We start from the raw sequence: 64,560 nt of genomic DNA, 5'->3' as shown, positions 1-64,560 counted from the left end.
TATATATTGTAAAAATTAAAAAACCGACCGTTAACCACACTGGTCAACCGGTTAACCGACTGGCTTCGGTTCGGTTCTAATTACCGGTTTGCCAAAAACTAATAGTACTGATTCAATTCCAAAAAATGCCCCACGGTTTAGTTTATTTTGTCAACAAATTATCAATAATTTATATTATTAGTAAATTATCAATATGTTATTAATAAATTATCAATTATTTTGTCAATAGATTATCATTAAAAATTGAAAAATCAATTTTAATAAAATATTATCTAGGTTTCATTAAGACAAAATAAATATATTTAATTACACAAAATTAATAAAAATTATATTTATTGTTAATTACTAAGTAATATATAATATATTGTTAATTATTGATTTAATTATATTACTTTCTATTCATTAAAAGTAGTTTCAAGTTAAGTCAATTTAATCCACTTTAAATTTAACAATAAATATAGTTAATGATATTTAACAAGAACATTAGTAATGAATAGAGATTACTAATAAATTAATAGTAAATTCTATAATTAATTTAATACCAATAAATATATAATTTATATAATTTTGGAAATTACTATTAATTACTAATTAATATAGAATTTATTGATAAATTATTATTTATCAACAATTATTTTGGATTGGATCAACTTAGTTACCTTTAAATTTAATGATAAATTTAATTACTGTTATTTAATAAGAACATCAGTAATTAAGATTAATTTTAGTAATTTGTGCATTTATTGTTATTTATGCATTTACTAATAACAATAAGTGTGCTAAATACCAATCCAAAGGTTTAACCATTTTTGCCTCTGGGTCGAGGGCTAATAGTTCGATAGTTTGGGTCAAATGGGTTAAACCATGACACATCAACAATGTGTATAATCAACTGCTCTATCTATTATGAGGTTCATTTTCTTTCATTTCCCTTAACAATGCTTGTGCATTGCACAAGTCCTAATCAATTTTAAGTCTTTAAGACTTTCATCTCTCTTCATTAATTCATCATTAACTCTCTCTCTCTCTCTCTCTCTCTCTCTCGCTCTCTCTTCTCGCTCTCATTAATTCCTTTGATTATCTCTCCTCATTAATCATTCCATTAACTCTCTTTTCCAATAACTCACTCCATTAATTCTTTCTCCTCTCAATTACTCTATTTTTTATTTTTTATTTCTTTATTTCTTTATTTTTTTTATTTTATTCTCTTTCCTCCCCTCGCTAATCTAATAAACAAGAAGCAATTTGCTTAGGGAAGACCATTTCAATTTGATCCATGCTTGGGTCCATATTAAGCCCATAATTTCAAGGTCAATGTAGGCCCAACCCAACCCATAAACAAAAAATAGTTTAAAATTCATTAATAAAAATATCATAGATAGCTAAATCACCTAAAAATAATGAGAGAGAGAGAGAGAGAATTCTAAGACATAAGTCTCACTCCTTCCATCATTAACTTATTTTACCATATTTCTATAGGTCTCTTCTATTATTACCCTATTGTGTTCCAAAGAGAGATTTTTACTCTCATCCAAATTTTGTTTATTTATTTCTTATTTAAGTTCTATTTAATTGGTTAATTGTCAAAAAATTATAATTTGAAACTTAATAATTATATATAATATCTATAATATGTATATATAGTTTTGCTACATAAATAATATTTTTTATTGGACTTGGATTTTAGTTGGATGGGATGGGATTAAATCTACATTGATCCAAATTTTTACTCTCATCCAAATTTTGTTTATTTATTTCTTATTTAAGTTCTATTTAATTGGTTAATTGTCAGAAAATTATAATTTGAAACTTAATAATTATATATAATATCTATAATATGTATACATAGTTTTGCTACATGTATCCATAAATAATATTTTTTATTGGACTTGGATTTTAGTTGGGTTGGATGGGATTAAATCTACATTGATCCTATTATTAAACGAATGAAACTTCTAACATCCAAATCTAGGATAATTAATCAAAGTTGGATTCAAATTGTGTATTGGACTTTCAAAGTCCATTGATAGCCCTAGCGGGTAAGGCCCAAGCTAAGCAACCTCTAAGCTTGACCTGAAAGTTACATACATACATACATACATACATACATACATACATACATACATACATACATACATACATACATACATACATACATACATACATACATATATGAAAGAGGCATATAGAAATTATGTATACATATATATATATATATAATTATATATATAATAAATTAAAATTAAATAACAATCTTTATCAAAATAATAGTTTTATAATTAACACGAGCAAGCCTATCCCAATCCAAAGCCCAGAAAAATATTTTTACGCTTGGGGTTTGGCTCAAGATCTTTTATTATTATTATTATTATTATTATTATTATTATTATTATTATTATTATTATTATTATTATTATTATTATTATTATTATTATTATTATTTGTTCATTAGGCTACACAAATGGGGGTATCCTATCCCCTATAGCTCATTTGGTTTCAATATTAATAATTTTCATCTAAAAATAGTTTAAAATATAAAAATAATGCATGCACTGGTTGTACTCAATTTGGTTTTGTTTAATTGCAAATGTCGCATTATTCTTAGGGTGCAACTTGGGGGTTGGATTGGGTTGAGGATCAACCAAAGCCCAACATGAACCTTCAAGCTCAGGCTTAGATTAATTTAATTATGATTACAACCTACTTTTATTTATTTACTAACATTTAAGTAATATTTACAAAAAAATGGAACATTTAATTATTAGTAACGTAAAATAAATAAAACAAAAGACTAACGAATAATATGGAAAAATAATTATTTTATTAAGTAACTAATATTAAATTATTATTTTTGTTAAAAATTATTAATATAGTTAATCTAAATTACTAAATTATTTTTATAACAAATCACTAAAATAAAATTAATTATTTTAAAAACATTACATTCTTTAGTTATCAACTAGAGAATGACCCACATACTAAGTATGGGGTAAGTAAATGTTGTATAATTTAGTTTGAAGTTTATTTTTTAGTTATTAAAAATTAAATTGAAAAAAAAAACTAATGAGTCTTGCATCTTTGTAATTGACAATCTATTCTGACCTATTTTATTTAAAACCCACTATTAATTTATGTTTTTTAATTTGATTTAAGATATTAAATTAGAGCTTATTTGTAAACAATAACCCACTTTATTAGGGTGGCCACGAGCCGAGCTTGAGCCTAATAGAGCTCGGCTCGTGAGGCTCGCAAGCCGTATATATATATATATATATATATATATATATATATATATATATATATAGAAAATATATAATAAAACTATTATAATTCTTAATTTTTTTAAATATCAAATAAAAATATTTTTATATACAATTTTCTATTTTTATAAAACATTTTTTTCTCAAATCGAGCTCGACCTGAGCTAGAACCAGCTTGAGATTGAGCTCAAGGTTCTAGCTCAAACCGAGTCTAGGCGAGCCGAGCTCAAGCCTCGTACTATTCGGCTCAGCTCGGCTCGAATCCACCCCTATTTACTATTTATCTAATAAATCTATTTTGAGTTATTTATTTTTAAAAGTTAAATTGGGTTGCTTCCTAAAAGTTAAACCAAGTTTGTAATTAATAAAGTATTTTTCTTTTTGAAAAAAAAATTATTTAAAAACAAACGTGGGTTTATGGTAATCTTTTAATGGGTCCCACCCTATTTGTATTTAATAAACTATGGATAAACATGTGTTAAGCTAATAAATAACCGTCGAGAATGTTTAAGAGTGAAACTACCCACTTTTTGAATCCTATTTCTTGAATTAATAGGATGCCTCATGTCTAAATAGTGGTAGTGGGTTGTGGGCTTTAGCAGCAACTTCTCAAAAAATGCCACGAGCTTGGCTTTCTAGAAAAATGAGAAGGCCACATGTCTAAATGGTGGGGAGCTGTGACATGGTAGTGGGTTGTGGGCTTTAGTAGGAATTTCTCAAAAATTGCCACATGTCTAGCTTTCCAAAAAATGAGAAGACCACTTGTTTGAATGGTGGTAGTGGGTTATGGGATTTAACAACTTCTCAAAAAAATGCCACAATCTAGAAAAATGAGAAGGCCATGTGTCTAAAAGGTGGGGGGCTATAGCATTAAGACCATCCTTCTCATAAAGGAAGGTCTATCATTTCATTTTCTCTTAACACATTCTGTGTTGCTGCGAGTAGCAATACACACTTGTTCCTTTTTTTTTTTTTTTGCAAAAAGCCGTTGAATAAAAATCTGTACTATAATATATAGCAAATCAATCCACATGTCACTTCCCTCATCTTCAAAATTTCTCCAAAATCCTCATTCTAATTTTTTGGATTTTTTTTATTTTTTAAACCCATATAATTATGCATGTTTAACCAATCAGGTTTCTCCCTCTCCTTGAACCAAGTCACTAACTCTTTCTCTATCTCCCCATTCCTCTCCTTTTCCATTCAAATTATCTAAAATTACTCCTAATTCTCTCCCACAATTAGCTTAATTATGGGCAATCAAGGCGTCAACTATCTTTCCCCTCTTACCAGTAAAATAGGGCATGCTTGGTTTATCAATAACACTATTTGTTTCTATTTCTTTTAATCTTCATTAATGATGGGCTCAGTTGATCGTGTTACCAAGGGTCGTAATTGTTGCTCCCTATTAGCCATCTACATATCTATTTTTCTGTGATGGCCCTCTTAAAGCAGATTAGGATATGTCCTACCGGGTGTTGTTTGATGGATCAAGGAACTTTGTTAAAGTGAGTGTTTAACCTTCGCCAGTGATGGATGTGGATTTGTTATTTTTAGTTAATATTAGTAATTAATAATATTAGTAATTAATACTTTTCAATAATTACTTTTAGTTATTTTTAGTAAATAATCTATACTACTTATAAAAGAGCAAATGTTTTTTTTCTGGAATTTTTGTTGGACATTTTCTACCTCTTATCTAAGCAGCATACAACGGGCATAAAAAGGATAAAGAGGGCGTATATATCCTTTACTCTCACTCCAAAAATTGTCCACTTATAACTATTCAAAAACTATCCATGAATTATAAATAGTTTTGTCTTGTAGATACTGTCACGTGCAAATGCACGTACATGTTTACTAATAATATTAGTAAGTAAAACCGTTTTAATAACAAACCAGTAGAACTATTAATAACCAGTCCGGTTTGTCTTTTAACTAATAACTATTAATAACTAATTATTACTGTTAATTTCTCAAAATAATTAATAAATAATCATAATTACATTACTTAATAAATAATAATTACTCATTAATTCATAATCTAATAACTAATTATTAATTTTTAATTAATAGCTATAAATAATCAAGTACCACTATTAACTTCTAAAAATAATCATTACATTAGTAATTTTAATATTTTCAGTAATTAATATTTTTTTAGTTATTCCAGTAAATAATTATATTTATAGTTAAAATTTCAATAATTATTATTTTCAGTAATAAAATAATTCTAGTACTATTTATTTATTTTTATATTTTGTATTTATTTGATTTAATGATTTCATTAATCATTTATTTTATTATTTTTGTATTTTAATATTTTTAAGTTTTAGTTACTATTTTTAGTTATTTCAGAAATTAATGTTTTAGTAATTAAAATTTTCAATGGTTATTATTTTCAATAATTTAGTAATTCTAACATTTTTCAGTTATTTGTTTTTAATTTTTTACTTATTTGTTTGAATGCTTCTAGTAATTAGTTATTAATACTATTTTTGTATTTTAATATTTTAAAATACAAATATTGAAACTTTATTAATATTCCAATAAATCAATCATTATTTTTTTATTTTAAATTATAACTTTTAGTATTTTTATTTTTTCAGTAATTAATATTTTCCAATTATTTCATAATAACATTTTTAATATTACTAGAAATATTAACATTTTTTAATTTATTATAAATTAGTTTAATTTCGGAAAATTAATGAATTTTGAAATTGTTTTGTATAATTAATGAATAATTACTGAATTATTGATATTTATGAAAATTACATATTTTTAATAAATAATTTATTGATAGTTTAATAAATTAAACATTATTTTTATATTACTTTTTGTGTTTGAAATTATAATTTCAATAATTTTAATATTTCAGTGTATAATATCTTCAATTATTTTATATTAATATTTTTTATTGTTATTTAAAATATTAAAACAAATTGATTATTGGAATTTGGAAAAATTTTGTTATAATTTAGTGTTATTTTGGAAAATTACTAAATTTTGAAAATTGCTTGCATAATTAATGAATAATTATTGATATACTACTAAATTATTGTATACTTTTCAATATAAATACAATACTGAATTATTGGATTTTCTCGTGCATCACATGGGTCCCTACTAGTACTAGTAAATGGAATTACTAAGGCCTTATTTGGTTTGTAGGAATAGGTGCTTGGGATGGCATTTCCCATTTGAGGGAATGGCCATTCCCTGTGTTGGGTATTGAGGGGAGTCATTAAAATTGGGGTTTGTATGCCTACACGCACGTAGGACTTGCATACAAGAGAGAGACACCACATACAACCCAAAAGTTTAAGGTATTGGGTTATGGGCTACTTCTACATATAAGTCCCTTGCACCTCTTGTTCCTTTCCAATGTAGGATTCTCTTCAACTATTCATACGTGAATCCCAACACCCTGCCCCTCCATTGGGAATGAAATCCCATTATTACTAATTCCAATTCCCACTCACATTCCTATCTAAAACAAACAGACAATGGGAATAAACCAATCTGATTCCCATTCCTATTCTAGCTACGAACCAAACATACCCTAAGTTTATAAGTGACTTAAATTAGCATCTTAGGCAAAATGCAAAAACCTCCACCGAAATTTCTAACAATCATAAAAACCTCCCCTATAGTTTCACTTTAGCAAAAACCTCTCCTCTATTTTTGAAAATATCAACACTGATGGTGCACGATCTGGTTGCTCCTAGTTGGAAGATGACCTGGAAGCTAATTGCGTAGTGAGTTGGTTCGAACTGCAAGAGAACAGATCAGAGAACCCGGGGTGGCTAACCCGATGAGGTTGCTCAGATGCTTAAGTCAGTATCGCGTTGTCTTGGTTGTGAGCTGAAAGCTTAAATGTAGAGAGAACTAGTGAGCAAGTAACCGCACATCCCTCCTTGTGTCATTGGAGTTGGTGCCTTTATATAGGTTTTGTTTGGTGTGGGCTTCATGCACCGTATTCGAGATTTCTGGGAGGTCACATAACCGGTTCGAGATCCCCGAGGTAACCGCCACACACGTTGACCATCTTCCGAAACACTCGGTACGTGGGCCAACTTCCTAGAAACTTGGGAGTGTTGAGATATGCATACCAAATTTGCCGCTGAGCACAACTCGTAGGTCGCCTCCTGGACCTCAGTCAGGTTGGAAAGCCCTCGAGGGAGGTTGCTCCTCGCATCGAGGTCATAGCAGCCAGTGATGAGGTACTACAGGTCGGCCCTAGACGAGGTGCTCTTAGCCGGCCTAAGTTGTGGTCGAGGTTGCTAGGTCGGAGCGAAGATGAACCGTGATCTGGTACTCCAAATCACCGCTTAGGTGGTGTCCATGTGTCATCTGGTTGTTTCAAGATGCCATGTGTCATGATGTGACTAAAGGGTGACTTGGAGTCCCAGATCGCAGTTCGTCTTTGCTCCGACCTAGCGACCTTGACCACAACTTAGGCCGGCTAGGAGCACCTCGTCACTGGCCGATGTGACCTTGACACAAGGAGCGACCTCCCTCGAGGGCTTGCCGACCTAACTGAGGTCCAGGAGGCGGCCTGCGAGTTGTGCTTGCCAACAAATTTGGTATGCATATCCCGACACTCCCAAGTTTCTCGAAAGTTGGCCCACATACCGAGTGTTCCGAAGGATGATCAACATGCATGAAAGTTACCTATAAGGATCTCGGACCGGTTAGGCAACCTCCCGAAAATCTCGGATACGGTGCGTGAAGCCCATGCCAAACAAAGCTTATATAAAGGCACCAACCCCAATGACACAGGGAGGGAGGCGTGGTTATTTGCTCACTAGTATTCAGCTCGCAACCAAAGTACGATACTAACTTAAGAATTGAAGCGACCTCACCAGGTTAGCCACCCCAGGTCCTCTGACGTTGATTCCTTGCAGATCTCTCTAAAAAGGAAACACAGCTCGGCAATCAACCTAGCTCTGCCAAGTCAGCTCGACATCAGAGCCTTCATCTAGTAGAGATCATATAACTCGGCTCTAGAGTCATCAACCATCAGGAAGTAGCCAAATGACCAGAGAGAAGTCAAATTGTTTACCATCAGTCAACATCCGAGCTAACAGCCAGCAGAGAGCTGTCAAAACGACCATCATCAATTGACACCGTCTGTGGGAAACGCTACAAGAAGCTAAGTTCTCACCTTGTAAAAGGCTAAGTCCTCTTCTTCCAGAAAGCTAAGATCTTACCTTTTAAAAATTTAACTTCTCACTCTCTAATTTCCATTTTTTATTAACTCAAAGACATTTTTTAGCAGCACCAACATCGAGAACAAAGAATCAAGTACTGGGGGGGCAAGAACATGAGAACCCTCCTCCATGAAAATCAAGAAGCTTGGTGCATTCGAGCAATGAGCAACAGGATGACCTTAACAACCCGTAGTCTAGTGATAGTTACCTCAGAGTAGAGCTGCCCCCGCAGGTCGAGCCCCTTGTGGTTCCCGTGGGTGTTGATGGCCAACCGACTAAGCTGCTCTGCCGATCTCATTTCAGCCCGGATGAGCCTCGTTAGCCTTCTTTGCGAGGTCTCCCCTATAGGTTGAACCCTTCGCGGCTCCTGCGGGAGGTAGCGGCCTATGGATTGTGCGGATGCCCTTGTTGGTCAAGCCTTTCAAGGCTCTCGTGCGAGTTAGCAACCTATAGCTAGTCGAGCTGCTCCCGTAGGTCGATCTCCCTATGGCTTCTCATAGGAGTTGATGACCAGCGTCTCCGAGGGCTGATGCAGTGCAACCACGGCATCAACTTATCATTTGACATCAAAAGTAAGGACAAAACCTACAAACAAAACAGAAATAGATAACCAGCCCGGACGAGCCTTAGCGATCTGACCCAGACTACCTCCAGCCCGAATTGCAAAGTCTCACTACAGGTTGAGCTTTTATGGCCCTCATGAGAGTTGGAAGCAAGCTGAAAGTGGAACCACCCTCATAGGTCGAGCCCCTTATGGTTCCCATGAGAGTAGGCGACCCGTAGACAGGAGAGCTGCCCCCTTAGGGTGACCCTCCCATGACTCCAATAGAAGCAGACAGTCAGCGGTTCTAGGAGCAGTATGTCATGATCTTGCAAGCACCTTCCCGAGGAAGCCAATCTCAAGTGACGATGTAGAAGTAGCCACATCTAAGGGTACAATAGAATTGACCACTTGCTTAAGCGAATTGGTCAGACCGCACATCGGGTAAATAATATTATGAAGAGTGGACTATGACTCGCTCCTAGAGCCTAAGGGGTAAGGTGTCGAGCTGATAAAAGACCTCAACATCACATGAGACCCGGTCGCCTCTTCGGCATGGGCAAGATCAAGGATAAGGATAGTGGACCGCGAGTCGCTTCCAGAGCCTAAGGGCTAAGGTGCCGAGTTGATAAAAGACCTCGACACCACATGAGACCCGATTGCCTCTTCGGCATGGGCAAGATCAAGGATAAGGAGAGTGGACTGTGAGTCACTCCCAAAGCTTAAGGGCTAAGGTGCCGAGTTGATAAAAGACCTCAGCACCACATAAGACCCAGTTGCCTCTTTTGCATGGGAGAAATAAAAAGCAATTTGCATTCAGCATGAGAAAGAGAGACTAGTTCGCTCTCAGCACCATGACGGATGCAAACTTGTCCGTTCTCTTCACTTCGGTTTCAGGCTCTGTGTCAGACTCATTAGCTACTCTTTTGGGAACCGGTTTAAGTATCACTATGTTGAAGTCTACCTAAGTGGAGCAACCTAATAAAGCATTCACATGGTTAGAACCCCTTCTTGAGGATGGCATGAGGAGCTCCGCTCTTGAGGTAATAGGTCGGGGTACCTACTTCACCTCTCCTCAAGCGGATGAGTCCACTCTCATGCCCTGAAAATCAAGATGGCAAGGTCCTACATAAGGCTACAAATACTTGAACTCTTCCAACTTGAGAAGCAAATTGGACCAACGCTTACGACTACGAGCCCATCAAACAGTCATCCGGGCCAAAAGGAACAATCTACTCCCTTCGACGAGCTGCCCTCAACTCAGGAGTGGGGGGCAATTGATGAGGGCGGATTTGGCCCTCTAGTCACATCGTGACACATGGCATCTTGAAACATTTGGATGACACATGGACACCACCTAAGCGGTGATCTGGAGTCCCAGATTGCGGTTCATCTTCACTCCGGCCTAGCAACCTTGACCACAACTTAGGCCGACTAGGAGCACTTCGTCTAGGACCGATGTGACCTCGATGCGAGGAGCGACCTCCCTCGAGGGCTTACCAACCTGATTGAGGTCTAGGAGGCAACCTGTGAGTTGTGCTCGCTGAAAAATTCAATATGCATATCCCGACACTCCCAAGTTTCTTGGAAGTTGGCCCACGTACCGAGTGTTCTAGAGGATGGTCAATGTGCATGGCAGTTACCTCCGTGGATCTCAGACCGGTTAGGCGACGTCCCGAAAATCTCAGATACAGTGCGTGAAGCCCACGCCAAACAAAGCCTATATAAAGGCACCAACCCCAATGACACAGGGAGGGACGCGCGATTACTTGCTCACTAGCTCTCTCTACACTCAAGTATTCAGCTCGCAACCAAAGTACGATACTAACTTAAGAATTGAAGCGACCTCACCAGGTTAGCCACCCTAGGTCCTCTGACGTTGATTCCTTGCAGGTATCTCTAAAAAGGCAACACAGCTCGGCAATCAACCTAGCTCTGCTAAGTCAGCTCGACATCAGAGCCTTCATCTAGTAGAGATCATATAACTCGGCTCCAGAGTCATCAGCCATCGGGAAGTAGCCAAATGTCCAAAGAGCAGTCATATTGTGCACCATCAGTTAGCATCCGAGCTAGCAGCCAGCGGGGAGCTGCCAAAATGACCATCATCAGATATCTCTCTTTCGTCAATGACCAAGACGGAAAACATGTATAATTACATTTTTACCCTTAGGCGTCATCTGATCAATTTGTAAAATTCCATATATTACTTGGAATATTCCACTTTCCAAAATATTTCATTCATTTTCCTACAATCGTACTTCACTGGAGACAATCATTTATCGCCGTTCTTCACCAGAGACTATTATTCTGTTCATTCTTTGAGAAACCATATCGTTTTTCACCCTCTAAGAATCCAAAACTTTCTTCACTAGAGACTACCACTGTTCTTCACCAAAGACTACCGCTGTTCTTCACCAGAGACAATTTTGTTGTTCGTTCTTTGAGAATCTAGACCGTTCTTCATTGGAGACCACTGTTCTTTCTCTATTATTCACCAAAGACTATTTTGCTATTCATTCTTGAGAATTCAGGCCGTTCTTCACCGGAGACTACCGCCGTTCTTCATCGTTCTTCACCGGAGACCATTTTGTTGTTCATTCTCTGAGACTCTACCGCTGTTCGTTCTCTGACAATCGAAGTATTGATTGATAGACCTGTGCTCATTCTTTGAGAATCCAAAGAGTTCGATTTATGTTATGTGAGTTCATTTTTTGTATTTCTTTCAATAGCTATCATGAGAATCCAAGGAGTTCATCTGAGAATCGAAATACTGATTGACATATCTGTGCTTAATCCAAGGAGTTCAAAAGATATATTTCCTCTTATTAATGCCAATTTTTATATGGGTTATTGTGCTTTATACAACCACACTTTCGGTAGCTATCATTCTTAGAATAGAGAAGGCAATTTATATTTAGAATAGAGAACAACAATTGTTCGCCCATGGACCTCTTTCTGTTGGCTTTAATTTGCTTTAGACGAACAAACCCAGGCCCCTCCCATGCCATCACCCCAATATGCAGGCACAACCAGATCAATATTCAGAAAGAATGGATTAAATCCCACCCATTTGATGAGTTCTGCCCTTGCTAACCTGAATCTGCCCTTGCTAATAAAAATGTTGCTAACTTGAAGCTTTCCCTTTTCTCTCTATTTGTCAAACCAAACAACATTGGTTTTTGAAGCTCATCACCGATTCTTTCTCAGAGAATGAACATAAAATTTGTATTAAACCACTACTCTCTTCTTTTTTCTTTCTCCTATTTCTTTCTCATCAAATGAACACAGATTTGTAACAAACCACCACTCTCTTCTTATCCCACAAAATTTCAATTTTACCCTACTCTCTGCAACTATCCTCAATCTTCAAATCGGATGGTTGCAGGACAGTCGAGTACTCATTTAAAAATCTACAAAAACACTAAATACCGGTAAGACCATTGTGCGTTAAAATGAAAATAGAGAACCCACCTAAGCGAAATCCTTAGTTCGTTCTTCTGGATTCGTTCCTCTTGAGACATAAAAGGGGGCAAAGAGTATAAAATGTAGATAAGGGTTTTTTAGTGAAAATAGATACTCATTAATTTATAAAAGGGTAAACTAGGTATTTTGAAAAAAAGTGGTCTTCGATTTAACGTTTTTGGTCTTGGTCACTAAGAGAAGGGAGGAATATGTCGATTTTTTAATAGGAGTAAGGTTTTTGCTAAAATGAAACTATAAAGGTAAGAGAAGGTTTATATGATTGTCAAAGTATTTATTTTACCCTAAACAATCCCAAGTGTATGAAATGAGTCATGAGTGGTAGGCTGGTAGCCCCCCCCCTAAAACTGCTCTTTACCAAACGAGACCCAATCAGTCCCCCCCCCCCTAAAACTGCTGCCCCCACAATATCCTGTCGTGTACTGAGAACATCTTCTGATCTTAACATCGTCATTTTAGATATTAGTAGGGGTCTGATTTGAACTCTTACCAAACTACCAAACCAATCCTCAATTCCCAATTATAAACATCGAAAGAGACTGAGTTACCACTTACCAAACATGATAATATATTAATGGGTCAGTCATCAGTGGTCATCGCCTATCGGATGGTTGGCCGTTGAGATGTTCCTCGTCCTCCAACAGTAACGAGTACGCCAAATTTTCACTGGAAGTTTTCATTGGGGATATTTTGTTAGGATGTACTCTAATGTATTATATCTCACTTCACTGTCCCATCAAGGTCATCTTCTTGTTGCCACGAGGCTCACAAAGTCGCTCAAGGAAGCATTTGTCGATCAAATCTACCATAATGTGTATCGTGTATTGCCCACGTTGTTTGAATATTTTATATTCCCAGATCGACGACTGCCATCCAACGAGAGGATTAAATAGTCATTAAATTGATATCAGGGGATATTGATCATCCAAAAGCATTTGTAAATTGTAATTTTGATTTCTGAATTCCGACACAGTCACACAGGGTGTGCGTGAGAGAGAGAAACCAGGCACAAAGGAAGAGGAGGGAAAATGAAAGACGAGAAGTCTGTGTAAGTGTGTATAATAAAAAAAGAACAAAAGGAAAATAACAAAATGAAAGCGAAGATACCAAGTACGAGAGCAGCAGCAGCTCTAGCATCAACAGAGAGGAAGAATAAAAAAAAGTGTAATCAGTGAAAAGGAAGAAGACGATGAGAGAGTCACTTGTGATGGATTCTACCAAACGAAGCCCTACATCAATGCCTCCCCGTAGCGGCAGCTTAAAATCATCCTCACCACCACTTCCCTTGGTGATTTCTCTCAACTGTCTCGAGGACTGCAGCTTCGAACAGGAAACCCTCGCTGGCGTTGCCACCGTCGAACACGTCGGTCTCAGCCGCCTTGCCGACGGCCGGATCGAGGCCGCAGCTGCCATTCTCCTCCACTCCCTTGCCTTCCTCCCACGCGCCGCGCAACGCCGCCTCCAGCCATGGCAACTCATTCTCTGCCTTGGCTCCCCGGACCGCTCCGTCGACTCCGGCCTCGCCTCAGATCTTGGCCTGCGCCTCGTCCACGTTGATGCCTCGCGCGCCGAAGAGATTGCTGACACTGTCATGGCTCTCTTCCTCGGCTTGCTTCGTCGTACTCACTTACTTTCTCGTCATGCTTTCTCTGCCTCCGGATGGCTCGGCTCAGTCCAGCCTCTCTGTCGCGGGATGCGACGCTGTCGAGGCCTCGTTCTGGGGATTGTGGGTAGATCCGCGTCAGCAAGGTCGTTGGCCACCAGGAGCTTGGCGTTTAAGATGAGTGTGCTCTATTTCGATGTTCATGAGGTACGCACAATGGGAATAATGCTGCAACTGTTTTAGCGTTTTATATACATCTATAAATAGATCTGGAGTTGTTGAAAGTAAGGTGAATGTTCAAGTGATCAGTGTGACCTTAGATGAGTTTGATCTCTAGAAATTCTTTATATTGCAAATTCAAGCTCATTATTTGGGCATAGTCCGAATGTCAATATTAACTTCGGAGTCCAACTCATTACATGACGCCTGCTTGATATTCTGCTGGTTTTCATGCGTACGAGGAGTGTGACCTAGAAATTCTTTATATTGCAAATTCAAGCTCACTACTCGGGTCTAGTCCGAATGTCAACATTAACTTCTGAGTCCAAGTCATTACATGATGCCTGCTTGATTTTCTTCTGGTTTTCATTCGTATGAGGAGTGAAGATACATGCTGATGATAAGATAAGCTGAAGCACATCTGCAAAAGCGATGCATTTTTCAGTTAGTTATATTACGTTCCAATGCTTTACACCAACGGTATCTTTCTGTTGCAATTATCAGCTTTTAGGTGAAAGTTCGTTTGGTAGGCTTTTTAGGCCCTTCTCAGCTATAATCTAACAAGCTGCTATCAACCAATTCAGTTGTCAATCTAGAAAGTCAAGCTTATCTTTCTCTCCAGATTTTGATTAGGGTCTGGATCTAAAAATTCCCATGGGGAAAAGAAAAAGAATACCAAAATGAGGAGTAAAACTACTGGCTTGCAGTTTCTAATGAAAAATGTTTTTCTATAAGGGTTAAATACCTAAACTCTTCTTTTTTTTGTGTTCAGAATTGATTTTTAACCTGATAATGTAAATTATTGCAGTTTACATTGCCAGGTCTTGAATTTTATTCTTTAAGGTGTTACTTATTTTGCTTTAATTTCTCTTCTGAATTCACTTATATGCAGGGAGCAGGGAAGTCAGGCAGGCCTTCCATAACATTTCCTCCAGCTGCCAGAAGAATGGATACACTCAATGATTTGCTTGCTGCAAGTGACCTTATTTCACTTCATTGTGCACTAACAAATGAAACTGTTCAAATTATCAATGCAGAATGCTTGAAGCATATTAAACCTGGTAAATTTCATATTTATTTTTCAAGGTATCAAATAGAGAAGGAATGTTCTCTAGCTGGCTGGCTGCCGTGATTAACAGCTCATTGGGTAAGGTGATCAGTTGCAATGTTTAGAAAAGTGTAGGTGTGATGTGAGTTCTCAAGACCTCTTGATTTGTGGGGCATAAGTCTCAAAAACATGAGGCATACACAACATTAGTTTCCAACATAAGGAAAACATGGGACTAAAATGAGGAAAACTACACAAATATGCATAAGAAGATTATGCTTGTCTAGGAAGCGCATATAAATGAGTATAATCACATAAATAAGAAGTACTAGAGTATAAGGAGTTTTAGAGGAACTGATAGTATTCTTATAAACCATTTGATGAACTAAAGCTTTAAATGCATGTGCATACACATGTTTTGCACAAAGTGGTCACTTTCAGACTTTAAACTGTCGTCTTACTTTTTCTGCCTGAGATTCTACCATTGCATCAAGCATTAATACATGCATAGATTGAAAAAAAGGGTAAACTCCAATTTTACCTTTCCAATTAAAATTATAAAAAAATATATATTTTTTGATAAATAACATCAATTCCATTAAAATAATGAATAGATACAAGAAAATCCCCTTAGAGGTGCGAGGAGCAGCCTCTCCAAACAGAAAATACACAAACTACAACAGAGAAAACATGAATGTTGAAATTAAAACAATAGTTACAATTGTGCCCAGAACAATGTTTCCCTATTTATCCCTTGTTTTGCCAAGACATCAGCAGAAACATTAGCTGATCTCCCAATCCATTGTACTGTTATAGACATATTTCTTGTCAGCCATTTGAATTTCTTTAACTCATTTTTGTAGCCCCAAGTGACATCCTCCAGATTATTTAACCAGTCCATCGCTGTCTTAGAGTTTCCTTCAATCAGAAGTTGCTCCACTCCCACTTCTTTTGCAAGAAGTATTCCTTGTATTGCAGCTAACAGTTCTGCTCGGATAGAGTTCCCAACTCCTAAAGGGCCAGAGTAGATTAAGACAATCTCTTCAGCCTCATTCCTTAGTACACCTCCCATCCCAGAGGGACCTGGGTTACCTTGGCTACTCCCATCAAAATTCAGCTTCAAAGAACCAAGAGGAGGGGGGACCCAGCTAGTCACTACCCTTCCCTTGTAGGAGGAACAGCTTGCTACCAACTTCCAATCCTTCAAACAATCAGTAAAAGTGAAATGGTTAAATAATTCTAGAGTCTTTAACCAATGTAATGACCTGGACATAATGCAGTCCTTTAAGGCTTGACTGCTTCTTCCTTTTTCTTGGAAGATTCTGGTATTCCTTTCTTCCCAGACTGTCTATAACATGCTGCTCACGATCATCTCCACATTTTCCTTCCTCTTTTATGATGGGGCCAAGAGAAGAAAGAAGGGTTAAAGGTTGTGCTTACTTCTGCTGGCATATCCCAACTATACCTAAACAAAGATAGAAGCCAAGCCTAGAGCTCTGCAGTTATAAAAAAAATATTTTCAATCATGATCTTCTAAGCAAAGATCTAAACCATTAAAATGGAGCCTCAATACCGGCCAATTGGTCTTGAAAATTCAAGTGATGTGCAAAAGTCTCATCTAATCTAGGCCATGGAAATGGAATGGTAGATGAAACTAAATATATGGTCCATTTATTCAAGTGCTGTACCAAATTCAGGTCATTTAACTGATGTGTCAAATTAACCCAAAGGTCTAGGCCATGAAAGTTGTCTCTTAAGATTGGTAAATTGATCTCAATCAACCAAGTGATGTACTAGGATTTGAATGAGTTTGGGCCATCCAACTAAATCAACCCAATAATCTATGCTATCAAAGTGGTCTCTTGAAAGTTTAAAGTATTGAATTATCTATCAAAAAAAAAGTTTAAAGTATTGAATTAATCATGCTCATTCCAAATATGTACCAATGTCAGTTTTCAAGGCGCCAAGGTGAGGCTAGACGACAGCGGGGCGCCTTGTTGCCTAGGGCCTAGGTGATGTTTTTTTTTTTTTTAAATAAAAAAATGAATCCTAAGGTAGTTCCCTAGGTTCCTTAGCAATTAGTAATCAAGGTTCACTAATAAGTATCTATAATTTTCATAAAAAGGTATGGGCTTCATATTCAAATATAGAAAATCAACATATTCATGAGAAGAAATAGAAGAAAGAAATTAAAATTTAGAAAATATAGGGGCTGAGTCCCTGTTTTAAAGTTAAAAAAAAAAGAAAAGAATAATGTGTTTATTGAGCAAAATTTTAAGTTCTACCTAACTTATTGGTTCAGGTTTTTAAGTATTTAGGGTTCAAGACAGCATGCACCAACACGTGTGTTGATTGAACCCTAACAAATAAGAAAATAATAAAAAGAAATTAGTACATAAACCCACAGAATAATATTTTAGTTTAATGATGTTTATTCTATTATTATATTTTCAAAATATTAAGAACACCTAACCCACAGAATGAATATTTAGAACATCCCTTCCATTACTATATTTCTGTAGTTTAGGGATCTCCTTTATCTTTGGCCCCCTTAAGCTACCAGACGCCACCAAGATGATTCCTAATGACTACTCCAACACCTGACCCTCCTGAGATGTTGTCCATGCTGCAACTAGCAAAATTTAATTTCAAGTTAAATGCTGAAGAAGTCCAAGATAGTAATTCTACTCCTTTGAGATGAAAAATTTGCCATGTATTGCCATCTCCCAAGTATGTCATCCATTGAAGGTGAGCTGAACAAACTTAAAATTCTTACATTGACGATGAGCTGAACAAACTTACAATTCTTACCCAATGCATCACTCTTGTTGAAATGTGCTCTAACACTACTTGGATATATGATTCATCTTTGAGAATTCTTGTATTCCTTCCCAAATTGACCATAATATTAATATTGTGATATAAAAAGATAATTTAAGCACTTTCTTTTGAAAATCTAATTAACAGATTTTTTTATTTGGTATCTAAAGAAGGAAGATTTTCTTGCTGCAGGGGCATTTCTTGTGAATACAGGGAGCAGTCAACTGTTGGATGATTGTGCTCTGAAGCAGCTTTTGATTGATGGAACTCTTGCTGGCTGTGCACTGGATGGTGCTGAAGGGCCACAATGGATGGAAGCATGGGTATGGGCATTAACCTTAGGGTATGACTTGATATCTAGGATGTAGGAATTTGTTGTTTGAATACAACTGTAGGTGCCCTTTTTTGCATGATTGCTTTGTCAACTAGGTTTGTGTCTAGCTCCATTTTTGTTTCCTGTCTACATTTTTGTTGGAACCTCTCCTATCATGCTTCTTGGTTTGCTGACCTTGTTCTGGTTATTTACTCCTCCTAACTGCCATGCACATCAGTGATTTAAAAGGCGCACCTCGGGCGCATAGGTGGGGTGCATTTTAGGGTATGTGCCTCGCCTAGGTTAGGTGGAGTATTTTCAAAAGGCGCGCACCTGGTGCACTTAGGCGTGTACCTGGGGTCCTGGTGTGCCTTGCGCTTCAGCCCATGCATGTGCCATTTGAAAATCTGTGCATTTTTTCTGTTTTTTTTTTTTTTTTTTTTTTTTTTTTTCTTTTGTGTGTGTGTTGTGTGTATGTGTGTTTAGCAGCTGGGCCAGCCCCTGGACCCCCAACCAAGCCCCTTGAGGCAAGCCCAAACAAGTCGCTTTGCTCTCTCGCCAAAGCTCCAAAAACCCCATATTTGCTAATGTTGCTCATTCGTCCTAATAAAAGATATTTTTAAAAGACACTAAAGTTATACAACCTTTCTTTTTTTTTATAGGGATTAAGAATTTAAGACCATAATATGGACTTGTTTGGGCTTGCCTCGAGGGGCTTGGTACAAAGGTGGCTCATACAATCAAGAATGCATAATGTTTAACATCACATTAGCTATTTGAAGTAATGCAATTGGGAAAAAAATAGAGTAAGAGCTTGCACTCTTGAATATGTGTTATATGTTATGCCTGATTTTATTTTTAAATTTTCATTTTAAATATGTTCTACATGTTATGTTTATGTATTTTAGTTTTAAATAATAAAATTTTAAAGCATTCATTTTAAAACTTAAGTTTATATTTTTAATTAATAATGCATTTAATATTTTAATAATTTACATTTTTTTTTAATTTTTTTGCCTTTTTTTTTGAATTTTTAGAACTTTTTTGCATTTTTCGCCTTGCTTCAAAAAGGCATGTGCCTTGCCTTGCACCTTGCGCCTTGGGTGCAAAATGGCCCTTGCACTTTGTTTTTTGCACCTTTCGCTTTTAAAACACTGATACACATCTAGTTTCACATCAAAATCTTTCAGTGAATTAAGTCCTGGTTTGTTTAAATAGTGTCAGGTCTTTACTTGAATAATGATTGGATGTAATTACCCCCAAAGAAAATAAGGAAAATAAAAAGCATCTATGATATTTTTAGTTCCAGTAGATGGAAAATTTTTTCTCTTGTTACTTGATGGGTGCTTCTTGGAGAACCTGGGATAGGAAATTGGGAATGCTTTTAGATACTTGAGAGATATACTCCTTGCATACTGAGGCCTGATTCTCCATGCTATGGCTACCAGGGCTGGCATTGCTTCAAGAGAGAAAACTTTGGCTGTCCACAGTAGCTGTCAATAGGGCTCTTTATGTGTAAACATTAGTTCACCCAGCAATGCATCCAACACTGATAATGTTACAAGGAGTCTGTGAGCTTATCTGTCATGTGGGGAGAGCCTTGTTGACAACCCAAGCTATCAAATTTAGATAACAAAATTATTTCTGCTTCAGGGATTGACGTTGATATTTTCTTTGGGATTCCTTAGCTTGATGGTGGAAAGAAAGCTCATGAGTGGTAATCGGGTGGATGAATCACAAGGGTGGATTCGAACCGAGCCGAATATCTAGCTATTTGAGTTTGTCTCACCAAAAAAGTATGAGGCTCGAGCTCGAGCTCGATTCAAGCTAGAGACTTGAGCTTGAGTCAAAAGCTCATAAGCTTGAGCTCGATTGTGAGCCAAATGTTTTATAAAAATAAAAAATTAAGAATTATAAAAACTAATTATTATTATATATATAAAATAAAAAATATTATATATATAAGATTTTTTATTTTTACACGAACTGATCTTTATGGGATCAAGCTCGGCTTGATTAGCAAACGAGCCTATATATTGGGCTCGAGCTCGGCTCGAAGCTCAGTTTACACTGAGCTGAATCAAGCTTTTCACGATCTGAGCTTGAATAGCTCGTGAAAAGCTCAGCTCGTGGCCACCTTTATGAATCAGGAAGTTAGGTTTTTGGCAGCTAATACGACAGTCTTCTTGAGATGGTTGTAAAGGCCTCGTGTGTCACAGTCTTGCCAGTTCAATAGTGGATATAGCTAGCTCTATTATGGAGCTGCTATTCTGTAGTAGATTATGGGATTGGGGGCTATGTGATGTGTTAGTTGTAACAAGTAGTGGGCTTTGCCTTCAGGGCTTGGCTACTTGGGTCATAAGAATTTTTACCTGTAGTGGGTCATTTGTATACTTTCTTCCATCTTGCCTTGTGCTTCTTATTTATGTTTTACTATATTTTAAAATTATTGCTTAAAAATGGCTTTCTTTTGCAACAAATGTCTTGCCAAAGATTTGATGGGAAAGAATGTCTTATCTTGGGGACTTGGGTCATTTGTATACTTTCTTCCATCTTGACACAACCAACAAGTAGCAATCATGTAGTGCTTTAACTTCAGCTTTGTTTGTATTTTTTGGGCTTTCTTTCTTGGGCCCTCACTATATCTATATATATATTGAAAAGTAACAATAAATTCATAAAAAAAAAAGATCACAATAGGAAGGTGATAAGAAACCACCCAATACAGAGTCAGACACTGGACTGTCAAAACACCCACTGAAATCAAAACAAACAACACACTAGACCTCAAACATCCAAAATCCAACAGACTGAAATAAAGGACAACAAAAACACCTTTTGCCCCTAAACCAAAAGACTCCCACACACCTCCACCTTTTCTGGAGCCCGTAAACACTGACAAAGCCCTTTCCTTAATCCTCCTCGAGACCTTCCTCCTGTCCTTCATCTTCTTCGTTCCACGTCTCTCCCCCTCCCCCATTAACCACTTTCTTCAACCTCTCAAACTCCTCAAAGGCTTTACTAGCAAACCCCTCCACCCCCCCCCCAAAAAAAAAAAATCCAAGCTTCTTGCCGATCTCTACATCTCTGTAACAATTTCTTCAATGGGCAAACTTCCTGCCTTTTCCACCTTTTTGTCAGAGTTAGAAACCAACACATCCTTGACAGAATTGGATCCTGCGGCATTATTCCCCTCATCTTGCTGGATGGTCCCCACCTGAGGTTTGTATCTAACAAGAATCTGAGACCCAGTCCCACCTCCATCGTTGACGGTCAGCCCAACGTTTTTTGCGCCTTTTCTCTTTTACACCTTTTCGAAATTCTTTGTAGGTCCTGCCTGCACCAACCAAAGTTTCAGTCGAGAGGACTTTTTTTTTATCAATAACAAAAAGCTTCATTGAATTTCAATTAAGAAAAAGATTACATACAAACAGAGGGAGGTAAACTGTCTTAACTCCCCCACAAGCAGAGAAAAGAAAAGAAACAGAATTAGAAATAAGCCCAGAACAAAGATTCCCTATTCACCCCTTGCTTAGGTAGCCCATCAGCAAAGAAATTTGCAGTTCTCTTCATCCAGCTGTATTTTATCTCAATATCCTTTGCCAACCATTTAAACTGTTTCCTTTCATTGCTGTAATTCCCAGTCCAGAGAAGACTTTAGTAACATGAATTTAGAAATTTCTTGAACCTCGATGTTTCTGGTTGACCATTACCATTCCAGCCTTCACATTGATCTTCTTCCTTCATCCTAGATCCACCCCTAACCTACCAATTACCACTTCTTCAAAATTAAGATAATCATCATTTGATCTCTCTAACTGGTTGCAATCCCTGCAACCCGCAGTATCAACCAACATCCCTTCTTTGCCTTCTTCCAACAGTCTCCCGTCACAACTTCCCCGTCCCTCAACCCAACCCTCACTTCCTTATAGCCTTCCCCTATAGCCTTGACAGACTTCTTGTTAGAGTCAAAGTTGACTTCCTCTACTTCTGAGGCCAACTCAAGCTCACCATCCACTCAACCCCAAAGATTAGGAGTGCAACCTGCAGCAAGATCACTTTGTAAGTTCTGACCTTCAGCAATCATCGACCCAGTGTTTGAAACAATCCTCTTTCCTTTTGAATTGTACTTGAAGTCTCCCAAACCCAGCTTTCTTCCTTACCTTCTTGCTTCTTGCTTGAAATCCTTCTCGAAATCCCAGACTTATTCTTATGTCATTTGAAGTGGCAAAGAAACCTTCTATTAGCCTTTAGCCATGACAATCTAAACAACGTCCTATGTTTATTGCTTTTTACATTCAAGGCGTAGGCCCCATTTGAAACTTCATCTCACCTCCCTTCTCAAACCACCCTCTCATTTAGATTTCTCCATTTCTTTACCCTGGCCACCCTCTCCTTCTTTTGGCCATCCATGAGTCCCAACATTAAACTCTCCCCCCGCCCCACCTTCTCCCTCATGAAAGGAGCTCCAACTTATTACTTTTCTCGATCAAATTTCAAATTCATATGGACCACAATTCTCATCAGTTCTCAAAAACGTGCAGGCATCACATTTATTGAAATCCATCGAAATGACCCCCAGGAGAGCAGATATTCTCAATTGCCCTTGTCTTCAACCTCAAACCTTCCTCTTTGAACTGCCTGTTCATCTTCCCACCATTTCCAGCAAACGAATGAGAATTCTTGCTCAGTTCCTACCATCTCAAATCTAGATTTTCTACCCATCTCAACAGATACAAACTTTCTACGGCAAGTAAATCGTAGCATTCTCCAACAAATCGAAGAGAATGAGAAGATGGGACCAGATGGATATCATCGACTTCATCTAGAATACAAGTAGCAACAAGACTCCAAGAAATCGTTCTAGAGTCAACAAATCTGAATCTCTCACATACATCCCCTACTGCTTTAAAGGTTTTGAAGCACCACATATGCAAAAGAATTCTTGAAGATGTTTATCCAAACCAAGCTTGTAGAATCCAAATCTCTGATTGCACCAATCAGAGGGTTCCATCACTTGATTCTAAGCTCTGGAAATAATACCTGGTTTTGTTCCTTCCTCAAAATATCACTTGCCTCCATCTCATTTTGAACGTGAAGAGGAAGAAACCGGCATTCTACTTCCTAACCTGAAACGGCTTCCTTGTACACCAAACAGCACCCACCCAGGATTGGAGTTCACAAAATGACCGACCAGGCTTCTATTCAAGACCCGAAGTCGATCACAAGTATCTCTTGCAGTCTTGCCAGATTCACGACCACCTCCATGACTACTGGGTTCAGACATTATAGACTCCAGCTCATCACAGTGGCATGTTTCCACATGCCCGGATTCACTGCTCCTTTCTTTGGAACAAGAGTTAAGAATATGGAGTTCAAACTTTTTACCATGCCATGCTTGCTCCCATGAATATGGAGTTCAAACTTCTTGCCATGCTTTTCTTTGGAACAAGAGTGAAGAATACGGAGTTTCTCACTATATTGCACATCTTCTTTTTTTAATAGATCTCAATTAACATTGAAGGCAACAAAAGTATAAAAAATGAACTTAACTGTGAAGTCACATGGCTGGGGTTCAAATTGAGACTTAAATCACTTGAATTTTAATATTTGATTCAATTAATGAAGAAAATAAAAAAAACATAAAAGTTATCAAAGGAAAAGTGGAGTTTTCAATTACACAAGTTTCATAAATACTTTTATATAACAATAAAGTAGTTTACATTTCTACTCTACACATCCCTCAAACTGTGAAAGTTAACTTGATTCTCTGTATCTTATTCATATGAAATCTGAATTATATATACTTAACTGTAACTCTGGAGTTCATGATAGATAAAGCAACTACATATTTTTAACTAAACAGGACATCATTGAAGTTAAAAGTCTAGTATTTGAATCAAGTACGAAACAATTGAATGAGTTCATGTTCCAGAAACTACATCAAGAAACAATAATGGAACAATTTTTTAAAGTGTTAATTAGATTATAAACATCAATAACCATTCGAGACCATACTCATTGCCATTTGAGTTAACTTTGCCATGACTCAGAGGTTGATGTGAAAATATATTCAATTTCTTCTTGGCATCTCTTTTACTTTTTCCTTTACCCTCTTAGATGCAACATCTTAAGACCTGTAAGGGACTGGGAATGTTTTAGATTCTAGAATATGGTATAGTCTGATAGAAACCTTAAAAAAGAAAATAAATGGCAAAGTCATACCTACTAGACTACTACTTACATACTTTGTTTATTGCATGAATATTAAATCACGCTCTTACCTATCATAGAAGAGTGGTTATTGATTTGAAAGACACCTCAAATATTAATTCTTTCTTTGCATTATTACCTTTTTGTCTGTCCTTGACAGGTTATGAAAGAGCATGTCTGTTGATCTTCATCCTATTTTTATCAGTGATGAATTCCTATTGCTAATAAAAATGAAGCTTTCAAGCTGTAGCATTTTTTAGCCAAAATACATAAATATAAGAGAGATAGAAGGAGAAAAAGTGATTATGGACCAAAAATTCATGAAACTAGAAATATCACAAATCTTCATTACTTTATATTGCACGTATTTAATCCTTTTCTTGAAGTAGGAAAAATAGGAAAGAAAGAATTGAAATTCATCTAATCTATCAAAAAAAATGAAAATCATCTAAGTATTAAAGAAGTTATTATTTCTTTTGTGTAGTTTTTTATTGAAAAAAAAAGAAAGCACAAAACTTATCGATTTGGTTTTTATGGTCCAAATAAATTACTTTAGAGGTAAAAGAGCATCATAAGTTTAAGATATTTGAAACTAAGGTTGTGTTTGGTTGCAGTGCAATCTTATTTGCACTAGTACAAATGTATTGGAGTGCAAATGAAAAGAATGCAAATTCTGGTCTAATTTTATTTCGGGTTTTACTCGGTTCTGTTTCAGGTCTTATGTTATTTCATTTATATTGCAATCAAATAAAATAAGGTAAAATTTGAAATAAAAATAAATCAGAATTTACACTCAAATCATTTGTACTATCTTAAATTTGCATCAGTGAAAATTTATTTGTACTGCAATGAAACACAGCCTAAAGGAAATTAAAAGGCAACAAAAATAGTAAATACTGGGTTTAGAAGTCTGGGTTCTACTAGCTTGTTAGGTTCAAATCCCACCAACCGACATGAATGTTGGATTTAAAGGATTTGAGTCATCAAACATGGGACCAACCATGATTTCTGACATTTTATTATTCTGGGAAATGTTTGAATCTCCAATGAAACAATTTGGTGTGAATTATAGGGTTTTAATAGGAAATGATACTGATTTAACAAGTATGATTGATTTTTCTGGCTGTTTTGTGCTTCAGGTACGAGAAATGCCCAATGTATTGATACTTCCCCGCAGTGCTGATTATAGTGAAGAAGTATGGATGGAGATAAGAGAGAAAGCTATTTCTATATTGCAGACTTTCTTCTTTGATGGGGTTATTCCAAAGAATGTTGTATCTGACGAGGATGATAAAATTAGTGAATCAGGTTATGAAGATGAGCAGTCTGAGATGCAAGACAGGGAGAGTGCTTTGCAGATTAGTGTTGGTGAGCAGATGACAGATGACATTCAATTAAGTCCGGAAAACCGCCAAAAAAGGAGGGGTTTTCAGTCTAAAGAATCCCACAACCAACCTCAAATTTCAGGGCCTTCAGGTTTGTCCCAGCATACTGTCACTCGTTCTGAAGGAAGGCGTAGCAGATCTGGTAAGAAGGGGAAAAAGAGGCATGCCCGTCATAAATCCCAACAAAAGCCAGATGACCCTTCTGCATTAGACAGAGAAAGTAATACTGCTTCACAGAGAGAAGATGATACTGCTATGAGTGGCACGGATCAAGTACCAAGTTCTAGTTCTCGTTTTGCTTCCCCTGAAGATTCAAGGATTAGAAAAAATCCTGTTGAATCTATACAAGAATCAACTTCTGAGCGGCATGTAAAATTGAATATGATGTTAAACAGAAAGTCCGGTGAGCTATTAAAAGATGGATATGTTATAGCATTGCATACCCGAGATCGTTCTGCTTTTTATGTGTCCAGACAAAGAGTCCCTGGTGGTGGGTGGTTCCTGGATACCATGTCTAATGTGACAAAAAGGGATCCTGCAGCACAATTTCTTGTTGTCTTTAGAAACAAGGTGCACGAACAACTTCTCTTTTTGTAGATTGTGACACAGATAATTTTGGTGGATAACTGTGTATATGGATCCATCTTTATTTTTCAGGATACAATTGGATTGCGATCTTTCGTTGCTGGTGGAAAACTATTGCAGGTACTTTCCGATTCTCAATTGGTTTTCTATAGTTTTTAATGATAACTTAGATTGATTAATTCGAGTACTTAACTTCTCATAGTTATGAGCGCACAACTATTATTTGCTTGAATGAAACATTCAGAAACTCTCTCAAGAAGGTGCTTCAGGTTCTGGTGTGAGAAAGCACTTAATTAACCTTGCATTCTGAAGAAATCACTAATAACTCAGTAGAACTCCTCTTTTTCTTCCCCCTCCCTATTTTTTTCCTTTCCATACATGCAATGAGAAATGAAAGATTACATGGGAAAGAATATGCAAGGCTTCCCTTTTAATGAGGTGGAAAGATACTCTCTGGCATGGTGGTGGATCCCCCTAATATTGTGAGGCAGTTTCCAAGTTCCCTTGCACACTGTCCATGATCATGAGGTTGCTGAATCCTAGAAGATAAAAGAATGCCCTTCTTTAACCTTCATTAGGAGGACCTTTTGTAAGGTTGTTATATCCATGAGTACAACTTGTGCACAATATTGATGTAGTTTACCCCTTTGAATCCTTAGATGGGAAGTGATCAATTAGATATGTTAGCAACTAAAATAGACACCACTACAGATTGAGTCTGCAATTACTGTTTTTTTTTTTTTTTGTTTCACTTACACAAAATCTTTAGCAGGTCACAGGTTTCATTACTTCCATTGTTTCTCATTATTAGCTACTTCAGAACCCTGCAATGAGGCTTGTGTAAAAGTTCTCTTACCTTTTCCACCAAAGATTTCACCATGATTGACTGGTAAAAAAGGCTTCCACATGTTGTGCATGAAGGGAAATTATGCTTCACAATATTGATTCTATAACAAGTTGCCGAGAAGAACTATTTGTTCCCTATAGCCAAAGTAATCAGAAATTTCAACTTTAAGGTCAAGAATCCATATGTGATACCACTTTGACTTGAACCAAAATACATCTTTTAAACTCTTGTTTGGGAGTGCTTATTTTTAAACACCTATCGTGGAAAAAAAAACAGTTATTTTAGGCTGGGACCACACCAATAAGCACTTATATGTGTTTGGGAAATAAGCCCAAATATGCGCTTTTCCAGGAAAAAAGTCCATTTTGAAATTTGAATAAGCTCAGAATTTTGGTTTTTTTTTTTCAAGCACTTTTTGAAGAATGCTTGTTTCATTTTTTGACACATCTTGGCCCCCCTGCATAATTTTCAAAATACCTATACTACCCCCATTTGAAAGAAGCGCTTTTTCACCAAACACTCATAAGCGCTTATAGGATAAGCAGTTATTAATAAGCACTTATTTATCCAATAAGCACTCCCAAATGGAGGCTAAACTTTTCTAGAAGTTGGTCACTTAAGCTATTTTCAATTTCCAAAGTTCATGATGAAAATTAAGCTTTGAGTAGATTACTTTTTTATGACAAGGCATTCATGCATTTTTTCTGTAACTAAGGGCCTCAATTGCACTTGATGGTAAAGTTCAAAAAGACTGCTAAGTATTATTTCCTATCATGCAGTCCACATTGTAGTTGCTGAATGTGCATGATTTAGTCAAGAGAAACTTTTTTTAAACAGCAAGGGACATAAGTTTCTGCTAGGGAAAACAACCATCTATTTAAGTCTATGTTATTAATAGAGTATGCTCTTGAACAGTAGGCAGTATCATCTGATTCAAGGATTGGTGATTACGAGTGCTAAAGTGCTGATTGAGATCATTCGAGAATAATTGTGCTTCTAAGTTGTACCAACCTGTAGCTCCAACTTGCTTTTTGATCAATATCATAGCCCCAACTTCCTCATGTATTTTTCCTCTATGTTGGATTTGCATACTGAACCTTAAGTTGTGAGAGAGAGGTCCATTGGTTGTTGCTATAGATATTAACTAGCTGGTACCCCATGTTGATCTTGAGATTAATCATTTTAAAATTGAAAAAAAAAAACACCAATGAACAGAAAACTTTGGTGATGCTTGCAGCTTTATAATGAATAGACTTGGAATTATGATATGTAGGTTGTTTTATTTGACAAGTAATAGGGAAACTTAACAATTTAAATCAAAGAAAAGTGGCATTTGAACAGTCAATATTGAAAAATCAATTGACATGTATAATGATTGATAATTTCTTCGTACTGTCAATAAATATTTTCCATCATTGGTCATGTTTTGAGCTTTTGATGATTTTGGTATCTTTCGGGACTTCGTTCAAAGTCCCTTTCTGAAGATACCATATGGCATGATGTCTGATATTATTTTCGGTTATACCAATAGAATTTTTCATGTCCTGAGGGTGAAACTGCAATTCCTTTCTTCTGCTACAGATAAATAGAAGAATGGAATTTGTGTTTGCAAGTCATAGTTTTGATGTTTGGGAGAGTTGGATGTTGGAAGGTTCTTTATTGGAGGATTGTAGGCTTGTCAACTGTAGAAATCCACTGGTAAGGATCTCTCTCTCCCTCTCTCTCTCTCTCTCTCTCTCTCTCTCTCTCTCTGGTTTCCTATTTATTGAATAATGCATCATCAACATTTGTGGTTATTTAGATTTATAAGTACACTATCATTATGGATTTTTCTTCAATGAAAATCTTTACTTCCAACATTTGGTAGGCCTCATGCACCTATATCTCTGCCTATTACTGCAATATTTTATTGCAGACAGATCTCACTGGAACTGGTTACACTAATGTAATGTGAGGTTAGAAACAGAAGTACCTTCATGCCACTATCTATTTTACTGATTTACTTGTACTTGATAATGTTGTCTTCTACATTCTTAAGGCTGGAAATTTACATAATTAAGTATTAATTATTTTGAGAGGTAGACGACATAGTTTTTTGATTTCATATATTAATGTTTACTAGTTTCATATGATCATGATTTTAGACTCCCAAGAAATTGAAATTCACTGAAAGGCCACTTAAATGTTATTAGAAAGAAACTTTCTGGAAGACTTTTGTTATCATCTACTATTGGAACTTACTTGGTAGTAGTTTTACTGTTTTAGTGTATACCAGTTATCATTCTATCATTTCCCCAAGTTGTGTGAATTTCCAGCCTTTTAGTAATTTCTCATTGTTCCCATGATGCTGTTTGTGAGCTTCTATGAACTTCTGTGAATTAAAAACATTTCTGACAGCCAGTGTTATTAAGACTTGCACCTAGTTACTCCTGGAAATACAATTAAAAGATTATTTATTGATGTTACCAAGTGAATGACGATTGACAACGACTATCCAGTAGAAGTTATCGTTCCTTCTTTCAGGTATTAGAGTATTAGAGAGATATCTAGGTGACATAAGTAAGATTCCATCCTGAATTTTGCTTCTCTTCCACTGAAGTGGGCTATTGTGACAGTTTACATACAGCAGAGCAGAGATCATATGTAGATTACATTACAACTACGGAAATAGTTCAATCAAGCAAGGAATCGATCATGTCTGGACTATCTTAGTATCTTCAGCTTTTCCTCCAAATAATATGAAGCTGTATACTAAACTCTAACAATTTAGAAAACTATGACATAGTATGATTTGCCAAGTCCTTGAATTAAATGACCGTCCATCCCTAAATTTCAAAACTTGCAAAAAAGCTGAACTGGAAGGCTTAGAATTACTGGTTTATAAGTCCATGCTGTTGAGATATGAAAGGTCTTGACTATTGTTTTATATTATTATTGTAGACTGGGAAGTATAAAGGGTATGATGTCTTTTTGATCTGTAATGCTCTCAAATTAGTAGAAGAGGAGAATAGTTGTGGATCTATTCTCTCTCATGTCTTTCTCCCAACTACACTTATCTATGCTTCTTCTCTTTCTTCCTCTTATAATCTGATCGCATAAGAAAAAAACTCATGGCACTACTCAAAATGGTGGAATTAGAAAATTTATGAAACCAGGTAAATACTTCTGTTTCTCCCCAAATTCTGTTTATCCTAATACAGCCTAACTGAAATACAACATTTTTTTCATTGTTTTCTGTAGTTTTGTGTTGGCTCCAGCTTGAACAATGTACTGAAGGCAATTTGAGAAGTTGACAAAGTCAATGATTGGTCTGATTAGGCTTTGAATGAAGTCTAATGATACAGTGTCTAAAATGTCAAGAGAAAAGTGGATAGGAATCAGGGAAATGAGAATTAGGAATTGAATTAAAACAGGTCTAAACAGAATGTGTATGTGGCTTGGTTGAATGGCGTGCAGTGTCTTGGTCATATCAAAATTTTCTAATGATTTTAGGTATTTTCTTGAGGATGATTTGGTGGATTGAAATTAGGATCTCATTGGGCTTTGGATCTATGTTACCTGGATAAGGCAAGAACACTGCTGGATAAGGTATTGGTATGATTTACATTAAAAGTTGAAGTATCCAACACCCCCATAGATGTATCCCGGTATCATAGTTTTGGATCAATTCTAACAGGATTCATGATCATAAGATATAATGCCAGCTACCTATCTGACACAATCCTCGATTATTCGGGCTTGGGACTGGTGGTGTAAGACAAGCTCACATGGAGTTTTTTGATTAATTCCAACAGGTTTAAGATGAAGTTAGGGTTTTGAAAATTTGAAATTTCAAGAGAAATTGGTTAGAAATCTGGGAAACTAAAGTTGGCAATTGAATTATAACAGGACTAAACAGATTCTGTATGGGACTTGGTAGAAGAGCTGGGAGAAATCAATTTTTTTTTAATGATTATATGTGTTTTCTTAAGGATGATTTGTTTGGTGATACTTTTCTTGGTTTGTTATCAGGGTATGTGGTTTACATTCCACGTGATTGTGTTCAGCATGGAATTCTAAGGTTTTCTTCAATGGACATATTTCAGTCACTAACAAACAGCAGCCACAAAAGGAGGCAAGCACAGGAAGCATGCAAGGAAAATAACCTGGATCACTCTTAAGATTTTCTAGGAATTGCTGTTGGATTTTGGGGAAGTTCCATACATACAACTAAGCCTTTGCAGCAGCAATAAGTCAAAATTTCATTTGCCACTATATAATTTAGTCTTTCCCAAATAGCCAATTCTATTTGTGAGTTCAATGACTGAACTGCTGTGCCGTCAAGTGTCAATGAGTTGGGTCAGTCTGGGTCAGGATTCAAGATAGACCTGGCACTGAACCAATAAGGAAATGTGCAGCACCAGTTCTAAATAATCAGGAATATTGATTCTGACCTGACAAGACCTGATTATAATTGACAGCTATATTTATAACCTGTAATTTGAGAAGAAACCTATTTATTTGTTAAGTTGACACGTTTAGATATCATAATATGATAATATTACAAAGTCTATCATGAAAAAAATAGGTATTAGACTAGGGATTTCTTTATGTGTGTGTAGTTTCTTTGGGTCATAATAGGTTTGGAACAACCAAAACCAATCCCGACCTAATTATAATTGGATTGGGTCATGTAATGCAGTCCCTGACCACATAATCAGTTTGATTTGGTTAGGTAGGGTCTGTCTGATGCTTTGACAGCTGTAGAAACTACCCTCATCACATTAACCACTGACATATAGAACAACTTATTACTTAGACATTAAACAACTAACTTCAGTGACTCAAATGCAAAATTGCAAATACAAAGGACTGGAAGAAAGAACATCCTACAACTGAACCCCAAACACTGGAAAGTAAAAGAAAAAATGTAGAATATATTAGTTAAATTACTCGTATACATTCTATCTTCCATTTGTATTCTATGGTCTGCTTTCTTCATGAATGTGTATTGGTTTAGTTTCTGTAGTAGGCTGCAGTTTCCTCTTGACAACTCTTTGACCTTTATTTATGATTGTTAGCAAATATCAAAAGAATGTGCTAGAAGGATGGTAAAATAGAGTAAGGCTCTTAATTGTCAAAAATAAATAAATAAATACATAATAAATGAGCAAGGCTCCATATGGCCCTTATAGCCCTCAGATTGGATATCTCGGTCATTTTCTCCCCATCTTCTTTTCACAGTGCATGGGTTTGTTGCATGTCTACTCTGTTACTTGTTGCTATGTTGTACACAGATCTACTTCTCATTTACCCCTTAGCTGCCTTTATATTTTATGGTTGAGAGTTGCACTTATAATAATGACTTGATATTGCCATTTCCTAATTGCCTTGTCATGAAATTCAGGCTGTTCTAGAAGTTCGAATTGAGATTCTCGCAGCTGTAGGTGAAGAAGATGGAGTCACCCGCTGGCTTGATTAGTGTGTATGTGAGAGTGAGAGGCCTAGTATATTCCTTTATGTTTGTTTCATTTTCCTTATTTTACTATTTGGGGTCTGTTCTCTTGGGCAATTTGTAGAGTGTTCAGTTCTGGTTATGCTAAACCTAAATAGGAGAACCAACCGTCTTGGCATTGTAAACCCTGGTTGTGGGTCTCCATTCCATAGATATCAACTTGAAAGTGTTTCCCTGTTAAAAAAGGAAAATTGCTGCAGCGTGACCAGCCCTGACCTTTTCTTTTGCCTCCCTCAGCCCCCATAGGAATACAATTGCATTGCAGAAATGAAGTTGTGCACTTGACTGTTATACGGATGAAATTATGTTACGGTAACCAGTTTCTAATTTTTAACAGTTCTCCCAGATGTCAGAAAATGTGGAGATTGGTGCAGAATCAAAGAAAAAGAAGGGCCGTTTGGTTGGTAGGCATTGGGGTCTAGAATCGGAATGGCATTCCTGGGCCCATTTGAGGGAATGAGATCTCATTCTAGTTGATTCCAATTCCGATTCTCATTCCTGTCTGAACCAAATAGGCTAAAGACTATGGGAATAGACCATTTCGATTCAGATTCCTATGGATTTTGATCAAACTTACCCAAATATCCCATATAAATTTGCTACCACTGATTTGGTTATTAATGACCCGTCAATTTAGAGCATTCTTTTATTTTGGATGCCTTAAAGTGGTGGCTAGTGGAGAAAGAGAAATTATTCATGCCAAGGGTCAATGCATTTAGTTCAGACTGATGTCTGGCTTGCATGAACTATGAATTATGAATTATGAACTATAAATTATGAGTTGATACGACTGTTTAGATATTGATTTCTTTATTACTCCATTTTCATTCTACTTGGTTGATTTTGTAGTAGGCAGGTTTGGAGGCTGGAGCAGAAAGAAATTCGTCTCATTAAATTGGTACCTGGAATGCATGGCCAACGGCAGCCAATTTATGTGCTGCCAACTTGCCATATTGCTTCATGATATTTATCACAAGCAATGGCGCCCTCAAACCCAAAGTTAGGAATTAGGTCGGGTTATAAATTTGGGGCCTAGAAAATCACGAGTCTGTTCATTTCAGCGACGTTGCCAGGCAGCTCAATTGCTTTTTTAACCCCACAACGGACATGGCCGAGCCTAACAGCTGTTTCACAACACCGCAGCAGACAAGTGTAGAATCTAGAATGCACATGCACCCTACAACTCCATACCACTCGAGCCTAACAAAAGAGTTTGTTTCACGGTGCATGTGCATTCTAGATTCTACACATGTCTGCTGCGGTGTTGTGAAACAGCTGTCCAGTCTGCTCCCTCTTAGCAGTTAGCATTTGAATTGTGAGTTTACCGTCACAGAGCCGGCTGCGATCGTATATTTATGTATGCCACGAAGACAAACCTTCAACAGGGTTCAGCTTGAGCATCTTTTCTAGCCTGCCAGCAATCTTCTTAGACCCCGTTTGGTTTACGCGAATAGGGGTCTGGAATCAGAATCGGAATGTTTGGTTGGGTGGAATTGGAAATTTGGGATTTTGCATTCCTCGTATAGGTGCATAGTAGTTAATAAGACTATTAAAGTATAGAAGGTGTCAAATTAATACTATACGGACGATTGTAATGAATTCATAATCTATTGCACGTATGTGATGAGTTCATAGTTTATCGTAAATCTGTGATGAATTCATATTCGGGACAGGCTGTGAAGAATTTCACTTAGCGTGAATTTGTGATAAAGTTTAGACATGCGCGAATTTAGGACAATTTATAAGATGCGCGCGAATTTGCGGTGAATCCCAAACATGCGTGGATTTGCGATGAACCTGACACCATTACAAAATTACAGAATCATAATAGATTGGGAATAAGTGTCGGTTACACGTGTCTTTAAACTATGTATGCGGGTTTAATGAAAGTACGTCTTCCAAACAATGACGTCACCCACTGTTAGACAGTTATGCCCTTAGTTCTAATTAGATTGATGTACCTTTTGACATTTATTGTAAATGAATAAAGTACATAATTGATTCATGTCATTGTGGTGTACTTCTGTGTAATACCCTTAAACTGGACACTTATGAGACTCGTGTTATTTTAGAATCTTCACAGTCAGATTTGGAGAGATTTATCCTGCCAAAACTGATACTGATGTACCACCAAGTTAGTTGGGGTGGTTTGTCTCAGTTGTTAGAGTGATTTGAAGTATATACAGTGTGAGTTTTATTGAAATCTTGAATTTGACTAAAATTCCAGTATTGCCTTAGACCTTGGATATAGATGGGCAAAATTTGAATATTACACCTGATCCATCGACTCGATTATGATACTGCACTATGTGTTGGATTTGGTTGTTTTGATATGCCAATTAGTGAGATCCTTAGAGGGGGTCAAAACTTAGGTATATTGGGCAGTCTGAGAATTCTTTTGAGTGGGTGATCATAATGATAAGATTAGCCCATTTGTCGGACAAAGTGAATGATCGGGGATGCACTCTCTCTGATGAAAACCTTATTTACCGGTATTTGATTTCAACCGTTGAAATTTGTTTTTGCAAATATATATATATATGGTTTCAAAATGTTTGCAAAAGGTTTTAGATCCTGGGATTTATGTGAGTAGAGAGTGCATCACTGTACCTTGCAGCCGAGGGAGATGTCCTCTCTTGTTGGATAGTGTTTGATCATTATGAGCTGAAAGGTTAAATGTAAAACTATTGAGGATAATACCTGATGGACTAATCTTGCATCTGCCCATAGTCCATGGGTTTTCATAAGGTGGCTGGACCCAATGACCATTTAGTGTAAATGTTGGGCCCATTAAGAGCCCATGGTGATGGACTCAGGGGTTCACTGTCTCCTACAATGAATTCGATCAGGCCTTGTAACAAAGGTTGGGTTGAACCCATGTGGTTGATATATATATCAATGTTTGGGTCCCACGCCACACAAAGAAAGCCAACTGGACAGCATGTTAGAAGGTTAAGTGAGTACATAAACTTAATGGGCATAAAGCTCGATTCGAATTGGGTTTAAGTTAGTTAATTAAAACGAGGCAAGATAGGATTTATAATCTGATTAGGATTAGCTGAAGGATAAGATAAGTCTTATCCACATAAGAGTACAGATCCAAATATCAGATTTGGATTAAAGAACTCTCTCCTAATTGGATTAGGAGGTTGATCTAGAGAAGGCTATAAATAAAGGGGGTGAATTCCTCAGACAATACACAAGACGTTACAACAGTCTGTAGAGTTCTTCCCTGTTCTTGCCGGCCCTACCTAGTTCGATCTCCACTTATGGGAGTGATCAAAAATTGTTCTTGATATCGCTTCTTGGTAGAAAAAGCAATCTGAAGTCATGCTCACCAGCCCTCTACACCATTTTTGCTGAAGAATTCGATTCTTGCTGAAGAGCCGTCCTACTAATTTTGCTTCATCTCACACTGTGTCATCTTTAGTGGAAGCGGTTTTTGGTCTTTTGGTTGGACGTGAACACTTTCATTGGGAGTTACTGTTACTCCGTATCAGGTATATCCCTCTCATTCCTTTTGGTTTCAGATCTGGTCCGGTTTGGTTCAAGATTTATCCTTGAAAAGGCAATTTTCTAAAATAGGGAATGCAATTCCCAAATGGGAGAGAGAATTTTTTTGAAATTTCGCCCAACATTCTTATAGGGTTCGACCATCCATATGATGGATTTCTCATCCCTCCAGTGGTATCAGAGGCAGGTTCAAATCTTGAATCGAATTAAACCTGATCTGGATCTGTGCAAATGGGCAGAAGGTGTTATACTCGATTTGCACAGTTAATATTTTTCTGGGAAATCGGTTCCCAGTTTTTGGGTGAATGATCTGAAATTAAATCTTTATTAAACTGATTAATATTTGGAACTGTTCTTTATATTTTTCTTGGATTTTGGGCTGTTCGTATAGTGGAGATCGAATTCTTTAATTTGCGCAAGAAATCTGCGCACCTACTGATTTGTTCTATGCAATTTTGGTATGTAATTAATTTTATTTTTAATTTTTAGATGGAATGTATAGGAAATCGATTATGATGTAATATTAATAGAAAAATTAGGTTTTCTATTTTATTTCATCCGAAGACAAAGCAGAAAACGCAAGGGAGAGAATTTCGCAGATTCGGCTTCAATAATCTGCAATTTGCAGTTTTGGAAACTGCATACTGTGAACTGATCTTTGTTTTGCAGGGTAGCAGTCTTACGAACAACCCTCTTATTGATTCTTGATTGTCTTGCATCAGTTGCTTAATTTCATATCATCTTCTTGAATTGAATCTTGAATTAAACATCAAACCCTAAACCCATTCGAATCAGATTGGACCAAACTGATTGGACCGAATCTATGGTTCGAAAGGGGCTGCTCTCAGTCCTAAAATTTTCTATATGGGTCGAGGGATTAATGGTTAATTGCAAGATGCAATTCGACCCACATCTATAAAACCCAATTTATCATAAATGCTATATGAACCGAACTACTCTTTGCAGTTCAGCCCATATACCTAGATAATATTAATTGGTTATATTATGAAATTAAATGGGCATTATGTATGGGTTTTACAGTTATTTAATTGATAGGATCAATTATGGATTTCATGCATGTGATGTATGGATGTGTGATGTGCTACGTTCATGGGCCATAAGCACTTGGCCCATGCTTATTCGATAGTGGCTCTTACACACACTATGGCTGAATGCACATCATTGCCATGGTGTCCTTAAGATCATTGGATGATCTCCCTACGTAGTGGGCCCCACACTAGCATCCTCTCCAAGAGGAACCGTGCGGAACCCTAGCATTTTAGGGCCCATCTAAATCTGGCTTTATGAAAGCCAATGGGAGCCACTTTGGTTTGACCTAAATTAAACTAGGGCATAAATATTTGTTCTCTCTTGAAAATATAAGTGCATGTGATAGGGAGATTCATATGATGAATTCTCTAAAGGCCTTCCATCATTAGTATGAAGGTTGATTGTATTGGTGGGTGGGGATGCACCATAAAATTGGGTTATCCATCTGCTAATGCAGTTGGCTGGATTGCTTCATGAGATGATAGGGGCGTCATAGACCGATGTGGGAGGGGCCAATCCTAAAATGGAAGACTCTCTCACGGTACCTTGGCGTTTACGAACATGATGGGTGAGCACTTACTGGACAGAAAGGTTTAACCTAAAATGGTTATGAACCTTGTCTGACAGAGGCCAAAGGGAAAGCTCATAAGATGAGTAGATGAGATCTTTCACAGAAGGTGGTGGGGTTTTGCAGATGAAATAGTTGGCTCCATGCACCCTATGTGGTTTCCCACATTTCCAGAGACACAATTGTCTCTGTCACTGAGATTGGAGGGAATCTCAGAGATGCCCAAAATGGAAATGAAACATAGATTAAAAGCCATATCTATGTGATGACATGAATCAATTAGGTTGTGGACTTACAAATCTGCCCTGCCTTTACCAGAAATGGCAAACAAAAACTTCACCAAATTGTTGGATGATAGCAAACTCAAGGGCCCTAATTATGCTGATTGGTTCCGAAACCTTATGCTGATTATGACGTCCGAAAAATTGGACAAAATTGCTAAGAGCCCTACTCCGGATCGTCCGGGTGATAGGGCTTCTGAGGCCCGAAGAAGAGAGTATCAAGAATGGGAAGAGAAAAACTCTCTTTTCCAGTGTTATATTATAGCCTCTTTGGACAATCCGATACAATGACAATTTGATAAGATCGAAGTGTCCAAGGATATATTGGATAGTCTGAAGACAATGTATGAAGAGAAGAACCGTTCTACTCGACAGAAGGTCTTAAAATTGTTTATGACCGCACAAATGATCGAGAACCAACAAGTTCATGACCATTGTCTAAAGATGATGGGTTACATCAATGAACTGGAGGCTCTCAGGTCAGGGTTAGATCATGACATTAAAATTGATGCTGTCCTTAATTCCTTGCCTCCGTCCTTCAATCAATTTATCATGAATTACAACATGAATAAGCTAAACGTTAGCCTTTAGGAACTCAACAATATGTTGCAGAGGGCTGAAGAACTGATTAAGAAGGATAAGCCGATAGCCATGCTTGTTGAAGGTGGCAAATCAGGCAAGAAAAAGCGGAAGGATAAAATGAAGGCTCAGAAAAAGGGTAGCAAAACTAAAAAGCAGAAGAAAGATAGGGCATCAGATGCCTGTCACTTCTGTAAACAGACCGACTACTGAAGAGGAATTATCCCCAATATTTGGAGACTAAGAAGCAAGGTAATTTCGAGTCTTTTATCATAGAGACCAATTTGTTGGTCACTTCTGCTTTCTGGTGTATTGACTCTGGGGCTTCAACTCATGCATGTAACTCACTGCAAGGGTTCAAGATAAGTAGAAGACTGAGTGACGGAGAAGTGACGCTCTACTTGGGGACTTCTGCAACAGTTGCAGCTACAGCCATAGGAACTATAGAACTAGTTTTCAGAGAAGGAACAATTGTAGTTAAAGATTGTCATTTCGTACCTAATTCAAGAAGAAATTTGATTTTTGTCTCAAAATTGTGCATGGATGGTTATTCTATCTTATTCAGTAATGTGATTACTATTAAACGGAATAACAAATTCCTCGCATATGGAGAACTTGAGAACGGTCTCTATGTTTTTCATCCTTCTCTAGAAACAAGCATTACCGAAACTACGTCAAAAATAATCCCCAAGAAGAGGACTCGTGATACAATTAGTCCCACGTGCCTGTGGCATTACCGGCTTGGCCACATTAACATAGATCGTATCACAAGGTTGGTAAATGATGGTCCTTTGGATTTTCTAACCGTAGAAGATCTTCCAACCTGTGAGCCTTGCCTTTAGGGTAAGAAGACAAAACGACCATTTACAGGAAAGCCTAAAAGATCTACAATCACACTTGACCTTATACATACTGATGTATGTGGTCCCCTGAATGTTAGGACACGTAACTATCACGTTTATTTCATAACCTTTACCGATGATTACTCACAATATGGTTATATGTACCTAATGAGACATAAGTCTGAATCTTTTGAAAAGTTCAAAGAATTCAGACAAGAAGTCGAGAAACAGTTAGGGAGAGAAATTAAGACCTTTCGATTAGATCGAGGTAGCAAGTATCTCTTTGATGAATTTAGGGACTACTTAAACGACAATGGGATAGTATCACAACTAGCTCCTCTTGCTACACCACTATTAAACAGTGTATCAGAAAGGAGAAACCAGACTCTATTAGATATGGGCCGATCATTTCTCGTCCACTCAAAGTTACCCACATCCTTTTGGGGTTTCGCATTAGAGACTATGATTTACGTGTTGAATCGGGTTCCAACCAAATCCGTTCTTAAGACTCCATATGAGCTATGAACCGGTAAGAAACCAAGTGTAAAACACTTGAAGATTTGGGGATGTCCAACACATGTTAAAAGAATAAGTGTTGACAAATTGGAATCCAAGGCCAGTCGTTGCCTATTTATAGGTTACCCCAAAGGCTTTGTAGGTAACTTATTCTATTATCCAAAAGAGCAAAATGTGTCTTGCAGTCGAAATGCCCACTTCTTAGAAGAAGATTACATCCTGGATAATCATCATCAGGAGGTTGTTCATGATGAGGAGAGCCCATGGGTAGTGGGAGATGTCCCACCAGCTCCAGAAAAAAACCAACCTAGGAGATTTACCCGGGTTTTCAGGCCTCCAGTTCGTTACGACTATGACCAAGAAAGTTACTTGGTGGAAGCCACGACCAGTGAGGAGTATCCTGTGACTTATACGGAAGTTATGTTGGACATAGATTCCTTGAAGTGGGTAGATGCCATAAGAGCTGAGATGGATTCAATGGAGACCAATGGAGTCTGGAGTCTAGTAGATCTGCCCCCTGGGGTAAAAAGGCAATTTGTTGCAAATGGATCTATATGAGGAAGAAGGGCTCCGATGGTAAAGTTGAGACCTACAAGGCTCGTCTTGTGGCAAAAGGGTACACTTAGAAAGAGGAAATCGATTATGAGGAAACGTTTTCGCCTGGGGCCATGCTTAAATCCATTAGGATCCTGTTCGCTGTAGCAGCTTACCATGACTATGAGATTTGGCAAATGGATGTCAAAACCGCGTTCCTAAATGAAGATCTTACTGAAGATATCTATATGTAGCAACCGCAAGGTATCATAGCTGCAGGTCAGGAACACATGGTATGTAAACTCAATCGATTCATATATGGACTTAAGCAAGCTTCTAGGAGTTGGAACATCCGGTTTGACTCTACCGTCAAATAGTTTGACTTTGAGCAAAATCCAGATGAGCCCTGTGTTTACAGAAAGACCAGTGGGATAAGGTTACATTCTTGGTTTTGTATGTAGATGACATTCTACTCATTGGGAATGATGTAGGAATGTTAACTATAGTGAAAGTGTGGCTTTCACAGCAATTCTCCATGAAAGATCTTGGAGAAGCCTCCTACATACTGGGTCTTCAACTCTATAGAGATAGATCGAAGAGGATAATAGGATTATCCCAATCTGCTTACATTGACAAAATAGTCAAGAGATACAACATGGAGAACTCCAAGAAAGGAAATGTTCCTTTCAGGCATGAAGTCACTCTCTCCAAGGGTATGTCTCCCAAGACTTCCGAAGAGATTGAGGGCATGAAAGATGTTCCATATGCCTCAGCCATAGGGAGCATCATGTATGCCATGCTGTTCACTCGTCCTGACATTTCTCAGGCAGTGAGTGTAGTAAGCAAATACCAATCTAACCCTGGGCATGAGCATTGGACCGCTGTGAAAAAACATACTAAAATACATTCGAAGGACAAAAGAGTTTTGTCTGGTATTCAATGGTAGTTCACTACAGATCCAGGGGTATACTAATGTCTATTTCCAATCAGATCTAGATGGTAGAATGACTACATCTGGTTAAATCTTCGCGATGGGGTCCTGAGTAGTAAGAATAACAGTCCACAACCCATGCTAGACACAATGCCATAAGTGAGGCTGCCTAAAAAATGAAGGTGTTCATTCTGAAATTTGGAATTCCGCACATCACCCATTCCACTGTTGTGTGACAACACTGGATCTATGGGAGATTGATGTTAAAAAGGTAGCATCAGTAGAGAATGTGGCAGACCCATTGACTAAACCACTGACACGGAAAGTGTTTGAGAAACACGTGGAAAGACTGGGACTCCGGCTTGTACCCGATTGGACTTAAGTGCAAGTGGGAGCTGTTAGATAGTTATGCCCTTAGCTCCAATTAGATTGATGTACTTTTCACATTTATTGTAAATGAATAAAGTACATAATTGATTCATGTCATTGTGGTGTGTTTCTGTGTAATACCCTTAAACTGGACACTTATGAGATTCGTGTTAGTTTAGAATCTTCATAGTCATTGGATAGATCTAGGGAAATTTATCCTGCCAAGGCTGACACTGATGTACCACCAAGTTGGTTGGGGTGGCTTGTATCAACTGCCAGGGTGAGACCTGAGATATATGCAGTGTGAGTTTTCTTGAAACCTTGAACCGGACCAAAATTTCAGTATTGCCCTGGACCTTGGAGATAGATGGGCAAAACTGGAATGTTACACCTGATCCCTAGACTCGATTATGGTACTGCACTAGGTGTCGGATTGGGCTATTTTTGATATGCCAATCAGTGAGATCCTTAGAGGGGGTCAAAACCTGGGTATGTTGGGACAGTTTGAGAATTCATCTGAGTGGGTGATCATAGTGACAAGATCAACCCCTTTGTCAGTCAAAGTGAATGATCGGGGATGCACTCTCGTTGATGGAATCCTAAACTGCCGGCAGTTGATTTCAACCGTTGAAATTTGTTTTTGCAAAATATATTTATATAAAGATATACATATACATATATATATATATATATATTATGGTTTCAAAATGTTTGCGAAAGGTTTTAATTCCTGGGATCAATGTGAGTAGAGAGTGCAGCACTGTACCTTGTAGCCGAGGGAGAGGTCATCTCTTGTCGGGCAGTGTTTGATCATTATGGGCTGAGAGGTTAAGTGTAAGACCATTGAGGGTAATACCTGATGGGCTAATCTTGCATTTGCTTACAGTCCTTGGGTTTTCATAAGGTGGCTGGACCCAATGACCATTTAGTGTAAATGTTGGGCACACTAAGAGCCCATGATGATGAACTCAGGGGTTCACCGTCTCCTACAGTGAATTTGGCCAGGCCTTGTAACAAAGGCTAGGCTGAACCCATGTGACTGATGTGTAGATCAATATTTGGGTCTCACGCTACACAAAGAGAGTTAACTGGGCAACAGGTTAGGAGGTTAAGTGAGCACATAAACTTAATGGGCCTAAATCCCAATTCGAACTAGGTTTAAGTCAGTTAATTAAAAGGAGGCAAGATAGGATTTATAATCTGATTAGGATTAGCTGAAGGATAAGATAAGTCTTATCCATTCAATAGTCCAGATCCAAATATCATATTTGGATTAAAGAACTCTCTCCTAATTGGATTAGGAGGCTGATCCAGAGAAGGTTATAAATAAAGGGGGCAAATTCCTCAAACAATACACAACAAACATTACAGTTGTCTGCAGAGTTCTTCCCTGTTTTTGCCGCCCCTACCTAGTTCGATCTCCACTTGTGGGAGTGATTAGGAATTGTTCTTGATATTGCTTCTTGGTAGAAGAAGCAATATCAAGAACACTAAGAGCCCATGGTGATCAGGAATTGCTCTTGATACCCAAGGACCATTTAGTGTAAATTTTGGGCACACTAAGAGCCCATGGTGATGGACTCGGGGGTTCATTGTCTCCTACAGTGAATTTGGCCACGCCTTGTAACAAAGGCTAGGCTGAACCCGTTTGGCTGATGTGTAGATCAATGTTTGGGTCCCACGCTACACAAAGAGAGCTAACTGGGCAACATGTTAGAAGGTTAAGTGAGCACATAAAGTTAATTGGCCTAATGCCCAATTTGAACTGGGTTTAAGTTAGTTAATTAAAAGGAGGCAAGATAGGATTTATAATCTGATTAGGATTAGCTGAAGGATAAAATAAGTCTTATCCATTCATGAGTCATGATCCAAATATCAGATTTGGATTAAAGAACTCTCTCCTGATTGGATTAGGAGGCTGATCTAGAGAAGGCTATAAATAAAGGGGGTGAATTCCTCAAACAATACACAACAGACATTACAGCAGTCTGCAGAGTTCTTCCCTGTTCTTGCCGCCCCTACCCAGTTCGATCTCCACTTGTGGGAGTGATCAGGTATTGTTCTTGATATTGCTTCTTGGTAGAAGAAGCAATCTGAAGTCGTGCTCACCATCCCTCTACACCATTCTTGCTGAAGAATTTGGTTCTTGCTGAAGAGTCGTCCTGTTGATTGTGCTTCATCTCACACTATATCATTTTCAGTGGAAGCGGTTTTTGGTTTTCTCCTTGGGCGTGAACACCTTTATTGGGAGTTATTGTTACTCCGTATTAGGTATAATCCTCTCCTCCTTTTTGGTTTCAGATTTGATCTGGTTTGGTTTAAGATTGATCATTGAAAAGGCAGTTTTCTAAAATAGGGAATGCGATTCCTAGATGGGAGAGAAATTTTTTTTGAAATTTCGCCCACCTTCCTGCAGGGTTCGGCTATCCATATGATGGATCTCTCATCCCTCCACCCACGCCACGTCAGTATAATAGGGTTACATACGGAGAGAATTCCGAAGGGACAAGATCCTCTAATAATGATTCTTTAATGGTCAAACAAAAGAAAATATCCCCTTTCCTAATAGGAAAAAACTTCCTTGAGAATCTTAACTTTCTCTGTATAAAAGGGAGAGAGCAATTCTTCCCCGGGATAGACAACAAAATGATAACTTTGACCTAAGATTTCTCCTCTCTCTCTCCTCTCTTCCCAATGTCCTCTCTCATCCCATTGCCATCTTCGGACCTTCGGAGACAGACCATCCCAAACCTACACCTCCATTTGAGTGAATGGCCATTCCCTCCCCCTCGTTTGGGAATAAAATCCCATTTCTGTTGATTTCAATCTTTGGGAATAAAATCCCATTTCTGTTGATTTCAATTTTCATTCCCATTACTGTCTGAACCAAACAAACTAGGGATAGACCATTTCTATTCCAATTCTGAAGGATTCTAATTCCAATTGACTGTAAATCAAATAGACCTTTAGTATTGGTTGAAGGTGCTATATAACTTTTCAAAGCCTTACCTTTCAATCACACTCATCCATGGTTTTCAAAACCGGACCGGACCGGAAAAACCAGGAACTGGTCACCTGATCGGTTCCGTTTTTCCCTAAACCCGCCTTTTCCCCCAAAATCGTTGATTTTGGTTAGTAGATCACTGAATCGGTCAGTTAACCGTTCGAACTGTTCGAATGGTTTTGACCGTTTTTCAAAATTTTTATTTTTTTTAATTTTTTTATTTTTTTGGTCAGAATGGGCTGGCCGTTCGGGTCGAATGGTCAGACCATTCGAACCGGTAATCGGACCCCTGACTAGTTTGGTCACCAGTTCGGTTTTAAAAACCATGCAGTCATCTCCTAATTAACTCATTAAGGTTGCGTTTGATAGCGTTGTAAATATTTACTAGTGGGAGCCCTTGCTTCGCAGGGGTTAATGGCAATCGCATTTAATTTTTGGGAATTGACTCAGTATTTAATTTTCTCTGTCTTTTTGTTTGAGTAAATAGAAAACAAATTTCATATTTAATTTTTGGGAAGTGATTTAAAACATTTTTGAAGCAAACATATTCTCTATGGGTTTGATAGCAAACCAAATCTTAAATGTTGCAGAAATCAGTTATAATGTATATGCATTGGAAACTTCATATTTACATGATTATACAAAATGGATCCAAAAAAGAATTTTTAGAAACATTAGTTTGTAATTTCTTTGTCAATATCTTCGACTTTGTTGACAGTGAGCTGCTTTTGATTGTTGGGCATCATAGTTAACTTGACATAGAAGAGATAGACTTTATGTAAGTATTCAACCATTTGTTCCTTGATTTGATGTGTGAGACCCTACAAAATGTAAAAGAAATATAGTTAAATAAAAATGAGATACCCCAGGTTTAGAGCTTGGAATTTTGCCTAAAAAATGGCTAAATCAAGCAACAATTCAGATTTGCAAGTTTTTTTTTTTAAATGTACAAAATACAAATTTTGTTTCAAGCTGATTTTTATAAGCTTTGAGAACAAATGCCAAATTCAAGTCCATACTTTGTAGTTTATTAGAGTTCTTAACTTTCCTCTTAGCTTTCCCTCTTATTACTATTAGAACCTAGAAAACTTTTTACTATTTTTACAAAATGTACAATTCAGATTTAGAAATTCTTTAAAATGTACAAAATGCAGGCTGTTTTGGGTAATGGTGAAAGGCTGGCCTTTTGGAAAGACCCTTGGTTCAGCAACTGGCCTCTCTTAGAGTTGTTTCCATAGCTGTTTTAGATTTCTAAGAATTAGGATGCTGCTGTGGCAGACTGCTATGAGTTTAATGGTATACCAGTAATCTTGTGCCCTTCATTTTGAACACACTTTCAGGACTGGGAAATTGTTAAATTTGCTGAGTAGCTTGAGCTAGTCTCATTCCAGTCTGTGGACATAAATAGTGATGGCAGTTGGAGCTGGAATTAGAATGCTGATAGTCTTTTTCAGTCAAATCATTTGCCCTCTGGTGTGGGTTGTGTCTGTGGACTGGTGTTTAACTAAAATGAATGTCTAAAAGAGGGGTACAGGTCCTATTGGAAGGGCATGCTTTTGGACTCAAGTCACTGAACAAAATCAGTACTGGAGACGCTTAAAATAACTCTAATAACACTCTACTAATCCTACTACAACTTAACAGACCAAAAATAACCAAAGGGTAGACCCAGAAAATAGAGAAACTCATATCCCATCAGACTGATACATTAGTAGTAGAACAACCATATCTCCCAAATGGATGGTGTGTTTGTGTTTGATAAATGCCAGAATTTGAGACTCCATGCGTTCTTGAGGGACATTTATATGTAACAATTTTCTTTCTCAATTGCTTATTTGACATAAATAAACAATTAATGTTCATAAATGCCACTTAAACTACATTTGTAGATCCTCTCCCGCACCCCCACTCTCTTTTGCTGTTTTGGTGTTATACATTTGTAGATGCAATTGTAGGTTCTGATTAGTCCTAGTGAGCTCTCCTCTATTATATAGTTTATAACTTGAGGGCTTATTAGTCTGTCTGTATGTTAATGCTTTATATCCTTTTTGTTATCTCTTTATAAGAACTATTATAGGGTGACAAGAGAGCTAGTTAGAGATTAATTATTTGGCTTTCTGATGAAAGGTTGGTCTGCTTGAGTTAGAGTTTCAAGAGTAGTTATGTGGGTTGTAGACGTTGGGAGTGGTGAGAAAGATGTTTGTATTTTTTTAACTGTAATCCACAATCCTGTTTGAGACCCACAGTTTATATAACCTACAACCTTCCCTTATCTGAGCTTGGGACTCACGGTTTAGTGGGAGCTAGAATAATTTTCTTAGAGGCTAAAATAATTATTTTTTTCCACATTATTTTGATTCTGGTAATGAAATTGCCATACATGTAGAAAAATTGTTGTTTCTCTTCCAGAGTACTAAATGGAGAATTTATTGAGAAGAATAAACAAGGTAGACAAGAGGATCAGCCCTCAAAGTACAACTTGGCATAGATGCCGAGCTAGAACTGTGACAAAGAGATACAACAGTTAATGCCCATTAATGTCTCCATGAAGAGAATATGGTGCTGCTTTTAAGATCAAAGATAATATTGTTCTTGTTCTTCCAGATTCATGAGCATATTGTGAAAAGCAGAAGGTTCCAAAGGATTGTACTTATTTTAAAATATCCTTTTGAAATCCATGAAAGCAACAGTATTTGATTTCAAGAGCCAGCTGAATTGACACTAAACCTCATAACTCACCTTGCAATGAATCAGAAACTAAGGAACTTATTCACTATCTGACTGATGTAGGCAACACATCTTGGTCAGCATCATGCCTTTAGAGATCAGGTGATTGAACTTAGCAAAAAAAGATCAGGTGATTGATTGTTAGCATTCTGTCCAAAACTGCGGTATACAAGAAGAATGGTACCTTGGACGGGACATCGGCATTCCAGATAACCTTCAAGGGAAGAGTCCTGAAAGGGGCCAATTATGGAATTCTAGAAGGAACTCAATGAAGAAATCATGGACCGGGACAGACCCATGGTCACCTCTATAAATTTTATGTACAAAATATTACACATATCTTATGTTTGATAGTATATGTTTCATAATATGTATTTTAGGTGTAATATTATAATATTTATATATAAAATATTAAATAAAATAATATATATAAATATATATAAATAATATCTATGTAATATGTGCACGCTGGAATAGGCATGAAAGATTAGCCCACAGACTAGGCTGAAAATAATTAGTTGTACACTAACCACATGCATTTTCAGTATTAATTTTAGGAGTTTAAGGTTTAGATGTGAAAATCAAGAGGTAGCTGGATGCTTTTGTCCAACCATGGTAGCAGCCAAGTAAGGCCTGCCAAAATGAGCAATATTCGGTTTGGACTGTGATGGGATCAGCTTATCCCACTGCATAACCAAGGCTGAAAGGCAACTCTTTTGAAAATATTTGTAAATTATCAATTTCAGAACAATTTTTAGTTGGATCAGAAATTTTGTAACTTTTAAGTGGAAAATAATTTGTGGGCTTGTTGTGTACAAATGGTTATGATATTTAAGTTTTTTTTAACCCAATTTGCTCTTAGCATTCCCTCCTATTAGTATTAGAACAACCTAGGATAAATTTTTCTATGTTTACTTGAGTAAAATTCAACAAAGGAAAAGTATATATTAATAAGTGTTATTTCAGATATCAAAGAAAAAAGCCTAGGAATTCTTACAATAGTTCATGTGCTTTTCCAAAACAACAACAAAAATAAAGTGAGGCCTAAAATAGAATATGACTCACTCACCTCTTAACTTGGCTACTTTAGACACTGATGATTTGTGAACCGGAGAATAGAAGGACAAAAGTTATAAAGCTAAGAGAGTGTTCCATAAGCAAAAAATAAATCAAAAAACAACTTTGATAAAGAAAAGGTGAAACCGCTTGATCAAATATCAAAACAAAAAACCCAAGAACAGCACAACCCATTTATAAGGTTCTGCCATTATGGGATATTTGGTGCTTTCTTTTGTTCCAATAGCAATTTTTTCTACCATTCACATACATTTTGTTATGTTAGGGCTAAGACCATTTATTGAGTCACTGTTGGCATTTGTAGGTTTGGAAATTTTTTTTTTAAATTTCCAAATTGCAGGGTTTTTTAGGTAATAGTGAAAGGCTGGCCTTTTGGAAAGATCCTTGGTTCAGCAACTGCCCTCTCTCAGAGTTGTTTCTATTGGAGAAAATTGGGTCACTGTAACTATGGAGGAGAAGTTCTGAGGCGCGTCTGAAGACACTGTCTTTAGAACGTTATTTGCCCCCACTCAGTTTCACTGAGTTTGCTGTTGGGTTACAGGCAAATTCGTTCCCAGGATACAACAGAGCCTTGGGCGAGAATTTGCAACTAGCAAAGTTGAAGAGTCTCCAAAGAAACCTTTTGTGAGACTGTAGCAGACCGGACAAAGAGAGAGAGAGAGTGAATTTCAAAATTGTGTGTTTTTGGAGTCTGATTCATGCTCCTTAAATAGTTTATGAAGAGGTATGAAGAAAATGTAGGTGCTGGTTTAGAGAAGGCACCTTGAACAGTCACAATTTCAAACATTGTGACTGTTTAAAAAGTAGTTAACAGTTAATGACTGTTAACTTTGAATTGTGCCTCTTGATCACACCCGATCGAATCATAACCGTTGATCTCATCAATGGTGATCAACGGTCAGCATCGCACCAAAACCAAAGCCGCCTTTCGCGAGCCATGCGGCACACACGCGCGCACATGCGTGCGCATGCGTTGCGCGGTATCGAACCCCCATACTCTCCTCTACTAATTCTAAGGAGTGTAAATCAGCTCCTATTAAAATACTGAAAACAAATCTTATAATTTTCCAATGTAGGACAAGTTCAAAATTGGGTTTTTGCAAGAGAAATGCTAATTTTTCAATCAAGTGTGCAGGTGCAATTTCTCATGTAATTGACCAATCAAACCCATTGGATTTAATCTCTTATGAGATTAAAATCCAACAATCCCCCACATTGATTGATCAATTACATAGTTCTCTCTCAATCCAAACTCTATGACACAGTTATGCATACAAAAGGTGTTTATCAACTTAAACCTCTTGTTAGTATAGTTATCTCAGAGCCTTGTCAAAATTATTGGTAGTAAGACCTTAAACCAATTACTCTCAAGACAGACCAGAGACACCTATACACACAAAAATGTCTAGTCTCTACAAGAGTTTCAAGTTTTGTTCAGCACTGTTATGGCCATATGCTTCTTTCCTGGTTTCATGAACAATCCCGAGAGCAAACCTATACTCTCATGAGAAGCGGCACCACTTCTATGTTCACATAGGTGAAGTTCCACTATGTGTTTCGTTATTTGACACATTTCAGAACTTCAATAAGAGTTTAACTCAACCTTTCATCATAACAGACAACACTGTTTATGTTGTGATGGGAAATTTCTCAATGTCAGTGCTAACAGTCACATTGTTGTAACTTGTTGTTACCCATTAAACCCAATACTGATGGTTTTTCAGTTCAGGTTGGGTTACCATTACAGGTGACTAAGTAAAGGGTTTTAATCCCATCTCTTTGGTTGTCATTCTTACCAATTCTCTGGCCAAGTCTTTGGTAAGAGGATCAACCAAGTTTTTACTTGACCTCACATAGGTTATAGTGATGACTCCATCTTGAATCAGTTGCCTAACAAATTCATGTCTCGGATTTATATGTCTGGACTTACCATTGTAGGTACCACTATAGGCCCTTGACAGAGTTGCCTCACTATCACAGTAAATGGAAATTGGAGGCATAGGACTAGGCCAAAGTTTTATATCAAATAATAAATTCCTGATCCATTCAGCCTCTTTTCCAGCAGCCGCTAAGGCTATGAATTCGGATTCCATGGTCGAGTGATATATACAAGTTTGTCTTTTGGATGCCCAAGAGATTGCACCCCCACCAAGGACGAAAATCCATCCAGATGTGGACTTGTTATCTCCGTTACCGGAAATCCAACTTGCATCAATGTACCCTTCTAGTATAACTGGATAATCACAGTAAAACAAGCCAAGTTCCAAGGTTCTCTTGAGATACCCAAGAACTCTCCCAATTGCCTTCCAGTGCTCTGCACCGGGATTACTTGTAAACCGACTGAGTTTACTTACTGCAAATGCAATATCAGGTCTGGTACAAAGCATAGCATACATCAAGCTCCCTACTGCACTAGCATACTCAAGTTATGCAATTAATCTACTACTATTTTCTACTAGCTTTATACTAGAATCATATGGCGTGCTATATTCTTTAAACCCTAAATGCTTAAATTTCTCAAGTACTTCTTAATATAATGTGATTGGCTTAATGCATAACCTCTATTATGCTTTTTAACTTTTATTCCCAAGATGGTATCTACTTCTCCTAAATCTTTTATCTTGAAGACAGAGGGATAAGTAGTTTTTAGTTTCATTTATGCCAACCATATTTATACCCACAATAAGCATATCATCAACATAAAGACACACAATTATTCCATAATTTTCAGTGAATTTTGAGTAGATGCATCTATCAGCACTATTATGTTTAAAACCAAAAGCTAGGATGCAAGAATCAAATTTCTCATGCCACTGTTTAGGTGTTTGTTTTAATCTATATAGTGATTTAACCAGTTTACAGACTTTTTTCTCGTTTCCGGGAAGAACAAATCCTTCTGGTTGTTCCATATAAACCTCTTCATTTAAATCACCATTTAAGAAAATGGTTTTAACATCCATTTGGTGAACAGATAAGTGATAAATGGATGCTAATGCTATGAGTGTTCTAATAGAAGTTGTTCTAGCCACTGGTGCATAGGTGTCAAAGTAATCAATCCCTTCCTTTTGACTAAATCCTTTGGCTACCAATCTAGCCTTAAAAGTTTGTACAGTTCCATCAGTGTTGTATTTTCTTCTAAACACCCATTTACATTTTATTGGTTTTGATCCTAGAGGTAGGTCTACTAGTACCCATGTGTTATTTGACATTATTGAACCCATTTCATCATTTATAGCTTCATTTCACAAGGCAGCATTTCTAGAGGTCATGGCCTCACTGTAGGTTTTTGGATCATTTTCAATGTTTAGGACAATAGGTATCTTATTTAAAATCTTCTCTCTATCAGCCTCAACCAAAAATACAATTGACTGTGTAGAGATAAAATCTGAACCTAAGTGTTTCTCTGTTCTTTGTCTTTGACTTCTTCTAGGTCCTATTGTAGGTGTTACAGTTGTGTCATTTCTTTTTTCAGTCTCATTATTATCAACAGGTATTGAGATATGAGTTTCTCTATCAGGTTCTCTGTCATTTTCTGTGGATTCATTTTCTATAGATTCAGAACACAGTTTATTTTCAAATAATTCAATATCTCTGGTTTCAATTATTATGTTAGACTCTAAGTTTAGAAGCCTATAGGCCTTGCTATGTTCTGCATATCCAACAAACATACTTTTCTTAGCTCTGAGTCCTAATTTGGTTCTTTTAGGATCTAGAACTCTATAATATGCTAAGCACCCCCACACTTTTAGATATGCTAAATTAGGCTTTCTTCCTGTCCATAATTCATATGAGCATTTGTTATTAACTCTAGAAACAATTCTGTTATGTAAATGGCAGGCTGTTAGGAGTGCTTCCCCCCACAGGTTTAAGGGTGCATTAGCTTTTAACAACATGCAGTTTATCATTTCTGTAAGTGTTTTATTTTTCCTTTCAGCCAGGCCATTCTGTTGAGGGGTATAGAGAGCAGAACACTGATGTATTATTCCAAATTCTTCACAGAAAGAATTAAACTCATTTTTAAAATATTCAGCACCCCTATCACTTCTAAGGATTTTAATTTTCTTTTCTAGTTGATTTTCAACTTCAGTCTTATACAGTTTAAACATGTCAAAGGCTTCATCCTTAGTTCTCATAAGGTAGACATAGGTGTACCTAGAAAATTCATCTATAAATGTTATGAAGTATCTCTTACCTCCTCTAGTTAATACACCATTGAGTTCATAGATGTCAAAATGGATTAGTTCTAGAAGTTGAGAATTTCTCTCAACACTAGGGAAAGGTTTCTTAGCCATTTTAGATTTTACACATATTTCACATTTTTCAGTTGATTCATTGCTATAAGCAATTATACCAAGTTTGCTCATGCTCTTTATGGATTTAAAATTCAAGTGTGCTAATCTATCATGCCATAAAGAGAAAGAATCAACAATATAAGCAGAAACTTTTCCTTCATTAATACTTAATTTGAACATACCATTACAACCATATCCCTTTCCAACAAACATCCCGTTCTTGGATAGGATTAGTTTGTTGGATTCAAAGACAATTTTGAATCCCCTCTTACAAATAAGATTTACTGAGACCAAGTTCTTTCTAATGTTAGGAACATGGAGAACATTCAGGAGAGTCAATATTTTTCCGGAGGTGAAGTTCAACTCTACGCTGCCTCTTCCAGCAACTTTGGCACATGTTTGGTTTTCCATCTGTACCTCCTGACCATCAGTCACTTCTTCATATGTCTTGAACAAGGACTTGTCCTTGCAAACATGGACTGTGGCACCTGAATCAAACCACCATCTAGAGGACGATTCTGCCATGTTGACTTCAGTAATCATGGCCACTAGATTGTCTTCTACGATGTTTGCAAACTTGGTTCCACCTTTGCGATGTCGGTAGACTCGGGCATATTGCCCCTTCTTTCCATAAACATAGCATGATCCTTTCTTATTGTTGCTCTTCTTGAAGTTCCCATCCTTCTTCTTTACTTGTAATGCAGGGTTAGTCTTCTTCGATCCATTTTCCCCAAAATTGACCTTAGAGTTCAGCATACCAGCTAGGGTCTTATCCCTACTGACAGGTTTGTCGAAGCCCTCAAAATTAGTACTAGTCCCACAATAAAATATTTGTAGTAAAAGTGGTACTAGGTCGAATCCCACAGGGAGAAAATCAGTAATCTCTTAGCCGAATGGATAAAGTAATTGTGTGGGAAAATTTAATAACTAAAATTAAAAGAATAACAAACTAAACAAACAAGAGAAAATCAGTTTTACCGAATTCTGGTTCAAGGGTTCAGGTTGAATCGATTGGCCATCGATCCTAGGTACATTTCAGCATTCTTGCAATTCAAGCATTTAACCTTAGATTTATTAGGATAGCCATAATAAACCTTGTGTTTTCCTAATTCAGTTGACCAAACCCAGCATTCGATCAACACTTATCACCACTCAGCTGGGTACGATAGCGTTCCATGTTAAACAATGATAGCATTAAGATTTGTGAAAACAGTTAAACCAAAATAACAATAATTGAGATAGTTGCAATTACTGAATTTTGTTCCATCGATTCCTTTAGGTTGAACCATGTTAAAACATTGGTCAAAGGCTGTCACGAACAATTGACCCAAAAAGATATCAACCTAATTGCTACTTGTACCATTATTTGTGACAATTACGGATCACCGAAATCATGGATAGCAATAGGAATATCAACATTAATTCAGTTTGTCAAACTAATTAACATCAACATCCAATAAAAATATGCACAAGAATCAATGAATACTTGAATTAAAAAGCAAGAAAGTAAATTAACTACAGAACCTCACAATGACACAATCGAACCTCCCCCCTTGAACCAGAAAAAGAAGCTTAGCTGTTCATGATCTGCGCAATCTCCATGATTTTCTTCTCCATAGCTGAACTGCCTTCTTGAGCTTCTTGGTTTTCTTGATGATCTCTTGGATCTGAGAGTGAGTGATACTAGAGCTGGTTCGCCCCCCTCTTTATATAGCCAAAGGAGAGGGCTGTTTTCCAACTCCTTCTAAGAGATCATTTTATCTTTAGGGAGTCTTGATCTTCTTTGAACTAATCCTATCCTATCTCTTATCTAATGATCTAATCTCAATCTTCTTATTTCTCTAGGATTACATTTAAGACTTTAGATCTGATAAGACTCTATCCTTGGAGATTACATTCGAAATTCGGACTCTTAACTCTTGAATTTGAGTTTGGCTGCTTTAAAACTTGGGCTGCTTCAAGGTACTTCTGCGAGTTGGGCTTAAGTTGTGAAATGGGCCTGGCTACGAACTTGCTCCGATTTCGGGCTCATTTTCGTACTCGATTCGGGCTGAATCTGTAGAAACCGAAAACATAAAAGTTGTGGGCCTTCCTTTCATCTTTCTAATGATTCTTGAATTATCCAATTCAGAGTCTGGAATTGAGAGTTAGGCACAGATTACTGACTGTCGCCGTAACTGTGCAAAATCACCCGATTTGCCCTATTTTCTTCCAATTGCCTTCTTTATTGCCCTGAATCGAAATACAAGAGTAATGAGTCCATTTAAGTGCTAAATAAATGTAAAAGAGTGAATATTAGGGGATAAAAATAGGGTTCTTTTTGGTCTCATCACCTACTGTCTCTAAACCGAGACTCTTCTTCAATACGAAGGTGTTGCTGAATTTGCTCCAAGGTAAGTTCTTCAGTCTTGTGCAGAAGCTTCTTCCTGTAATCCTTCCAAGAGGGTTAAAGTTTGGCAATGATTGCTCCCATTTGGAAAGATTCAGGAAGGATGATGTTAAGGGATCAAATTTTGTTGACTATCACCTATAGTTCATGAACTTGCTCCAGTATGGGTTTATGGTCGTTCATGGTGAAGTCAAAGTATTCTGCAATAAGATACTTATTCGTATCAGCTTCTTGCACCTTGTATTTGAATTCCAGGGCCTTCCAGATTTCTTTTGGAGATGTAAGTTCCTTGTAGAAGTTGTAGAGCCGGTCTAATAAAGCATTTAGTATGTGTCATCCGCACAGAAGTGAGTCCTCTTGTCGTTTTGCTCTTTCCTTCTTTAGTTTCTCTGAATCTTTGTCAGTGGGTTCAGGAAGTGATTGCAGATTCGGGTTCAATAGATAGTATAGCTTCAGTGTGGTTAGAAAGAAGATCATCTTGTCTTGCCATCGGCTGAAATTTTCTCCATCGAACTGGTCTACTCGAACAAGATCTTGGTTCATCATCTTGATCGAAGTCATGCTTGCTTCTGCCTCCATTGCAAAATAACGTTCTAAAATTGTTGGAGAAAATGGGGTCACTGTAACTTTAGAGGAGAAGCTCTGAGAAGCGTCTGAAGACACTGTCTTTAGAACGTTATTTGCCCCCACTCAGTTTCACTGAGTTTGCTGTTGGTTTACAAGCAAATTCGTTCCCAGGATACAACAGAGCCTTGGGCGAGAATCTGTAACCAACAAAGTTGAAGAGTCTCCAAAGAAACCTTTTGTGAGACTGTAGCAGACCGGACAGAAAGAGAGAGAGAGAGAGAGAGAGAGAGAGAGAGTGAGTGAATTTCGAAATTGTGTGTTTTTGGAGTCTGATTCATGCTCCTTAAATAGTTTATGAAGAAGTATGAAGAAAAGGTAGGTGCTGGTTTAGAGAAGGCACCTTGAACAGTCACAATTTCAAACATTGTGATTGTTTAAAAAGTAGTTAACAGTTAATGACTCTTAACTTTGAATTGTGCCTCTTGATCACACCCGATCGAATCTCAAGAGCGACATTATGAGTTCTTCCTTGTACCTTGTTTGTTTAATTTCCTTTATCATGAACTAGTTTATTTGTGAAGGAATGGAAAGATCCATCATACGGACGCCCGGATAAAGCGGAATAGAATGGGCGAATTTCAAAAATTTCTTTCTTTCCTACAATTGGGAATCACATTCCTTATTTTAGAAAACCAATTTTCAAGGATCAATCTTGAATCAAGAACCGAACCAGATCTGAAACAAAACAGTAGGAGAGGGAAATACCTGATACGGAGTACTGATTTGGTCAGAACCCTATTCAGCACATAAATTGCAGTCTCTAATGCGTATCCCTAAAAGGATGTGGGTAACTCCGAGTGTGCGAGAAGTGACCAGACCATATCAACTAAGGTCCTGTTCCTCCACTCTGAAACACCGTTAAGTTGTGGCGTAGCAAGAGGAGCTAACTGTGATACTACCCCATTGACCTTCAGGTAGTCCCTGAATTCGTCAGAGAGATACTCGCCACCTCGATCGGATCAAACGGTCTTAATTTCTCTCCCCAACTATTTCTCGACCTCTTGTCTAAACTCCTTGAACTTTTCAAAGGATTCATACTTGTGTCTCATTAGGTACACATAACCATACCGCGAATAATCATCGGTGAAGGTGATGAAGTATACGTGTTGGTTACAACTCCTAACATTCAGGGGCCCGCATACATCACTATGTATGAGGTCAAGTGTGCCCGTACATCTTTCAGGCTTGCCGCCGAATGGCCGTTTTGTCATCTTACCACGAAGGCAAGGCTCACAGGTGGGAAGATCTTCTATAGTTAGAAAATCCAAAGGACCATCCTTAACCAACCTTGTTATTCAGTCAATCCCGATATGGCCAAGATGGTAATGCCATAGGCACGTGGGACTAACGGTATCACGAGTTCTCTTGGGAACGTCAACCAACGTAGTTTCGACTATGTTGGTTTCTTGAGAATGATGCAGAACATAGAGACCGTTCTCCAGTTCCCCGTATGCGATGAATTTGTTGTTTATTTTAATAGTAATCATATTACTAAAGAAAATAGAATATCCATCAGCACACAGTTTTGCGACAGAAATCAAATTTTCTTCTTAAATTTTGTACATAGAGACAATCTTTAAGTACAAGTGATCATTCTCTAAGAAACAATTCTACAGTTCCGATGGCCGCAACTGCAACGCTTGCAGAAGTTTCCAAGAAGAGCGTCACCTCTCCCTCACTCAGTCTTCTGCTTATTCTGAAACCCTATAATGTGTTACATGCATGAGTCGAAGCCCTAGAGTCAATACACCAGGAAGCAGAAGTAACCAACAAATTGGTTTCTATGACACAGGATTCGGGATTACCTTTCTTGGATTCCAGGTAGGCAGGATAGTTCCTTCTCCAGTGACCGGTCTGGTGACAATGGTGATAGGCATCGGATGCCCTGTCCTTCTTCTGTCTCTTGGATTTGTTGCCCTTTTTCTGGGGCCTCTTCTTAGACCTCCTCTTCTTGCCATGCTTGCCTACTTCCATAAGCATGGCGACGGGCTCATCCTTACGAATCAGTTCCTCAGCTAATTGCAACATGTTGCTGAGCTCTTGTAAGCTGACGTTCAGCTTATTCAAGTTGTAATTCATGATAAACTGATTGTAGGACGGAGGCAAAGAATTCAGAATGGCGTCTACCTTGGTGATGTGGTCTAGCCCGGACCCTAAGGCTTCCAGCTCGTTTATGTATCCCATCATCCGAAGACAATGGTCATGCACTTGTTGTCCCTTGGTCATTTGAGCGGTCATGAACTGCTTCAAGACCTTCTGTTGAGTAGAATGATTTTGCTCTTCGTACATAGTTTTTAGACTGTCCAATATGTCCTTGGGTAGTTCGATCTGATCGAACTGGCTTGTATTGGATTGTCCAGAGAATCTATGATATAGTAGCGGGCCAGGGAGTTCTTTTCCTCCCACTCAAGGTAGTCCTTTCTACGGGCCTCAGAAGCCCGATCACCCGGACGCTCTGGGGTAGGGTTTTTGGCAACTTTATCCAATTTTTCAGAAGTTAGTACCAGCACGAGGTTATGGTACCAGTCAGCGTAATTAGGTCCTTTAAGTTTGTTGTCATCAAGAAGCTTGGCGAATTGTTCGTTAGCCATTTTCTGGTAAAATAGCAAGACATCAGTCCACAACCTAATTTGATTCATGTTATCTACATAGATAAGGCTTTTAATCTATGTCCCATTTCCATTTGTTCATCATCGTGATTTCCCTCCTATCTCAGTGATGGAGACAGTGACAATTATGTCTCTTGGAAATGTGGGAAACCACATAGGGTGCATGGAGCCAACTGTTTCAGCTGCATAACCCCACCACCTTTCTATGAAAGATCATATCCACTCATCACATGAGTTTTCCCTTTGGCCTCTGTCAGACAAGGTTCATGGCCGTTTACAGGTAAACCTTTATGTCCAGTGAGTGCTCACCCATCATATTCGACCACGCCAAAGTACCGTGAGAGAGTTCCCATTTTCTGGTGAAGCCCCTCCCACATCGGTCTATGACGTCCCTATCTTCATATGAAACAATCCAACAAATCCAACAGCAAATTGATTGGCCCATTTTCTGGTGCTTCCCCTCATCACTTGAAGGACCCGTCTTCATGCTAATGACGAAAGGCCTTTAGAGAGTCCATCATATGAATCTCCCTATCACATGCACTCATATTTCAGGAGGGAACAAGTTACGCCCTAGTTTTAGGTCAAACCTGAGTGGCTCCCACTGGCATTCATAAAGCCAGATTTTTGGTGGCCCAATTCGGCTATGGTTTCCGTGCGTGTCCTTTTCAGGGGTGTGGGGCCCACCACAAAGGGAAGGTCATCCAATGACCATAAGGGACACCATGGCAATGATGTGCATTCAGCCATGGTGTGCGCAAGAGCCACTATCGTATCTGAATGGGCCAAGTGCTTATGGCCCATGAACACATAACACCACACATCCATACATCACATGTAAGAAGAATTGATCCAATCAATTAAATATCTATAAATCCCATCTTAAAGCCCATTTAAAGTCCATAATATTAACATTTAATATTATCTAGGTATATGGGCTGAATAGCAGTTCGGCCCATATAGCTTTCATGCGAATGGTGGGCTTCTACAGTTTTAACAATTTAAAATTGGGCCTTATAAGTTGGGTCGAATTAATACTTGCAATTAAACATTCGGTCCAACTGATTTGGTCCAAATCTGGTTCGAATTGGTTTGGGTTTAATTTTTAATTCAAGATTAATGATCTGAAATTAAATACTGATAAAGAAAAACATAAATCAGTCAAGTAGGGTTGCTCGCACACTCCATCCTGCAAAACAGAGGTTAATTATAAATCAGTCAAGTAGGGTTGATAGCGATTTTCATATCTGTGAATTCTCCTTCCAGCGCCGCCAACTTTGATCCAAAAATAATATAGAAATAGAAAAACCTAATTTTCTATTAATTATTACATCAGATCGAATCCTATACATTCAGTCTAAAAATAAAATAAAAAAAATTATTTATAGACCAAATGTAAAGAATAAACAAGAATCTGCAAATCGCAAATATCCACGTGTCAAGAATGAAAGATTTCGATCTCCATTATACGAACAGCCCATAAATCAAGAAAATTATAAAGAACCATTCCATATAAAATTCAGATTTCTATAAAATTGAATTCCAGATCATTCGCCCAATTTTATGGGAACAATTTCCCAAAAACAAAATCTACGCAAATAGGGTAGAACGCCTTCTGCCCATTTGCGCAGGTTCAGATCTGAACAATTTTGATTCAAGATTTGAACCATGGCTCTGATACCACTGAAGGAATGGAAAGATCCATCGTATGGACGCCCGGATAAAGCGGAATAGAATGGGCGAATTTCAAAAATTTCTTTCCTTCCTACAACTGGGAATCGCATTCCCTATTTTAGAAAACTAATTTTCAAGGATCAATCTTGAATCAAGAACCAAACCAGATCTGAAACAAAATAGTAGGAGAGGGAAATACCTGATACAGAGAATTAGTATTGATAGCTATAAATATAACCCTAGCAAGTGCACTAGTTATCAATTACTATAAAAATATCATTCCCACGAGAATTTAACAAAATAAGTATTAGAACTACAACCTTCCCTAATTATTTGGACAATCGAATTTCAGATTTGAGAATAAGAAATAATGAAAAAAAAACAGAAACAGGAAAACAAGAGCAGAAGTAACAATGCTGAAGTATATAACGATTGGTTGAATTCGCTAGGGCTCTCGGTCCACCTAACCTTTCCAATGAATATTAATGGATGAGATTATCCAAGATAATTTGTCATTCCCATAAGCTGAAGTCTTTCCAATTTTATTTAATATTCTCTCTCGAGATATACTAAAACTACTTCTATCAGGTAACCCCTCGATCTCTCGACTAGAGTTCTCAAGATAGAAGTGCATTAAGTCCAAGGAAAAACTATTATATTCAGATGAATCATGTGTATATACCCCTATATACCATTCAATTCACACCATGAATTATGTGGTCAGCTATGTGAATTCATCTCTCGATTCATTCACATACGCCTGATCAATTAAGAGATGGTCACTCATAATAGCATTAAGCAAGATAATTCATAGATTATATGGAAATCACGATCTTGAATAAATCAGAATAAAAATATATTCATTAATATGATTAGGCTTTCCACAATCCTAACTACAGATAAATTAGTTCATACTAGCAGAAATAAAATAAACAAGAGGAAAGAAAGAACTCATGGTTTCGCCCCTGGAGTTGAGATATCCTCTTCTCCTTGCCGCCACCTCATTCTTGCAGACTTCTTGCTTGATAGCTGGATTGCTCCTCTGCTTCTTGATGCCTCTCTAGTCCGCCCCTACCCCTTTATATAGCTTAAGGGGAGGGGGTGGACTCCTACTCTTTCTTGAAGTTAATCTCTCAAAAATAGAAAGTCCTAGTCTAATCCTACTCTTATCTCTTTATCTAATGAATTCAATCTCTTTATCTTTATGGGATTACATCATAAATTTAGATATGATAAGACTCTTCTCAGTTTCTTGTTCTTGGATTCATGTTAGACCTCCTCTGCGAATTGGGCTGCTGCCAGGCTTTACTGCATGTTGGGCTTAAGCTGCGGATTGGGCCTTCCTACAAATTTTCCCTGACTTCGGGCCTAGATTTGACTTCGATGCAGGCCGAATTTGTGAAATCCCAAAACGTGAAAGTTGTGGCTTTTTCTATTATCTATCCACTGGGTCTTGAATCAGCCCAATCAGAGTTCGGATACGCGATTTAGGCCCAGATTACTGAACGGTGCCAAAACTGTGAAAAATCATCCGATTTGCCTTTCTTTGCTCCTGATGCCTTCTTTCATGCCCTGAACCGAAATACAAGAAATATGAGTCCAATTAAGTACTAATTAAGTAGGCAAGATAGAATATTTGAGGATAAAAATGTGATAAATTCTACTCTCATCAAACCCCCCCACACTTAAACCTTGCCCGTCCTCGGGCAAGACAAGACTCAAGCAAAAATGAAACTGGAACAAACTAGCTAGCCTACTGAATTTTAAACTCAACTCTCCTTCATCTTTATCCACAAATATTCTAGGTTAATTATTGCAAACCGTTGAATCAACACAACTAAGTCATACATGACTCATTCATTAGTCAATCCAATTCTTTTTTTCTTTTTTGGTGGAAGTGGGTGCATTTTATGCTCCATCTCACTTTTAGGATTACTTGGTCTGTAGGTGCATTTTATGCTCCATCCTACTGTTTGAATTGCTGGCTAGTAGGTGCATTTTATGCTCTATCCTACTATTGAATTACTTGACTAGTAGGTGCATTTTATGCTCCATCCTACCAAAAATATTCACCCTATTTACTTAAACCTAAATTTAGGACTAGCTTAACTGGAAATGGTTTCAGATATGTCGTGTACTTCTTAATTGTACCTCATTACTAGGTCCACAAGAATTTTCCCAGAATATTATTTCAATTGATTCCAAAAGAGTTGAGTCTTTTTTTATGCAGAAAAACACGACCTAAATCAAATTTTAAAACACAACCTAAATCCTAAATCCTAAATCCCCTCCCCCACACTTAAAACTTACATTGTACTCAATGTGAGGTTAAATGCAAAGAAAGGGCAGAAAACTAAACTAGAAATGTAAAAACAAAAAGAAAAAGGAAAAAACAAACTTCCATATTTTTAATAATCATGAATCAGATCCTCTAACTCTTGTGGTCGCAACTTTCGGTGTGCTCCCCTTCCATCCATCATGGGCGGGTTCAAATCTGGAATAGGGGCCTGCAAAATAAAGGGTAACAGTCTCTTATTAGAGATCGACAACATAATATAATGAGCATTACCTTGCCTTGGTTTGAACCCTTCTTGATGATCGGCCTCCACATAATTCAAAACCTCCTTAACTTCCTCATCCAAGTTATCTTTCAAAACTCTTTCAGGGTAAGGGAGAGGAAGTTTTATAGCATCTAAATTCAGTTTAGGTGTACTCCCTTCGATCTCCATTTGAGAATCGGCTGCCTCAACTTCCTTGTCATCATTCTGGGTCTCACTAATTGTCTTCCCGCTTCTTAAGGCAATGGCATTCACTTGTTCTCTGGGATTCTTCTCCATGTTGCTAGGTAGCCGTCCCTCTTTTCTTTCCTACAACAGATTTACTATCTGCCCCATTTGAACTTCTAAGTTTTTGATCGATGCTTCATGTTCTTGGAATTTTGCTTCAGTAGCATTGATGAACTTAGAAATCATCTCTTCCAAATTACTCTTTTTTTCTTGTGGGGGCGGCTGTTGTTGGAATCCCATGGGTGCCTTTTGCTGATTGTTGCTCCATGAAAAGTTTGGATGATTCCTCCACCCTGGGTTGTATGTGTTTGAGTAGGGATTGAAACACGACCTGCTAGCATGAGAGATAAAATTAGCATTCTCATGTGAAGTAAAATGACTACTTAATGGACAACCAGAATTAGTATGTCCTATTTGACCACAGAAATCGCATGGGATGCTAGATGATGTATTTAATGCTGTAACATTAAGACTATCTAATTTTTCATTCAGACTAGCAAGTTAAGCCGATAGAGCAGCAAAGGAATTGATATGGTGTACTCCCCTATGATCAGTTCGATCATTATTCCATTGGTAGCTGTTAGACACCATCTCCTCCACTAGGTCATAGGCTTCCTCTGGTGTTTTCCTCATGATCGTGCCCCCTGCAGCTGAATCAATAATAGGTCGATTAGAGGGAGTAATGCCATTATAAAAGGTTTGAATTTGATGCCAAGTTGGTATTCCATGGTGAGGATACTTCCCAAGCATCTCTTTAAATAAAGAAAAAAGAATCCAAATCAACCAAGGTTAACAAGTTCTACTATTATTTTAGAATTAAATCTCCGGCAACGGCGCCAAGAACTTGATAGCTATAATATAACCCTGGCAAATCCGGAAAGAAGAGGAAGGCAAAGAGAAAGCCACAGAAGAAGGCCACCAAATCTAAGAAACAAAAGAAAGACAAGGCATTCGATGCTTGTCACTTCTGTAAGCAGGCCAATCACTGGAAGAGGAATTGTCTTGCCTACCTGGAATCTAAGAAAGGTACTTTCGAAACTTGTGTCATGGAAACTAATTTATTAGTGACTTCTATGTCTTGGTGTGTTGACTTTGGGGCTTCAACTCATGTGTGTAACTCACTACAGGGGTTCAAAGTAAGCAGAAGGCTGAGTGAAGGAGAGGTAAC

At 37.5% G+C, this 64,560-nt stretch overlaps 1 protein-coding gene across 1 annotated transcript; it reads left to right on the top strand.

Annotated features, from left to right (window-relative positions):
• The first annotated feature begins 13,443 nt into the window (after positions 1 to 13,443).
• LOC104613047 (C-terminal binding protein AN-like) lies at positions 13,444 to 33,358 on the top strand. The gene is made up of 7 exons (XM_010280735.3): positions 13,444 to 14,307; positions 15,212 to 15,380; positions 18,380 to 18,510; positions 25,853 to 26,668; positions 26,756 to 26,803; positions 29,112 to 29,228; positions 32,917 to 33,358. Exons 1-7 carry the CDS (start codon positions 13,687 to 13,689, stop codon positions 32,989 to 32,991), a joined length of 1,977 nt encoding a protein of 658 aa, XP_010279037.1. The 5' UTR covers positions 13,444 to 13,686; the 3' UTR covers positions 32,992 to 33,358.
• Positions 33,359 to 64,560: the final 31,202 nt, after the last annotated feature.

Source organism: Nelumbo nucifera, chromosome 6, assembly GCF_055504915.1.
Source record: "Nelumbo nucifera cultivar China Antique chromosome 6, China Antique-T2T, whole genome shotgun sequence".
Classification (NCBI taxonomy): Eukaryota; Viridiplantae; Streptophyta; class Magnoliopsida; order Proteales; family Nelumbonaceae; genus Nelumbo; species Nelumbo nucifera.
This window is presented reverse-complemented; position numbering and strand designations above follow the sequence as displayed.

Bases quoted from the DNA above. Each gene is read 5' to 3' on its own strand.
- LOC104613047 (XM_010280735.3), top strand. From the start codon at position 13,687: ATGAGAGAGTCACTTGTGATGGATTCTACCAAACGAAGCCCTACATCA. The intron at 18,511-25,852 runs GTATGGGCATTA...TTTGTGCTTCAG, and splicing joins CACAATGGATGGAAGCATGG to GTACGAGAAATGCCCAATGT. The intron at 26,669-26,755 runs GTGCACGAACAA...TTTATTTTTCAG, and splicing joins TTGTTGTCTTTAGAAACAAG to GATACAATTGGATTGCGATC.